General features: G+C 42.8%; 1 protein-coding gene across 1 annotated transcript; it reads right to left on the reverse strand.

Moving 5' to 3' along the window:
- Positions 1-19,469: 19,469 nt before the first annotated feature.
- Positions 19,470-52,784, reverse strand: epb41a (erythrocyte membrane protein band 4.1a; the record flags this gene model as incomplete). The annotated part of the gene is made up of 20 exons (XM_080013719.1): positions 19,470-19,545; positions 22,548-22,683; positions 22,881-22,961; positions 23,720-23,836; positions 23,955-24,083; positions 31,256-31,432; positions 34,099-34,161; positions 36,398-36,445; positions 37,017-37,091; positions 38,025-38,281; positions 46,447-46,622; positions 46,733-46,830; positions 47,024-47,176; positions 48,400-48,487; positions 49,116-49,334; positions 49,973-50,048; positions 50,149-50,191; positions 50,315-50,419; positions 50,542-50,844; positions 52,419-52,784. The coding sequence occupies 19 exons, from the start codon at positions 52,782-52,784 to the stop codon at positions 22,585-22,587; spliced, it is 2,673 nt and encodes an 890-aa protein (XP_079869845.1). The 3' UTR covers positions 19,470-19,545; positions 22,548-22,584.
- Between the last annotated feature and the right edge of the window lie 19,305 nt (positions 52,785-72,089).

A 72,089-nucleotide genomic window follows, 5' to 3' on the forward strand; every position in this document is an offset into this window, starting at 1 on the left:
CCGTGAACATGTGTGTGAATGTACTAATACACACACGCACGCACGCACGCACGCATGCACGCACGCACGCACGCACACACACACACACACACACACACAGACAGATCGCTTGCTCGTGTAAACACGAGCACAGCCATATTTCCCCAGTCCGTGGGACATAATACATTCCAGCAGCCATATGCAAGCCTTGGAATCATCACAAAAAATTAGCTCCGCTTAATCACTCCCGTGGGAACGGAGCGTTTGGCCGCACCAGCCAAGTTAACGCAGGAAGACACTACTCTACTGTAGCTTGACGCGAGTGTGACGCGGTAGAACACCATCGCACGTATGACTCGTGCGTTATGACGCCGTCGACTTTGCAGTTAAATTGTTTACCGGGTGATACCCCTAAGGCTTCTTCCAATTGAAGCGAGTGAAAATCTGGACGTTTGTTTGTTTACCATTCATGCTTGTTCGGATTTGGACTTCCTCCATTGTGCCCCCCGTCGTCCTGACACTGTCATATGATGTGCTGTGGGAAGGCCTGCTCTGGGGCTGATAAAAATATGTGTTAAATATAAATGCTGTGCTATCAAAGCGGGGACGTAATGCGAACAATCTGTTCCACTGCCAGTGGGTAGAGAGGAAGTCGAACAGCAGGCGGCTGAGACACGTTGCACACACACACACACAGACACACACACACACACACACACACAAAGTAGTCTCAGACACACAGTATTACCTAACGGACCATTCCCAGCACAGGGGCCAGTGAAAAGGCATATTTGATAATGAAATTAATTCAGAGAAATCAGTTCTTTGCTCCACAGCATATTAATAAACTGTGGTCCGTAACTGCTTCTCTTGGGAGAAGAGAGGAGTGAAGAGGGAGATAAAAGAGGGGAGAAGATGTAATGGAGGGAGGGATGGGAAGTCTGTATGGAGCGCAGCCTGCGGTTTGCCAGTCGCCAGTGAGGGCCAGTGTGGTGTGACGGTGCGTCATAATCTGGGTGTCGTCTGGGCCAGGTGGGAAGGGTTGCGGTTACCCACGCATCGGGGTTCGGGCACACAAATACAGATTGTGGAAGGTGTGAAGTGTGCTCAAATTCTATCTGTTTGCTTTCTCTTTACTCTCGGAAATCGTGACACTTACCCACTGTGCAACCAGGTGGAGCTGGGTTTCCGCTGCCAGGAAGGCAAAACATGCCTGCACAGCAAAAACAGCAACAAGAAATTATTTACCAATGCGGTGAGAAAATGATTTGATAGATGATATCTCAAAGGCCACTTAAATAATAGAAAATATTTTATAACTAGTCTTTTGAGAGTGGAGAGCAGCTAGTCTATGAAGTCTCTTCATAGAGTTACTTAATTCTCCTGAAATAAATCGCGAGAATTCATTTTTAAGTGAGATTATACCCTCAAAACTAGATTAATTATCTTAAATAATAATCGATTTCCTATTTGCCTTGCTCTTTTATTTGTTTTATGTTTTGGCAGTATGTCTTATTTGTTACAAAACCACAGTTTGCTACTGCGTGGAAATTTGACCTGCAGGTAAAGATTTTATCAGCGATGCTTAAAAAAGGAGGGGCATGACTTGTCGAGTCAGGGTGGGTGACTGCGGGGCCTCTTAAAAGTACCAGTCGAGCGAGTCACAGGGGCGAGACAAACCGCACACAACACACTCCGTCACATTCGCACACTTTCCCGGGGGGGTATGTCACTCCCAATCATGGTAGCGCAGACAGCGGTCAGCGGGTGAGTCGAAAGAGAAGCAAAGGTATTGAAAATGGCACGAGATAAGAGGAGCGCATGGGGGAAAGTCAGTGATAGAGATGTTGTTTGGAATTTAAAAAAAAAATAAAAAATGTCCTTATTTTCTACTTAACTGCAATGCTGTTGTCAGCAAGTTGCAGTGTATTGGTTGTCAAATGTATTTCTCTCTAAATCACTTTAAATGTCCCCCTGGATCAAACATGAGGCAGACAACAGTATCCTAGACACAGGGAGTTCTTAAGTGGTTTGTTAAAAGGCTGTGTGCTCCCACAAAGAATCACCGGCAAAAAAAACACTTTATTGAGCACATGGTTCATCTTCCTCAAAAGGGCTTTAATTCTTATTTGAGTTAGTGGGTGTTGGGTGAGGGTATCTTCTTCTTCTTTCGGCTGCTCCTGTTAGGGGTCGCCACAGCGGATCATCTGCCTCCAATACCTTCTGTTCTGCGCATCTTCCTCCCTTATGCCAACCGCCTGCATGTCCTCCCTCACCACATCCATAAAGCTTCTCTTTGGTCTTCCTCTTTTTGAAAATAACCACATTCACCTCCATGGTCCGTGGGTAGGGGGCGACCATGGACAGTAGAAAAAAATAGACAGTGTCTGATGGCACCTTAACTTCTCTGTTGACAATAAATAAAATGTTATTAATTCAAAGGCTGGGCAACCGGGGTGAAAATGCAGAAAACATGTAGGAATTAAGGCAAAAATGGAAAAAAAAAAAAAAAACCACACTGGGTAAGAAATGGGTTCAGAAGAAGCAGGGCCTGACAGAGCCAGATAAAAAAGACAAACAAAAAGAAAGCATTGACGTGGGGTATAAACACTAGGCTGCAGATGGCTTTTTAATTATGCATCAGTGTCTTGGGGGATTGTGGATCATTGCAGGAGGTCATGCTGCTCAGCATTCAGAAAAAGGGAGACCGTAGGTCCCCGGAGGTCGGCTCCCACTGTGTCCCCTCAACGGTCTCAATTAGACTCTCTGGCTCCATTTGGGACTGAGTTTGCCTCTGGCTTTTTCTGTGCACCCATTCCATATCCAGCTGCATTTGATGACACCCAGAGGGCCTTAGCTGTCAACTAACTAGGTGGCAGGAGAGTTTTGCTCAGCTGGCGATGACTCAAGAAAAGAAAAAAGCATGCATGCACTTTTTAGACCAATATTCGGGCGGTGAAATACAAGGAAACATGCCGTGACAGCGCTGGGAAACACAGAGTACTGTAGGAATGACAATTGAAAGTAGATCGGCTTCTCTTCAGACCAACTCAAGCAGCTGAAGCCGTTAAAGTTCACTTGGACTGAATAGTCCTTAAGACAACTAGAACACTAGACCTGAATTTATAATCTATTTAGATAGTTATTATATGAAGTTAACCAGTAAAAAGAGCTCGGATGTAGCAGTTAAGAGTTAGAGCTTTAACATAATTCAAACCCAATTCCCAGTTGGGGGAATGAAATATAAGTTAGGTTTCTTGCTTTGGGGCAAAACATTCTTCTCGCACATCAATATTTCATCATCAATTTCATTTTCCGTCTGACTTCCATAACATATTCTCATCCAGTGTCTCCTCAAGTAATGTAAAAAAAAAAAAAAGAAAGACAAAAAGCAAAGAGGAATAATACGAATGCAATTTGAGGAATTCCATGATGAGGAATTCCATTTAGCGTCGCCAATACGACAGCGTACATGCAGACAGGACAGAAGGAATCCCACGGGAGATTCATTTTATCTAACGCATGGATTTTAGATGAGATAAAGAGTCTGAAGCAGGCTTACAGCGGCTGTAGGCACCGATCACGTGATCAAGACAGATGTCAGACTTTTTCCCTAATGTTGAAGAAATCAGGCCCGCATTTCTCCATCGGCTCCCTAGTGTCGATGGGGATTGATGACGTGGCCGCTGCGGAGGAGGTAAAAGCAGTGGAAAAGGTTTATTCAAGGTCAATATCAAAATCCTCTTTTCCTTATGGAACAGAAATGGATTTGCCATAATTTGAATAATAATACAAATTGGCAATGGTTGAGGTAAAGGTTTGTATATTTTGTAATATATTCTGGAAGAAAAATGATACTATAGTGTACCTTTTAATACATTGTATTATATTGTTCGATAAATGTCAATATTGTGTATTGTGTCAAAGTTGTGTATCTGCCAATAACCATTGCTTCTATCAAAGTAGATAGGTAGATACACAATTTTTCACAGAAATTTGAAAGATTCTACTCACATAAACAGTGTGGGTTGGGAGTTAAATGCAAATATGCGTACCCGGTCTGAGAAATGACAGCACGCCTCAGAAAACAAGCGGAGCGTGACAAAAGACAATGTTTAAAGCAGCCCTTCACACACACACACACACGCACGCACACACACACATACACACACACACACACACACACATGATCATCTCTGCATCCCATCTTCATGGCTGGACAGAGCCTCATACGGCGCACCAGCTGCCTTTAATAAATAATAATCCCATGTATTCATGAATATGAATCCAAGGCCACGTGCAGACCTGTCTAGACCAACCTTCCTTCCCTGCGCCAGAGAAACACATCACAGGAAAACATCACAGGAGTACGAAGAATATGCGAGTGATAGGCAAAGCAGTTCTTTTGAGTGTACTGAAATGAGTGTACTCATTAGAATCAGTTCATTAAAAAGATTTGTTCACCAAATTGTTCAGTGCTTAACCGGAGCTCTGACTTTGTGGTCCCTCTCACTGAACTGAAACACGGCCGAACGTTCAGTTCTGCTCGCTAACTAGTGAACTGAGAACGATCGTTCGTGAAGGAAAAAGCCAGTGAACTGAGATTTTGGTTGGGTAAAGATACCCCTTGCCAACTGAACGCTACTATAACAAACACAGCACGTATATTTTTGCGACACCTAATTATTAAATAAACTATTTGGTACCCGTTTTTACTTCGAGACTTCAAGACATGAGAGGGATGGAGAGGGAGAGGGCTTGAACGACTCAGCGATTGTCTATAACTCAGGGCTCATGTTCACTGCGTACGTTCAGTGAACGATCTTGGAACATGCACTGCTCCCTTGCGTTGAAAGGATCTGAGACAGTCTCTGCCTCCCCTTTTTTCATATTGCAGGTTTCACCATGAGTTGTAAACTACGAAATGTGGTGAGGGTGCAGTAGTTGCAGTAAAAACTTAAAATCTTACATTAAAAATGGCTGAAAGAAAACCAGTCTTGCAGTGATTAGAATTCTCCGTAGGCCTTTATTTATTTGTTTACTTTTAATGTAATGCTATGCACTGCATTGTATTTTAGTTTATGTATTGCCTTGTAATTTAATTTTACTACGTCTATCTTACGACGACTCACGTTTGCTCGCAACTGACTGAGAGCTCAACTGAACTGACAGATGAACAGATCGTTTAAGGAAGTGATTCAGTTCAGTTCGATCACCCAAAAGATTTGTTCTTCTGAACAAATTGTTGACGGATGACACAACACTAGAATATGCCAAAAAACAATACAAACAAGAGCTGAAACTCTGTCAGCAGCAAAGCTGGGGAGAAATCAATTCATTTAACGGAAACAAATTGACTGCAAACTACAGCACCTCTCGCTCGGGCTCTAGGTGCAATAATCGCTCCACGATGGAAAATAAAATATCACCTGTCAAATTGACTGGAAAAGTCCCATTTGCTGAGAGTGCTTCTGCCACCACACACATTCAATCAATTGCTAAGTCAGACTGACAGCTTTGTTAATGAGCAGCTGAAGTATCTGGAGTATCTGCCTGTTTTGCATCGGGGGAAACAAACCCACACAAGTGACTGTGCGTTTAGTTCGGCAGTCAAAACACTAGCTTATTGTGTCACTTTAATGAATCAAGAATATGCAGTGGAAGGAGAAGGATAATTAACTGAATGTGCGTTGATTACCCAATTTCCCCGCACGATCATAAAGGGCAAATCTATTCCAATCTAATTTCATGTTCATATCCTAATGCGATGGGAGGTGGTGTACTCTGCTCTCATCTAATCAAACTCATTTACTGAAGAAGCCGGGGTGTGTTAAGGTTGCTTTAATGCGAATTTTGATATTTCCATGTGTCTGGGAATAGTTTAAAATATCGAAAACTTTGGACCGTCAAGTAAAGTTTATCCATGAGACCTAGTATGATTCACAGTTACAGTCTCATAGGAATTCCCAAGGCAACATTTACAGGCTAAATTGATGATGTAAAAAACAACACAAAAAAAAAACATTTTAATAAAGAAACATTGCAACGAGACTCAATAGAAGAGTACTCTTCCCGTGAAATAGTCCCCTCGTGGGTAACACACTATGTACGACCTGTTTACAGTAAATAACAGCAAAACAAACTATGCAGTTTATATGAAGTTTATACCCGTGCTTTGCCTATTCAAAACAAGGAACAAGCTGCATTGCAGAGGTGGGCATCAATAGGATTGATATAAAACGGAGATCAGATTCTCTCAATATATTTCCTCACTTGTGCTTGCTTGGTGCCCATCCAGTGTGTGGTGGACGGGAGATCCTCTCCACGCACGTTAACTTGATCGCTGACACATAACACCGGCAGAAAAGTGATCAGTGAAAGTGATCCATAAAAGCGATCCGTAAAAGCGATCCGTAAAAGCGATCCGTAAAAGCGATCCGCTGCACATCCCCATTCACCATTTCTCCAAGCAAAACCAATAATAGCAGTTTGTTTTGGGCCATTCTGGTCCTGGTATTACCTGGTTTTCGGTCTAAACTGAATTTTGCGGTATCGCCCACCTCAACTGCACTGTTCAGAACGCCCTAAAGCCCCGCTCAGCTGCTGCACAGAACAGAGCCCGGCCCCAGCCGCTGTGCAGAGTGGAGCGGCTCGTTGTTGGCTTGTTTATTCAAAGTTTATTGATATTACACGTGTTGTGTGTCCAAATTGCACCAAATTAGACACTGCACGTCCTGGGGTCCCCAGCAAGCCAAGTGCGAAGTATTTTAGATAAGTGTGAAGCCAGAAATAATGGTTGTCGAGATAATCGATGGACATACATAAAGACATTCCTTCCTTTATAGTTATAAAAAGACTTTGTAGTTGAGAAGAGTTATGGCAAGAAATGAGAGTCACTTCGGAGGGCAAAACAAATTTTCTGACCAGCATGTAAATGGCCTTGAATAAAAGATGAACTGTTCATTTTCAAACACAATATTTCCTTTGTGCACACAGAAGACTTGTGGATGACCACAGAGGGAAATTGTTTTTCGTAGTTGCCCAGACAGAATATTAAAATGTCTTTATATCCACAAATGGAACACTCAAATTGTATCATATTTTCATCAAGATAGAGGCAGCTAGAGGGAGTGTTTTTTGGAGTCAATTTTGCAAGGATCTGTATCATACTGTTTCAATTTGTGAAAATGTCTATTGCAAATTTTCTGAATTCATGTTGAATAAACACTCATTACCCTCCGTGACTGCCCCATCATAAAAAACTGCATGAGTCACCTTCATAGAACACGTACTTGTATTTGAACAATGATATAAAGTAACCTATAACAAATACATCAAAAGGGCCTGAACTCTAATAGAGTTTTATACAAAACAGAGATAAATTCCTTCCTACTCCTGCTGAGTCACCAGGCCCAACTTCCCCATTCCATTCCGATCCTGGCAGTGCACTGGAATCCTCGGCTGCACACTAATCTTAATCAGTTTGGTGGAATGTTGCAGTTTATGACTAATGGTACGATCACACCGCCGGCGACAGGGCGCTGCAAAGTAACAGGCCGCAATACATTTCAAATGGAGCGCGGCTTCATCCAGCTGCAGGGGGTAGAGCAACGACCGGCAACAAGCTCACGGCTTCACGGCAACAACCCCAATGTCTGTGTCTCTGTGCCGGCGTGCCCTGAAACTGCCACAGTTTCACTACCACATGCCACCTGGTGTTTTCAGGGACCTCTGGTACAGACACATAGACGATGGGTTTCAGACACACAGTTAATTGTAGAGAGTGGGCTCGGTGGAATAAGCCCAGGAGCAGATGGACATGTGTCATGACAAAGGCTACTATCTCCAGTGTGTGTGGGGATGGGGGTTTTACCTGTTGCTTGTTAGACAAACCAACAGGCAACAGGTATGCAGCCACACTGATCCTGGGCCCCAATTACCTAGACCCAGGTCAAGTGTGGCAACCCACACCACGGTTATTTAATTTACTAAGTTAATAAACCATACCATTTTAATAAAAAATAAGTAGACACGACACTATCTATCTATATAATGTACAGTATATTAAATATGGAAAAGGAGAGAGGTTTGAAATGTTTGGTGCACCCTCAACAGCCAGCCGATTTTGAGCTGACACACCCACAAACCCCAAGGGCACAGAAGCCCCGTCGCCGGTGTGACCATACGGCGACGAGACGAGAGCTAATGGGCTTCACGCTGCAGCCCCGTCGCCGGCAGTGTGACCCTAGCCTAATACTCCAGTACAGCTTTGTAGCCGCATAGTCTATGTGCCTCCTTTCATGGGTGCATTGGGCAGACTGCCTTATTGAAGCAACTCTTTTGTGTGCGCCTATGGCGCTATAAAAAATAACATCAGAAAGAATTCGAAATAAACATTTCCAAGAGAATGTAGGCATGCAAGTTGAAAGCTGTTCCTCAGACAAGATAAGACATATGAGCCAAATAGTTATTTGCTTATCACTGCGTTCATGTCTGACTATCAGGAGGAAGAGCGTTTGTGACAATTTTTTTTGTGTGAAAATTTTTACTTATCTTTTGACTGCTCCAGTTGTTTTTCCATTCAGTCTCAACGGATGAATATGTGTTATTAAAGGAAAATAACATACCCATTTTCAGAATTTATGGCCAAATATACTCCCCAGGCTGTTACTGTATGTGCATACTGTATGTCCATAGAAGAAATTTCTACACTTCTCTGTATCTGTAACACACCAATTAGACTGTGACGCACCACTGATGTTCTCTTTGGAGAGGCTCACTGAGGTGAAAGAAGAATCCATACCAAACAGAGAATTCCATACCAAACAGCGCGACTTGTAAGATGTAAATCTAGTAAATCTAGGTTGTTTACGGTGGAATATGATTATCAGGAGGTAGAGCTGGTCGTCTAGTAATCTAAAAGTTGCTGGTTCGATCCCAGGCTCCTCCTGCTAGCATGCTGTAGTGTCCTTGAGCAAGACACTTAACCCCTAATTGCTCCTGATGGCTGCGTCCGTCGGTGTTTGAATAATTGTAAGTCGCTTTGGATAAAAGCGTCTGCTAAATGCAATGTAATGATGTAGCTCATTTGCCAGGTTTTGAGTGAAACGGAGGCTCTCTAGGGGGTGTGGCCAAAGTACAGCGGTACATTAAATGTAGAAAGTAGTTCTATCAACCACATATCTCTAAAGGTATAACTTTGGCCCTGTTAGTACTGAAAATAGGTGGTATTCCCCTTTAAAACACATCCATTGAGTTTAAAGTAAAACTTCTCCCCCTCTATTACTGCTCTATCGCTTTGGCTGCCTTGTCCGTCAAATGTCCCAATTCCAGAAGACCGAGTATGGGAGTCAGCCAAAGAGCTAAAAATATTTCCAAGCCTTGGGGTGGACTTTCTGTCAACATGGCTTAGAAAACAGGGATAATTAACAAATCATAATGGTTCGATTTTGAATGCAGACATATTAAAATACTACAATATTTTGTATTTAGATATTGGACTCCCTCAATAGCAATGATTTTATTTACAGATGAGTTGGCCTTCCAGCTTGGATAATACCTAATACCTTAATACTACAATATTGTTTTAACAACAGCTTGGCATTTTGAACAAAATGTGTGTCACATTTGTCACATATGTATGGCAGATGACTGTAAAATGAATATATTGCAGCAGGTAGCGCCATAGAAAACCAATAAATTACTCAACAAAAGAAAAACAATACTGTCTGCCTTAGTAGAGGGGAAACGTTAAAGCAATAAGCTGATATGTATTATGTAAAGCTAAAATAAAGCTCATTTAAACTAAACAATCAAATTATCCTTTGCATAACGAAGTTGACTGTGATGTTTATATTTCTGCTCTACTGTATACGGTATATCAAATAAGCTGTATTACCTATTGGTTTTTAAATCTATAAGCACACTGGCGCTATAGTATATTGTTTGTGTATTAAACAATGTTTGTTGCTATGAATCCATCTAAGGAAGATAAAGGGTGAATGCAGAGGATGGATAACCAAAACAAATTTTTCTCAAGAGTCTAAATGGATATTTCACAGTAGAATACTGTGGCAATTCTGCCTGCCACACGCCACCTGAGTGGCGTTTTCAGGGCTCTCCGACACAGAGACACACGCAGAGTGGCAAGATGTAACAAGTCAGGAGGAGATGGACACTTGTCATGACAGAGGCTCTCCTCCTGTGTGTGTGGGGATAGGTGATTTACCTGTTGATTGTTGATTGCTCTGATGAGCAAAAGGCCTACAGCCATTCTGATCCCAGGCCTAATTACACAAGACAAGTGTGGCTGTTTAAACCAAACCAACCCCACACTACATACCCCCAACACCAAACTGAGGAGAATCCCTGGCCAAAACCTACTCCCCTCAATCAAGCAGGAAAAAAACTAACAAACAAAAAAACACAAACTCAAAGAGCGGACTCAGGGTTGCCATATCGAACGCAATAAAATGCTTGGACTCTGATACAGGGTTCCCATTACAAAACAAAATATAAGACTGGACTCTGAAACACGGTTCGCATACCTTAAATAAACAAGTGTCCAACAAAAATGGTCCTCTTTCCAGGAGACCTGGAACCCTAAACAGTATGGTGTGGGTGACCCTCCCCCGGGGCGACGAAGCAGACTACCCCCTCCTCCCTTCCAGACCACAGCGCCCCCGAGCTGCTGTGCTGGCTGGTGGCGTTGTAGCCAAACTTCACTGTTACAGGGGCTGCTTGGAGGGGTGGCCTGGCTGCTGGGCTAAGCGGCTAACTGCAGGTTACCTGTGGTGGCTGCTGGGGCTGCTGCTTCTTTCCCGGTCCTCTGCTGGACACCCTGGGTGCAGCAGCTGCTGCCAGTCGGCAGAGGGATGGTGCTATGGCCGCCGGTTGACCTGCTAGTGGCTCCAGTGAGTCTTCTGATGGCCCCTTCTGTGCCCTCTCCCTGTGCCGGAGAGTCCCTGTCCGGGCGCCAATGTGGCAGTTCTGCCTGCCACACGCAACCCAAGTGGTGTTTTCAGGGCCTTCCGACACAGAGACACAGGCAGAGATATTGCAAACACATAAGTTTATTGGAGAGCGCGGCAAGGTGTAACAAATTGGAAGCAGATCGACTTATGGCAGAGGCTCTACTACTGTGTGTGTGGGGATGGGTGATTTACCTATTGCTTGTTGATTGCTCTGATGAGCAACAGACGTACAGCCACCCTGATCCCGGGCCCAATTACCTAGGCCCACGACAAGTGTGGCTGCTTAAACCACACCACCCCCACACCACAAATACCATCTAGGATTGGGGTGTTTCAAGTATCTTTTAGACCATCTAGTCCAGACCATGTGTCCTTTATTTATCCCCTGAAGGGAAATTATCTTTTAATATACTCCAACAGATCATCCTTCTGGCGGGCTCTCCAAAAGCATATCGGCCGTTATATTTGGCTAAGAGTGTTATCAAATCTCTGCATTACAACCTCACAGGATTCCGTATCTTCAGAGGTCACTCTGTTGCAGTGTGCCTGACAGCGATGAGGATTGCAGCAGAGCCGCTGCAGCTCCTTCCCAACCCTGCTGCGCTGGGACAGAATATTAATCGTAGGGCATCACACTCGCTTCCTCTTGAAAACTAGGAGCTGTTAGACCAGTCACTCACAGCACAAGGTTGCCGGCCGTCCATACAGTATATTAAATGACAGTCTGTAAGAAATAATACAATTTGGATCATTAAAACTAAAAAATACAAGGTCGCAATCCGGCTCCAGCACTCTTGTGCGATTGGCATCAAAGTGTGATGTTTATTCAAAAAAAGTGTAGACATTCTGCCAATTTTATTGACATAATTCAATTTTTTACATCAATAGAATAAAGTTAAGAAGGGCTCGATGAGTTCTCATTAATGACGAAAGTTGTTGTTAAAGTCGTAGACATAATCTATGTTCTACTATGATAGAAGAATTTATACGTTAATTGACTTTTATCTGTACAGCCGTATTATGTGCGACATCAATCATGAGAGTATGCAGAAATATACTATCAAATAAAATGTTACATTGTTCATCATCTATCAGGGTGGAGGATGGAAATGGAGATTTATTTTTTCTTTTAATTTTTTTACATATTGCTGTGTCTTGCCAAAAGGAGCACATCTGGATTGTTGAATTGCTGGCAGACCATAGCTCCCGTCTATCTCTAACGGAGTGTGACTCTGCTCTCGCCAGTGTCTATTTCCCATGATGCTAGACTACGCCCTGTTAAACCTCGGCTTAAGCAAGCCCCCTCTTCCCCGTCACCCAAAGTCTAGATCAGAAGAAGGACTCTGGAATGATCCCCGCGGGAAACTTTGGTCATTGTAGTCCCAAATAATAGAGGAAGCAACAAGAGTGGCTATGATTCAAATAGAGAAGAACACCTTACTTACAGTATATAGCTTAACGTTAACGCAGTAGTTCTTATCTGTGTTCAGAGTTTCCGTAATCCGGTAATTACCGGTTTTTGACCGGGAAAATCTGTTATTAAAGTCAAACATATTTAAATCTCTCCGGTCATAATGTCCAGTGAAAACAATTCCATCTCTGTACAATTTGAATAAGTGCTGGGTAATAAAACAATTATGATAATTATCACCAATTTCTTTCCTCTGTGTCAAAATAAAACAGACTTGATCATTTAGATTAAAAAAAATTCCACAGATCTGTTCATTTCCGCGTTGGCAAGTTGCAACGGAAAGCCGATCAGATTGGACGATCCAAAGCTGACCTCTCACCTCAAACCAATCGCGTTTGTCGGTATAGAGATAAGCCCCGCCCTCGCCTCATGGACAGTTGGCGCTTGTAAACACAGTAGAAACACACACAAGGAGCAGCGACAGAGCGCAGCATCCAGAACTCTGAGGAGAAGCAGAAGATGATGTAATGTGACAACAAACAGGGCACATACCGCCATTGTTTGGTGTTTTTGGGATACGTTCCGACCCAAAGCAGACGTTAAATATCCATTGCGTTGTAAAATATTTAAACGAGACATAGAACACCACAAACTTTATTATTGAATTAGACCTACTTTCCATATTTATTTCATTTTTGATTTTATCAAAATTTTATTGGAATGAAATGTTAATTAAAGGATCTGCACTTATTACTTATTGTTCACAGAATTCGGAGGCTCTGTAGCGCAATGGGTAGCGCATTGGACTTCTAGGACTTGTGAGCAAGCAATTCAAAGGCTGTGGGCCAAAGTCCCACCAGAGTCAAATGTCTGTCTCATTAGATTTCACACCATTCCTAAAAGTTCTAATTCCTTGTCAACATCATCAGTGACATCAATTGCTTTGGGGATGGTAGCTCAGGTTTGATCCCAGGCTCCTCCTGCAGTGTCCTTGAGCAAGGCACTTAGCACCCTATGGCTGCATCCATCAGTGTTTGAATAATTGTAAGTCACTTTGGATAAAAGCATCTGCTAAATGTAATGTAAAGAATTTCAAGTAGTAATATTTATTTTAAAAATTGTGTTTACTACCAGGATATATTTTGTTTTAAATATTCAATTAAAAAAACATTATCAATCTACATGCCTTCATAATTTCTTTATATAGACTCTCTGGAATCTGGACTGGCAGCAATTTGTTTTAACAGAAACTCTGTGTGTGTTGTAATATTGTTGATACCATCACTGACTACTTTGAAGTTTAAATAGTCATATACAGCTGTTTATATATGAAAGACTGTGACTCTATGAGTTTCCCGTTTTCAAAAAGGAGATTTAACATGTTTAGGCCTAAACCTATGTTTTCTTTTTTCAAAGACATGCAAAATTAATAGCCTAAGCTTAATGTCCTATAGGCCTGAACAAATGTTACCCTGTGATTTATAGAATGCCATTGAAGTCCATAGTGAATAAAACAATAAATAAGTACATTAATAAATAAATGTCTTTGAAATAAATCTTGAAATTAAAAATAAGGCAATAAATGTACATATATAAATGAGTAAATATAGTTCAATAAATAAATAAATAGCTTATTTTAAAAAGGACAATTTTCAAAAGACAGTTTTTATTATTTCAGGGGACTTTTATATCACAATTCCATATTTATTTATTTATTGAAGGGGACGTTTATTTCATGGCATTTTTTTTTTTATAGCATTTCCAATCCTTATATGCAAATGAATAGGGCGGGGTTATCCCATAGATTCACCGGGATACAGACGGGGAGCACTGCACTGATGTTGGCACACTCCTACGCAATAGTGGTGGTTTCTCGAAGCTGGTTACCTAATCGGTTGGAGAGAGAGGCCCGTAGTGGGCGAGCCGGTCATGGTGTAGGGCAGGGGTGGCCAACCAGTCAGAGACTAAGAGCCACTTTTTTTACTGTGTTACTGCAAAGAGCCACATCATACACATGGGCACACATGAACATCACCCCATCCCTTCCTCACACACACACACACACACACACACACACACACACACACACACACACACACAGACCTCTGCTCAGCCAGATTTATTGTAAATGTCACACACCAACATGATAATGACAGAAATTGACTCCTAGCCCCCGCGACCCGACTAAGGATAATCGGTTGAAGATGGATGGATGGAAGGAGTACTAAGACCACAGGCCAGTTATTTTCAACAATTAACATTGTGTGCACTGTCTCACACACACAAACTCTCAGTTCAACCAAGTCCACAAACAAAAATATAACATTGTGTGCACTGTCTCACACACACAAACTCTCAGTTCAACCAAGTCCACAAACAAAAATATAACATTGTGTGCACTGTCTCACACACACAAACTCTCAGTTCAAAAAGTACTGTTGTTTATTCATTCATAGAGGGGGGAATTGGACTTCGAGTTTAATGATAAGGATGTTTTTTTTTCATGTTGGGTCAATTTATTCAAAGTGTCCCTTAAACCCTAACCTTTAAGAATCAGTTTTGGCTCTTGCCTACCATACACGATCCGATGCTTTGGCCATCCACATATACCTGGGACTAGGTGTTCCGGAGCCCTGGCCACATTTTTGAAAAAAAAAAAGTAAGTACTGTAAGTACTGAAAGTACTGCGTTTCCGCGGTATACCTCTCAGTTCAACCAAGTCCACAAACAAAAATATAATAATTAACAATAGCGTTTTTCTCTTACTATGCATGTTGCTTAGTGGGACTTCTGGCATTCCTTGTCTTGAACAATGCTCTTCAAATCTGGCTTGAATTCCGTTGTTGCCACTCGAAGCAATTCTTTCACATGGGTGTCATTGACAGTATCTTAAGCGCAGCCCGTTTGACATTGGGGCATTTTTCCATTGGCACACTTCTCCAGAATTCAATGGTCCCTTCCCTTAAAGCAGCTTTCAGTCGGTCCTCCTCCTGCAGCTCGCGAGTCGCGACACACACACACACACACACACACACACACACACACACACACACACACACACACACACACACACACACACACACACACACACAGACAGACAGACAGACAGACAGACACACCCCTCCAGCCTTCACAGTTCTCCATCGGAGATGTTCGATACGCAACGCAATTCACCGGCCGATCCATCTTATATGTTGACTACTAACCATGTCAATAGTGTTGAAAATAAACTTCCAAATTTTTTTGAATGTTATTTGGTGTTTTATTAGTCTTAATGCCGCGTTGACTTTGTATGGAGGCGCTTTTGGTGTAAACGCGGCATTTGGACTAATAAAACAGGCCTTAATGGGACATGACTCCTGCTGCTGTTCGCTTTGAGTAAATGAGGAAGTGATCCGCGGTGGAAAACGAGTGATACATCATAGCGATTTTATAATCATAATAGGGAATGAATGGCTGCGCTTTTTTTTTTCTGAGTTTTTGACGCTTGTTATGTGAAAGAGCCGCATGAAACCAGCCAAAGAGCCACATGAGGCTCGCGAGCCGCGGGTTGGCCAGGCCTGGTGTAGGGCCACCACTCAGGTCTGCTTGACTAGCCGCACCCTCTACACCACATATGACAGCTGTTCCAGCACAGTGCAAGGGTCAACCTACTGGCACAACAGCTTGGGGGAGAGGCCCTTCTTTCTCTCCCGATAGTATACTCACACCTGGGTCCCCGGTGCAAAGTCCGTTCCCCGCCAGCGGGAGTCGTAGGCCAGCTTCTGTCGGGACCCGGTGTTACCCCTCTACACTCCCACAGTGCTTATGGTTGGACACAAACTCCATACCCCAGCCCACTTGGTGTTCAGGCTGCCCCCAGAGCCGGATGTGCAGGGACTCCTCCAGCAGGGACTGCTGGCCATGGCACTGTGCTGGAACAGCTGTCGGACGTGGTGTACAGGGTGCTGCTGGTCTAGCGGAACCGGGTGGTGGCCCTCCACCGTGACCAGCTCACTCCCGACCACCCGCTGGCTCCAACCAGGAGGTGGCGGGAGCCGAGGACCAACTCTGAGCAACCACTCCTAGTCCCACCACTCTTGCGGCGACGCCCCCTCACTCCGCCGACTCTGAATCTGTGAGATAACCACGTCCCATTCATTTGCATTTAAGGATTGGAAATGTGGCAGTGGCAGATTCGGGTGAGTGGTCGAGCGGGCTCCGGGAGGCGAGGTGAAGTCAGCGTGGTAGACCGACGCTCCCCGCCTCGGTGCCAGCTGTGGCCAATCGGACTCACTGGCCTATCACAGCAGCTGGGAAGGTTCTTATATGTCTGTTTGTCTTACAGTGAGGGAAGCCACGGCAGGGAACGTGTGGGAGTGCTCTGGAGACTGGAGACTTTGTTGACTGTTCCGCACTTGAGCGTTTTTCTTTGACTGGAGCTGCTATTGATATAACCTGCCATGCCGGCGCCTCTTCACCATTACCTCTGTGTCACCGGGTCCTTGAAAGAATCTGGGTAGCAAACCCGCTACAGTGGCATTATGAAATAAGTCCTCTGAAATTAAGTCTTTTGAAAAATGTTCTTTCACAAATAAAAATGATGTATTTATGTATTTACCTACATTTAATCATTTATATATTTCATATTAACATATTGAATCCAAAGGCGTCCTTATCGGTACCTATTGTCTGTTGGAATCGCAATGAAACAAAATGGAAACATGTCATTTTATTTATCTTGACGTATGGAAAAGATTTGGTGTGTTTTTTTTTTGTTTTTTTTCCCAAATAGATTTTATTTCCCCACAAAACAGGTCAAAACAATAGATAGCGTAACACGACTACAAAGTAAACATAACAGTAGGCAATGGGTGCAATAAGGTGTGGACGTTAATGTTTATTCAGTGCCGGGGTGCTCTTTAAATGATTCCTTTCCTTACGGTGTCGGTGAAGAGGGTGCGCGTTGAAGAAAAGGAGAAACAGAAAGCTACAAAGTTGTGTCGGGAGCGCAACAGTTAAAGAGAGAACAGGACGCTGAGATAACTGCAGCACATCAAGGTGTCTGTACAGAATACATGTGTACTAAAAAAAAAAGAAAAAAAAAGTCACATTTTCCTTTGAAGATATTTTAAATATCAAATAATTTAAATAAATAAAAATAAATAATACAAAATGAGTGTAGATTATTTTTTTGATTGCGCTTAACTAGGGATGCAGTTTTTGAAGGACTCTACGGGCTGCTCGCTGATACAGAGTACTGATTGAAATACCAACGTTTCTATTTTGATTGATATACCCACTGCGCTGTTCAACCGGATAAGACGTAACATGAAACTGTCAGCGAATAACAAAAGTACATTGTGGAAACTGGTATCTGGTCACCCCTGAACCACTTGCCTGTTGGCTTTAAAAGCCGGCTAAGCTCAAAACACTGCAAAGATTTGAGCAGCGTACCTGCCTTGTCGGCTGTCTTGTTTTCAAAAATGGGGTTCCTTGCGCTGCAGCGCTACTGTTTGGCGTTCATAAACATCCACGGTGAGTTTCCTGCTTTTCCGAATCGCTTTGTTTTGCTAAATTCATTCGACCGCATCAAACCCAACTCCCTCACTGAGAAAAGTGTAAAAACATGCCCTGTAACCAGGGCCGCGTCCCAAATTGCATGCTAGTATACTATTTGGCTAGCTAAGTTAGCATGTGAGGTTTTTTTTTTTAGCGTGTTGTCCGAAACCATAGTGCATTGAGTAGAATGTGAATAGTTCCTTGTTGACTTACTGTGTTTGGTAAAATTGTATGACATTTCTGGAACACTATCCCACAATGCATTGTAGGATTTGTTGCATATGCATTTGTAGCGCGTCTTAGTCCCAACCGCCTCCTAGATGAGTGTACACTGCCCCCTTTTGGTAGAAGAGCAGAAACATGAGCAAAAATAAAAAGTACACAATGAGGCGCCGGAAAAAAAACACAACCCCGAGCTGTTGCTTCGCCGGGCCAGTTTGTGGAATGAATGCATGTGTAACCCGTGATACAGTGATAATGCGAGATCCTCCAAATACAAACTACAACATAAGAGCACCACCGAGAAGACGGACGATCTAAAAATGTCAAAACACATACAGTACAGACAAATTATGCCACAGAGGAATAAAACGGACAAACACAACCAAAAACAGAAAAATTCCGCGACCGTCTTCTTGATCCTGGTAAATCTCAACGAATCAAAAAGATGAAGCGATGGGTTCAGCCAAATAACTGAGTCGGGACTTTTAATCAGGACGAAATTAGGACTTCCACCAGTTGACCTTTTCTTTGATGAAGACTACCTTGTTTTTACATGTCATTTTTAAAAAATATTGATTTTTTTTTTTTTGTATGGTTTTTATTTTTCACATTGAGAGGGCAAAATTAAAATAAACTTTTACAGTACAAAGGGACGACGCCAAACTTCCCAGAGATGTTGCTGCCTCCTCTTGGTGGTTTTTTGCGGTTGTTGTTTTTGAGCGAGAGGAAAATAGACCCACAATCCACCTCGACCACTTTGAAACGCTGATTTAAAAAAGCCTGACCCCCTGAAGACGATCTTTACCTTTATGTTAAGAAAGACTGTAGAAAAATAAAACTACCAGTGATTTCAAATAGATTAAAAGACCAAATGCCCTTTTTCCGATTGTTTTCTTAAAATCTCCAGACAAATCGGAGGAGTAAATTCACAAATGTATTAAAACTTTCATTTTGTCATAAAAAAAAATAGCAAAAGATTATAATCTTTTAAATAATCAGTATAATGGTGTTCGCTCCAGTGGCAGTGAAGAGAAGAGACGGGGAGGATTGTGGGGAATCCCTGGAAAAAAAAAAAAAAGAGAGAAAAAATAAAAAATAAAATAAAAATAAACCTGGGTGGGAATTTCATCCACCCCCTGGGGTTGGTTGAACTCCAGAAAAGAAACAAAAAATAGGGCTTTTGAAGTTCATAGTTCAAAGTTCAACGCCGCATTCCCTCTGATGTGGTCTGGTGGAGACATCCAGGGCCATGGACATTGTGTGTGTGTGTGTGTGTGTGTGTGTGTGTGTGTGTGTGCGTGTGTGTGTGTGTGTGTGTGTGTGTGTGTGTGTGTGTGTGTGTGTGTGTGTGTGTTAGTGCGTGTGTGTGGGGAGATGTGTCTTCCGGTTCTTCCCCGGTGGCAGAGTTGTTGGACCAGCCTTCATTTAACAAAGACAGAAGAGATACAGAGAAAAGAGTCATGAGATCATCGGTTTGGTTACTTAACTAAAAAGAAAAAAAAAAAGAAAAAAAAGGAAAAATCGGGTCGAACAAACTACAGCAGAGCTTATTTCATCCGAAAGACGGAATTGATAATTGATGACATACAGTATTCTTCTGTGCTTTTTAATGCAGTAATGGTAATGCCAATTGTAATCGTAATTGGCGGCTTATAGAGATGGTAATGTTGGAGACTGAGGCCTGGATAAACAGGGTTCTACTGTATAAATCAATGGCACCATCGAAACCGTCCCGTCCTGTGAGGTGGAGCAAGACGACCGTGGTTTGAAGGCAGGGTGGGGCATGTGCTGCGTCCAAACAGCTTTTCTTCAAACACTTTGCAAATAATCTTAGTGATGTTTACTTGCGACTTGTGGAATTCCTCTCCGGAAACAGGTTAGGTTACAGATTATTTTTGCTCTAACGAAATTCTCCCCTTTGCTCTCGAGATTTCACGCAAAATAAAATAGATTCATGGTTGACAGACATTTAAAGCAGCTTCCAAAACATTTACTTGTAAAGCCTTGTCAATGGGGTGTGTGCCCAATGGCCAATCAATGGTTATCATTGTTCATAGTCCAGCGCAGCAATTTTCAACCAGCAGCCCCTTAGTGGGCCACAAGGGTACTGCAAGTGGGCCACCAAATCATTGAAAAAACACGATTTTAATGATTTAAATGTTTAAAAACTCATTCCATTGCATTTTTCTTGAAAAAAACCTTGAAAATGCATGACAGCAATAAACCAAATAACCGTACGTTGATCGCTGCAGTACGTGCTCCTTCCGGTGTGGCACTCCTTTGATAGTCAAAACAAACATGCTCTGAGAACACGCCTGTCTGGATGTGGGCCGCAAACATTTTTGAGATTTTCAAGCGGGCCGTGAGTCAGAAAAGGTTTGGAGCCGATGTTCTAGCATTTCTTTTGGGAAACCATTGGATTTGAATGAAAGCGGCAGGCTTAGCCAGATGTTGCATTCAATGACACCAGGCTGCACCAGAGGCCCAGAGGCATCATTTTTTGCATGTACAACATGCATTTTCAATTGGAAAAATGTGCAGAGAGAGAGAGTATGGAATGGCGGCAATGCAGCCTTTGTATCTTCTGAGGGTTTGTTTAGAGATACAGTATCTGTATCTGGCCGCCTTGTCAAGTCTGTTTGATGAACCGCCAGGATTGGATCCTGAGAGAAAGCAGATCTGTCCAATATGAGTCGGACTTCAAGGCGGATTCTATGCAGTGAATGGCACACTGCAAAACATGAAATGCACATATATTCTTCATTCTTTTTAGTGCGAGACTTTTGAGACTAAATTGACCGAACTAGATTGTGTATTTTCTGACTTTTTCCCAAGCTTTCCAAAAATATGCTTTCTACGAATAAGAATAAATAGCTCATTCCATGGATTTCCTCATAGTCAAGTCATATCAGTAACTTTTGACGAAGAGGAAATGTCAATAAACACATCTTCATTTCAAGAAAGCAAGAAGAATGTTTTATAAGATTACGCGTTCTATCACGAGAGCTGTTTCCTTGTTTCAAGAGATATTCTTCTTAGTCACCCGAGTAGCAGATCATTTTGCTGATATCTAGAAGTTTCCTTCACCAAATTCAGGATCCTTCCTTGTTTTCCGTTGGGACGGTGTCAGAAGGGGCAAATACAAGTTGTTCTTGGGCTCAACTCTGATGTAAACACAGTGAAGCTGATTGACTTGAAGGGGGCGAGACTCACATGCATGCAGCACCGGACCCTGAGCGACACCCTCCCACGGCCCCCTCCCCCCCATGCTGTGTTTACATACCACCCTGGAAGCGGGCTAAACAGCACCAGATCGCTCGCAAGCTTGGACACACTTTAACTCTACTCGAACACAAACAAGAGCAGAATTAAAGCCACATGGGCGTCGCTCTTTAGCCTACCTCACGCTGGGACGGCCACGTTGGCAATAGACTATTAGAAATCCGATTCGGGGATATTAAATGTCTTTGTCATCGCTGCTCAGTTCCTTAAGGTTCCTTCCTATTTCCTTCCTTCCTTCATTCCTTCCTTCCCATTCACTAGCGCTTGCAATGCGATCCTCCTTTCATCCCCTAACCACCCATAGGGAATGTTTACGTAACCCTGTTTAGTCTCTGCTGGAGCCCTCATTCGTAGCCAGTCATCGCGTTTGTGTAATTAAGGTGGCGACTTGTACCATTACTCCTGCCTCAAACGGGCCATTAAGGGGAAGCCTTGTAACAATATGAAGTATTTAACCACTTTGGTCAAAGTCTTAATGAAGCTATTGACGTAATGAGTGAGTTACTGGTTACAGTTACAGTGCGGGGGGTTGACTCTTTTGTTTGTGTTCCCAGATGAATCAGTTGGTCAGATGGGGCTCTAACAGAATACTGGGCCCTAGCAATTGTTCCCATGGTTCCTTGTATATCATATTGTAGTTTGAATTTTAGACAATATATATCACAGTATTTCAAAAGGAGATTTTAAAAGGAGTGCAAGACCGGGTAAGAGTATTTATTGCCTGGAGTTAACTATCAAGTTATTATTCATTACAAAAATATTAATTAAAAACTTTTGATTAATTTATTAATAATTAAGTAATTTTAGATTTTTCATTGTTTATTAAATTATTTTTAATAAACAATTTTTATTTTATTTATTTTATTTTTAGGTATATTGTTTTGTGTGTGTGTGTGTGTGTATTCTATGGAGACACATACACATATATATATATGTGTTTATTTATCATAGATTTGACATTTCTCTATTTTCTAGTTTACTCATTTTTAGGATTATTGTATATTGCACATTCTTCAGCTATTTCTAGCTGAAAGTTCAGCCGGCTCTCTCCATCTCTCCTCTCATCTTTAAATTGGCGAAACTCCCAGCTCCCAGTCTCTTCCCAACAGAAGAGTAAGTGGTGCGTGTGGATCTCTCACCTTTCCCAGGTAGCTGTTGGAACCGGGGGCCGCCGTCCTACTCCGGGGTGATCTCCGTTTCCTGATGTACCACTACTTTGGTGACGGACATATCTGGGTGCTGCTCCTTGGCTTCCTTTATGGCTTGGGCCAGAGCCTAAACAATGGCAGGGAGGGGGGGGTATATTTTTTCCTCTTTTTTGACATTGTCTTTTGTTTGCTTTTTGCGCTGTGAGGTGCGATTAAGTCTTTCAGGCATCCCTCAATTTTTAACGGGGGGTTACATTATTTTTTTTTTGATGCTGAAGAGCATTCATTCGGTCTAGCCAGTGAAGTACAACTAGAACTCCTCACCTTATCATGGTCGATCTCTGTGTCTCCAGTGATGACAATCCTCTTCTCAATGCGAGTTTCGGATACACCTCCTTTCACAGTCTGGAGACAGAAAAAAATTTGCAAAGATACCAAAACAGGCTACGCAAGTGAGATATATACACAAAAAGTGTAAATAAATAAGTCATTTATATCATCCAAAGCTTGCATGGGATTACACATGATCCTCACAAAAAAGGATTTAAAGGATTGGCTCTTTTTTAATTTTTTTTTTATTTTTTGCAATCAACACATCCATAGAACATTAACCTTAAACCTTATTTTTGCAGTATGGAGTAACTTTTTCAGTGACTTTCAATGCATTCCAATGGGGCAAATGATTAGACCTTCTAAAATGCAGGATAAAGGACATTTTTTAAAACATGAAGCAGACAGCAAGCAGTCAAAAGTGTCTCAAGTTAATTGACAATCCCGGAGATTGTGTTTGAAATGCAATATGCAAAGGAGATTGTCGGGGAGCTCCCCGACTCGCCATTTGCTAAGCAGAGTATTTCTATTAATCATGGTTTCTTGACGGCTAAATCATTCGCCCCATTGGACTGCGGCACAATTCTAACTCTATTAATTGTGCCGTGAGCCAGAAATATAAATGCCTCCTCAAGTAGGTGATGCGAAACAATGTTTTAACAGGGCATTAGTAGCAAAACAACCAGCACGTATCCATTAACCAGACAGCGGCAATTTGAGGAGCAGAGGTCGGTAACATAAAACATGGTGACATATGACATAGATGCATGGCAGTCATTTCCCCTGACATGATTAGTATTGATTCGCTGGTGTAGGCCGTGGGGTGGGCTAACCTTGGTGATCTGGGTGGTGGTGGTGGTGCTGACCGTCTCTGACGTGATGGTCTGGGCGCTCAGCAGAACGCCCGCGTCCCTCTCGGCCGGGCTATCCGCCGCCTGCGGGAGAGACACCTTTGGAATGTTAGACCAGACCATCTTGGGGAAGGAGCGGGGAGAAAGCGGAGAAAGCACAAACTCATCGTAATTTTTCCTGATTCTCCTTACCGACATGTCCCAGAATGCTCCTCACCTGTGCAGACTCGTACGTGATGGTCTTGGTCTCGGTGTGCACCAGCGGGATCTCCTTGTTGGCCACCGTCCCCCGCAGGGAGTTGGTAACGTCCGATATGGTGATTGTCTGGGTCTTTAGGACAGGAGACTGGGGGGGGGGGGGGGTCGGATACACACCATCAGACAGTTCTCTGCTAATTCTACAAATGAAAACAGTTAAAAGCCATATAGGCCTCAACAGAAATGCACTATGAAACATTATAATGTGAGTAAATTCCATCAATCATCTGGTCTCCGCAGTATTTTGTAGCCATTAGTATCCTCTTACCAGTATAGCAACAATGCTGGCAATCATCTTTCAGGGATATGAATGCTTTTTTGTAGAACATTTGACTGTTGACATCACTCATTTTTACCACGAGCATCTGTGTTCACCATTCATTTCTATGACATTCACAAACCATGTCTCAAAAACGTGTTCCTGAAACATCCAAAAGAATCAACATAGCCATCAATAGCCATGGTAAAAGTCTGTGATCTTGAGAGAGCAATTATTTTTCATTAACTGAATTATAAAAAGAACACGGTATTCCTTTACTTTTTTGTAACTTTGTAACTGGTGTGCTATCACGGAAAAACTCAATCTCAAAGGACCTCCTGGTTAAATAAGGGTTAAAAAATAAAATAAAATAGGTCCACACGATCCTTTTGGTAATAAGAAACCACCCTATTGGTCCAACTTGTGGAGCCAGTAAAAAATACTTCCTTTATTAATAGTTGATAGCATTAAACATTGGATTGTGTCATTTTTTTAAATATATATATTAGCATTGGAATTTTCAACCATATTTTAGTCGGAAAGTTGTTCTTCAGTTTCTATTGCAAACAAGTGTATGGACTTAAGTACAGTATATAACAAGATATTCGGAACGCATACAGTCAAATGTTCTACAAAATTTGCTCTACAAAACATCACGTTCTTTATATCTGGAGCAAAAGTGGAAAAGATACATACAACATAACCCTATTCAGATTGCATCTCTGTTATAAGGGAAGAGTAAATGCCAGCCGGTTGTTTCAAGATAAATTAATGCAAAACAACCACAAAAGCATTTGAGTCTACTCGGAATACTGACAGGAAAGGGGGGTTACTATTGGATGTAGTCTTCTGTACCTGTTAGTAATTACAGTAAATGAGGCTGAGAGGCTGAACATGTGCTTTTCATAATAAGAGTCCTCCTGTGGGATGCGGAGATGAGCACGGAGCCCGAAGCCTGCCAGTTAACCACATGCAGTGGCTCAGATATGCATATTATGAAAATCAAAAAGATTCATAAATTAATTTCAGTTATCTTAATTTTTATTTCTATCGCCAACCTTTGTGCTAAAAAGAACGATTTGTTTAGGTCGCCGTCAAGGCTATTAAATCGTTGAGCATTTTAAGAAAAAGGCTAAAAGAAGATATGTAAAACACATACTATACTGTAGCGTAGAAGGTTGAATTTACTTTTATGTACGAATCTGATAGTTATTGTGTTTTTCAGAATCTTGGTAAATAAAAGGAGACTTTTAATGTGGAGGAATGTCGATCTCACATCTCTAATCTTGTGATATGTGTTTTCCAGTTTATGCTGTCATCATTGTAGTAAGTATAAAGTGTGAGGAAGATATACCTCAGAAACCAAAGCAGAAGCCAACCCAAAACGTTAAAAAGTGTAGTGTGTAGTGAAATCCAATGCCTCAGTGTCTAAGGCACAGGATGAGGCTCTTCCATCAGAGTCTGTGATTACAGTGCAATGGAAGAATTGAAGCGCCAACACCTCTGAGCTTAACCTGGCCCTTTGATTACATTTTGAAGGACAGTAGACAACATAATGGCATCATCTACATCCACGCAAGGACTTGGCAAGGACTTGGCAAGGACTTGGCAAGGACTTGGCAAGGACTTTACTTTGCTCCCAAAAGTGTATGCAGAGATTGAATATTGAAATGAATTCAGTTGGTTGTCAAGTATTGCAATGACAAAGGCCGTGTGTGGCCGTGGCCTTAGAAAGTACGACATGCGATTCTTCTAAGTAGACTAGAGATGTGTTAAATACCTGGTAGACGGTTTCAGTGTGTACTCTACAACAGCCTTCCTCAGGAGACGGTTGTTGTATACCTGTGGGAAGTGACTAGACACTGGTGTCTAGTGTTGACTGGCAGAATATCTGGGACAGTATTCCAGGGGAGGGGCAGTTGTCGAGCCCCCTGACTGCGGATTACTGTCCCAAATAACCAGTGACGTCTTCTGAAGAAGGCTGCAGATCAACACACCAAACTACCAACAAGGTATTGATGCAATGAATCGTGTAGACCGGATCGACAACCAGATGTCACATACTGTATATCCAAACTACACATGCTAAATGCATTTATTTTCATAGTACTTACTTCACACCTAGTACCTTACTTTTAAATGAATACTTGAAATCTCCCATAAAGCATTACCATATCATGTAAAATGGCAAAAGCACTACGCTAAATGTGGTATAGTGATTTTTCAACAGGGTGCATTACAGTGGAAGTACAGGCTTACAGTTTCAAAGTACTGTAGTCAATCTGAACACTCAATCATCAGGAACTGCGCATGTGAGTAACACAGACAAAAAAATTCTAACATATTTAATACATGTACTCGCATGCACAGCTGATTGCAGTTAATAATAGTCCAGTTCCGCAAGGCAGCCTCAGTTAATGAATCTGCTTTGAGCAACATTTCAAAGGGTAAACATGTTACAGTACTTTTTTTCCCAGAGCTATTTCCATTGGCACATTCTCTGAAAACAAATGGTTCATCAATATTCCCTGTCAACAAGATAAAGGGTTCCGAGCCACTGCCTTAACTCCAACCCAGGACGACAGGATGAGAAACTGTTTGTCAATCAATGCTCAATAGTTAGTACAAGTTTTTATCATCTGAAAAGTACTTATGGATGAATCTGAACAATTAGAGAGACAGAGACAGACGTTCATTAAAGCCACTTGATTGGTATATTAAGAAAAATCAATTTGATATCTTCAAGACTAGTTAACACACAACAGGATCGTATCGTTGAATCCAAAGTATTCAGTAAGATAAAACCAACAACTCTGGCTTCAGGGCCTGAAGAATATGGCGAGCAGTAATAAAATGAAGGGCCTGGCAAACATACGCAAATGTGCACTTGGTCTGTTGAGATACAGCCAACATTTGGAAATGCACTTTAAGTGCATCGCCTGCCATAATATCACTCTACTTAACCCTGATACTGGTGTATATGGATGGGCTATAAATTATTTTCTTCACAAGGTTTTTCTCTCTCTTGGGGTTGGGGGTGGGTGGGGGAGGGGGCAGAGGCGGTTAACAAGAACACACGTCGGACATCAATCGGGAAACAAATAGAGCGTGTTTTCTATGATTTGACCACCACCGGAGGCGAGGTCGGGTAAACATATTACACCCGCGCCTTGAGAAGTGCAACAGAGTCAACTTTTAAGGCCATTGAAGATACACGGAACAGCTCACGGATTATTTCACATGTTCGGCCGGACCCAAACCAACCCCACCCCGTCCTCTTTGTCCCAACGCAATGCTCCAACGTGAAACCACGTTCTGTACTTCAGAGTTTTCAGCCGACTGATTGACGTCAGGCGCTTTGAATCCGCGACTTTAAAAGTGTCCCAGATAAAATACGCTGACTGGGAAAGCTGTGGCAGTCTCCTGAAAGAGAGGAAAGTATTGCGTGTAGCAGTGTGCAAGGGTAAATGTTGGCTTTCCCTGTGTGATAACGAACCAAACATTATGCCTTTGGTACGAGGCAGTGGTGTCACTAAGGGGGTGGGGGTGCGGACAGCACCGGGTGACCCCATCAGAGGGGGTGACACCACGGCTGGCGAAACGTGAATCTTGTTCACCCAATGAAAAGTTAAACGTGCGTTTTGCCCACCCAATCTGAAGTTGTGAAATCAGAGCTCTGCTGCGCGTCTCCGATCTCCATTTCTTAAGTGAATTGAGTAAAAAACAAATGAAAACAGTGTGTTTCTATTGTAGATGTATGAGCCATGAGGTACCGCACTGGGTGCCACCAACCCTGGTAACGCCACTGATACCAGGGGCGGTTTAATGGGCGGTCTTTTCAAAAAACAAACACTACAGTCTAGGGAGGGGCTATTTTTTTTCATTCCCCGTTCATCTAACGTTGATTGGATAGAGTTTGTTCTGTGTGTGTGTGTGTGTGTGTGTGTGTGTATGTGAATGCGTGACTCGAGCGGGGTAAACGTACTGTAGGGGGCAATAACAGGAAGCTGATCTGTACAGAACAGAAGGGGGGGAGACATGACACTTATCCCAAAGCGGTCTTGAGAGAGTGACGTTTTTCCCTGTGGTTTTAAGATGTTCGGAATTGGGAGCCATTTCAGATGAAGACCAGCCACAGCAGGGTCAGCGCCATCACCAGTAGGCCAGACAGGAGGAAGGAGGAGAGGCGCAACGGCGGGAGCCCGGTGGACTGCAAATGACGGGGGGCAGCTGCCGAGGCCCCGGCCTCCTCCGGCATGTCGATGGACACCTTCAGGGTGCGGCCGCTTGGCTTCGCTCGCTCCTCCTCCTCATCCGACAACCACCATAACTCCTCTCCCTCCTTCCCCTCCTCTTCCTCCCAACCGTCCTCCTCGCTCTCCTCCTCATCCTCTTCGTCCAGAAGATAGTCGCGGCTACGAAGGACCACGCCACAAGCTCTTACCTTACCGCGCCTCCCTCCTCGCTGTGCCCGGCAGTGGGGAACCAAGAGAGACAGATAACAAGAGAACGGATGATGAGCGGGGGGTGGGGTGGGGGCAGGGGTCGGGGGAGGAAATGGTCAACATATGGAGGGGTAGGAAGGAGGAGGTGTGGACGTAGAAGGTAGTGACAAGGCAGAGTGGGGCAGCACCCATTTGGAGGATGATGGTATGGGGGTGGGGGGGTTAGTGAATTCTTTGCAAAAAGTCTCCGGCAACGCATCTATTGAAAGAACGTCTCCTCGTCTACTATGCTGCTGAGCATCCATCACTCTGCACTTAGTAGTGGGTTTCAGAATAAGGGCAGTGAGGGCGTTGGACCCTGGGTGGTCGAAACCAGGCCGCACCCTGAGCAAGTGCAATTGCAGCAGAAGTAAGTAGGCAGTATGTATATACAACGATCCAAGCCTGAAAATGTCTGTGTACCCTGATGATACAGTGAAGGATTTAACTGGAAAAGGATGGACGCTGTCCCTCCCCTCGGCTGATAAACCGTGACACAACCATCCAAAAGTTCGCTCTAGGGTCTCTCAGGCACCTGCATTTTTCAAATGAGTACTGTATATTGGCGCCTTGAGTGAATGCAGGGCAGAAGCGGAAGAAGGACAGAAGAGGAAGGGATAGTAGATAATTTACTGTTTTTAAAATGGACCTTTAATCCTTAGATCTGATTAGAAAAAGGTAGTCTTTGGCAGCTAAATTTGCTAGCAATAGTGCAAACGTTTTGGCAGTGCGACGTCTTTCAAATGCCAACTGGGGAAAGGATGGACACAGGATGGAAAAACTGAGTTATGGACGAGTTGGCCAGACCTCAGTGTGGCAACCGCACTGCTTTCTGTGACTGAAGCATCAGCCTGTTATGACCTTATGCCTTGCCGAGCCTATCGTGTACAGTACCAGGTCTTTCCTGGAGTGTTCTACGCTGTAGGATGTATATAATAATTTAACTTCACATGCTATTGCATTATTTTACAGACACACTTTGAATTAGTGTGTCTTTAAAAAGTTAATTCATAATAACCCGAAGAGATAGAAGATATCAGGTTCGAGTTTGCAAACGTTAAAATTGTGCTCGATAGGCTTAGTACAAATGGGCCGTTCAGTGGCCTAGTCTTGGAGGGGGTCTTTGAAAAAAGATCAGGGAGGTTTGATTATTGTGCCGTGGCCATCTGGGTGGATAGAGGCCGAATTCCCAACCCACTCCCACTGGATCCCAGCTCATGTCAGGGAAAGAGTTAATATTATGAGGCGAGGGTCCGGCGAACAGAATAAGTCGCCGACCGTCTGCCGTCCCGGGCTCAGTCCCGAAAACCGGCGTCCACCTCGCCACGAAGAGGGAGCAATGGAGACAGTCCGGGCGGAGAGGGTGAGGCAGTGGGCGGAGAATTGAGAGGGGAGCCGGGGCAAGACTTGAGAGGGAGTTGGAGGGGAAGGGGGGGGGGTAGAGAAGACACAACAACATTGGACAAGGTTGGACGGATTTGGGGGTCAAAACATGGAGGGGGACAGGTGTGGAATGACATGAGAGGGAAGGGTCAGTTTGATTTTTTTTTTTTTTGCAATGATTCTTCATGTTTTGCCTGTTTTTTGTGCTTTGTTTTTGTTATTTATGCTCATCACTCTCTCACTGATAAAAACTTCCTTACATCCTTACTGCCACAAAGTCATGCTGAAACATCGTCGGGGAGGATCCCGCCCCGAAGCCATGCCTTTTATTTTGCAATTCAAGCAGGGGAGGACAGAAGCCAGCGGCAGCCATTGATGGAGCGGAAGGGGGATAACACAGTACTTTGGGGGATAAAAAAGGAGTGTTTTGTAAGGGGGGGAGGGCCTAAAGCTGGCAGGTCAGCACAATCCGGGAAGGAAGGGGCGAACAACTGATCATCTGACCGTCGCTTTTAACCGCCATTCAAAATAAAAGCCCGTTCTTTATATGGCTCATAAAGAATCGTCAGGTTGTGGTCTCTTGCTGCAGCCTCTGCCAGTAAGCGCCAAGTTAAGAGTTCCTTTACCTCGGACACGCCACCGACTACTCTGTATGTGGGTTCAACAGACGACATCGTCACCTGTGCACACACACAGACACACAGACGCGTACGCGCGCGCGCGCACACACACGCACACACACACACACACACACACACACACACACACACACACACACACACACATAGGCTGTCTTCACACAGTAGTAGGTACAATGAGAAAGACTCTCTTTCAGGCCCATTGTGGGTGAGTAAATTGATTTTGCTAGAACCCCTGAGGTCGAATTCCTCTTTCTTCCACAGCAAAACCAAGGGATTGGACTCATTACAATCTACTGCAGTTGGATTCACTCTTACCCACCAATTGAATGAGAAAATGAGAAAAACAACGGCACCACCAAGTGGAAGAATTATCCATGTACAAGCACAAATAATTAGAACCCCCTCCCCCCACTGACATCATTCATGTGCGATGACATTGTAAACCCAACGAAGTGGTCACCCGTTCAGCTGCTGAAGCTGAAGAGGGACTTACCCCGGCACCGGACTGCATCTGGCCGTTGATGCTGGTGGTGCGGAAGGGCGAGTTTGTGGAGAGGCGCTTGTCCCACTCGCTGGGTCGGGGTTCTGGCACTGACTCCATGAAGCTCCTCTTCAGCTCGCTGATGCTGGTGTGGTGGCGCATGATCTCCGTCTGGGTCTTATCCAGGTCCTGCGTCGGGCGGCATGCAGAGCAAGCGCAGAAATGAGGGACAAAGCTCCGTCAGGCAAAGCAGAATAGAGATCAAGGGTGTGGAGGTAAAATCACTTGTATGATGGTAGAGTACAACGGGATGAAACAGGAAGCCGCGGAGTGGAGGCGGAAAGGTAGGGACAGTGGGAAGTTTTAAAATGAATAAATAAAAATAGAGCAGGATGAGACAGCACAAATACAAGAGAAACAAAACAGTAGGTGTGGTGAGATTCACTGGAGATGAGACTTACTCATGTATACATCTAAAAATACAGTGAAACATTCCCTCTTTAAACAACGTGCAGCACTATTGTAGGCTTGGGTGATATCCAACATTTTATATTGCGATGCAGTCCCGCCCAAATATTGCGATACACGACATAACCGTCATTGTATAACAATTATTAAAACAACATTTTAAAGATATACAGTAATAATATTATATTATATATAGCAATTAATTTATTATCAATTAATTGCGAACAAGAATTTGACCAATAAGATTTCAAATTAAACAATTAACTGAACAATCTGCGAAGCATGCTGTGAACTCGCAAGAATACGGAAGTGAGTTATGTATGATGTTATAATCCAATATGGTGGTGCCCTGCTGCAGATTGTTTAACTGTCTCCTTTCCATTTTGCCTGGTTCCAGACCTTTGAATCCGCCCACTCCACCGAGTTGACTGATTCTTCTGAAGATGGAAATGGAGTCTGACGAGTTGAGAATTCTGTCTGATATCAGGCCACTTGAGGGGTTATGTTAATGCTACTAGCGCCAAGCGGAGCAACGGTTTCGCGTGCGACAGACGTGACGGAGCACAATTTTCGATATTCGATACTGTGAAAATGTCGCATAATGGCGGCAAATATCGCAATATTCTCTTATTATCGAATATCGGCCCAAGCCTATGCAGCATGGTGACATTCTGAGGTCAGACACACACTGGAGACGAACCGAGACACAACCCCCCACCACCACCACTACCACCACTGTTTAATTTGTCTGTGTTTAACCGTCGATGTTTCTCCCTGAGACGGGGCAGCTGCGATCGGGCGTGAGGAAAAAGCCTTCCGCAGGTGCATCGTGATCCGGGAGGGCAACTAAAACATCTTCTGAACAGCTAAGAGTTCAGTTCACAAGCACAGGGGGGAAGGGGTGGGTGCGTTGTCTGAAGAAAATCTGCTGGGTGAAATGGTCTCCTGGTGCCATAAATCACTTAAATATTGTTCTGTAAACCCTCCGGTTCTCCCTGACAGCCTATTATCTGGGCAGCGCGCAAAGAATTCAGAAAATACAAAATGTGGGTAATTCTAATGAATTCAGCAGTCGTCGCTTTGCAAAAGAGGAGGAAAACTGGAAAAAAAGTGAAAAAGGAGAGCGTAAAAATAGGTATGGAGTCAACAGATTTTGTGATACATTGGCACTTGAGGGGGAGCGATATTTCATACACAACTGTGGTAAAGGCCACGTCCATTCAATTTCATGTCCTTTCAGGTCCATTTTTTTTTAATGTACGACGGAGACAATGGAATCAATGTCCATGCCTAGCATGGACACCTAGCTCAAAAAATGCAAAGAAAAGCAGGCTGTCTTCAATCCAGGAGACCATTATTTACCATTGTGCCATTAAACAGGATATTTAACGGCACATTAGAAGAGAGACGATGAATTCCAGCGCTGTGCACGGTGACAAAAGACAGAGAGAATAGACGATGCATGAAATGTCAGGATCCTCACTTTGATATGGGGTGTCTGCACTGCAAAATAATGAAATCTAACAATGAAAATAAGCAATATATCTTATGTCTGTTGCTTTTGGGATGAATTGGCCGGGCGAGAATGGTCCGCTGATCATTTTCTTGATTCAAGTTTATTTTTCTATTATTTATTCTTCTTTTTTGACATAGATTTTATTTTTTTTTGCAGTGAGGATCAACTGTCACAATGGCAAGATGGACCTTAGCGGTGAGAATCAGCATGCAGGAACGAGTCACATGTCTGGGAATATACATGACTGGGGCAGAGGGACCCACTCCGGTCGGTTTCCATATTTGCTGTGTGTAACTGAGCAGAGGACGAAGCGGAGCACCAGGCCGGGGAGTGAAACACCTAGAAACCACCTGAAGCGAAGGTGGCACAAGGCTTAGAATTCAAATTATAGTTCCACTCACAAAAAAAGATAAAAAATAACATGAGGAAAAGTTTAAAAGCAGACTTTACCATTACACGTTGTTCACGTGAATGAGGCCCACTCAGTAAAATCATCAAAAGTCATCGGCCATTTTCAATTTCCTGCCGTGCTGCTCTGAACACTGTACGTATTCTAATCGACAAACAGAAACCAATCATGTATTTTCCCCAAAACGATGGAAAGGCCGAGAAAAAACATTGAAAGAGAAGTGGTCAAGCTACTTGCTTTAGAATTGGAAAGGAAAATGGTGCATGCCAGGCCTTTAGGGTTTAGCCGAAAACAAGGAAGCTGAAGAGATGGGAAATGAAAAAATAATAATCATAAAAAAAAAAGAGAATAATAAGAAATGTCCAAGCCAAAACGAACAAGCGACACCGTCATGCAAACGGAGAAACTCGCAGCGGCAGACAGTCAAAAAGGAAGAGTACATTCCAAGGATAGGATACAAACCTCCAACATTAAATTGCTATGCCTGATATAAATAGTTTCGCCCTCAAGTTTCTTAGCTCTTTTCTGTGGGGTGGGGGGGGAGAAAAACGGGACACTCCGTTGGTCTCAAAGTGTAGAAAGGGTACAAACGTTTAATTTCTACTGTTACTGTTTGACTTGCAGTGAAATGCAATTCTGTATGCGATCGGTGAGCATGGCAGAAGTTGCAATGGCGTCATTCAAAACAAATAAGGACACGTGGAGGGGTTCGGGTGCAGCAAGACGGAGCGCAGTCTGAGAAACCTTGAAGGAAAGGTCAGCCGATTGATTTCAGTTTGGAAACAGGTTGACAGGTACATGCAGAGGCTGTGTTTTTTTTTATTTAGGGCTGCAAAATTCATCACTGCGTTTGGTGAGGTGACCACGATCAGCAGCAGGATTGGCAGAAGCCTCTCGTAGACCCTACTGCAATGGTTTTCACTTTATTTTCCCAGTTACCTGAGAAGCTTTACCCTGAGAAAATTGGCTTCCTGATGGGTTTTGAGCCAGCAGTTGTCATTTCATTCACATTGATTCTCCTCTGGAGCTCTTTGAGAAGGTCGCTGTTATTAAGAACTGTATGAATAACACTCTGTATCTTATCAAAGTCATCAGTACTGTGACATGGACGATGATAACAGCTAATGAGCTGCGCTGAAATTGACATGTGATCTGCATGTATGTAACAATGGGTGTGTATCAATAATGCTCCCTTCCTGTGTGAGTTCCAGTCCGAGCAGAACTGATGCCCCACAATGTTTATTCCTCCACATTCTTCCTAAATAGCACTGGGTACATACGCCAGCATCGCTGTACAATTCAACTCTGCCAACAGTTTTGAAGAACATTTCACTGTCTACGATCCCTACGGCAGGGATAGATGAGAAGACTTTCAAAAGACAGCGTCACACACTTAAAGCCCCAGGTGATGGGTGAATAAAAGAATACACTTAGTATATTGTATATTATAATATAATATAATAAGTGTATTTTTTTCAATATATAATAATTATATATCATATTTTTATAATATTATTAAAGAAATATTACTGTAACTATCTACAAAAGATAGATTTTGGCATGAAAACCTGCATTTTAAATTTAACCAAGTATCTATACACATCTGGCATTTGTAAATAACTAAACCGTTTGAAAATCGGTCGAAAATTCAGCAAGTTATGATGATTTTAATTGTGGATGGACCTCCGGCCCCAATAAACATACAGTACATGCATTAGGAGACGCAGCTGCCCCGTACCAATGTGGTGGCCGTGTTGACGCACAAGATTCAAGCAATAAGTAAAGTAAAGAATAAGAATAAGTAAAGAAAACTGACACATCCTTTATTTTATGTTTCAAAACCTTTGCAAAGTAGCCGCCACTTCCAGAAATTGCTCCATAGACACTCGTACTGAGGGCGCGTATGGGGTTTTGGAGATGGCAGTGGACCAAACCACTGTGAGGCATATGAGGGGGGGACGCAACCTTTCGAAAGTTAAAAACGCATTGTTTTAATAAGCATAAGAGCTTTCAGTGCATATCACTGTATTATTTAAAACAACATAGTTATGTTGACAATGATATGTTGAGCCCCCTGTTGACACCCCCCCCCCCCTTCACCCCCCACCCCCCAAGATTTCCGCCCCTGACTGTGATCACACAACTTGGGATCCTAGCACACACTAGAGGATTTGAGAAGACTTCAATATCAGACCAACCTGATATTCCTGATCTTACAATACAATAGATCTCCTTATGATTCTCTTAAGATCTTGAAAATGAGTCTCAAGCCTTGACAAGCCTAGCAAAGATCCCACTGACATGATCTGGTTAAAATTTGTGGCAGTCTATGGATTGACTGTATATACAGTATAGAGGTTGACATTAAAAACCGTGGTATATTCTCTTGTGGACAGCACAAGGCAGTGAATAACATTTTGGTTCTCTTTAGAATAGCAACTACTTCAACGAAACACTTTTACTTTGATAAAGTGGCTTCGGTAACACGCTCTTGTATAGCTGGGGGCAAACATACAAGGTCGAGCAAAAGCCAAAAGAAAATAGATGAAAGAAATAAAATGAACAAAATAAAATCCCTATAAACACATCACATTCCAAACAAGCAAAGCATGACTCTTTTACAGCACCGTGAAAGGAAAAAAATCATAGTTTAAAAAAAAAACAAAAAACCTGCAAAATTAGAAATGTAAGTTGATGCAAGCGTGAGGATGGGGATCTTATAAGGACCCTGAAATGGTGACGGGGGAAGCAGCGTTCTAACCTTCCTCACTCGCACCATCTCTGCGTTGTTTCTGTCCCGGGGCGAGTGCTGCTCCCGCCCCCCAGAAAGGAGGACAGGACACAAACAATGAATTTCACGTTAGAATTCCTTTTCGGAAGCTGTATGTCTATGCATGAAACGCCAAGACACAGGGTTGAAATATCAAGGGTCGTGGAGCACTAAACTGGGCTTTTCCTTAAAAAAAAATATATTCGGCCACATTAAACTGCATTTAAAAACAAGCCAAATTACCTCTATACATGTTTTTCAATATCAAAATAAATCTTCACGATACCAATAGTTGATATATAATCCAATTGAAAAGTTAACCAACTGGAATAATGAAATAGCCCTTATGATGGGAGCCCAAAATTTACTTTGTCCCATGGTCAAAAATAAGGATTTTTTAAGGGATCTTTTTAGGGAACAATGTTAATTTTTGTACAATCTGTAGGCCGAGATGCAAACCTCTGGCCTGTGATGTCAATGCGATGCCAATTTTATACTCTCACTCTCCAGCCATTTTCCTGGATATAAACATTAAATAATCTGTGGCCAAATTTAGTCGCCATCCACCATCCACGCCTTCCCAAGTTCCGGTTATGCGTCAGCTACAAACCTGGCTCCTTCTCTCCCTCTCTCCATTGGAGGCGGTGACGGCGGGAGAGTGTCTTCGCTCTCTTCTCGTCACTGACTGTGAGCGGCGGCAAAGACACAGCTCAGAAAAACCCAAAACCTCAGGCAAAATCACCTTGCAGCGAGGATTAAACTCACACACACACACAGAGACACACACATACTGTCCATTTCACTCATCAATATATTAGGCAATGCATGGTCTTCCGCCCCTTTTTGCGTGGAAGAAGAAAACATTGCGGGAAATATTTTGCTAAAACTAGGGCTGTCAAATTGATCCATTACACCAGGTTGACTGGTGCAATTTCAAGGAAAATATACAATTAGAATGTAAAGGAATTCTATATTCCCAAAATCCATGTTTAAATCGAGATTTCAAACTGTAAAATCAATAATGGAAAACAATCCACCAAACAATGGCAATCGTACGATAGGTGGAAGATGATGAACTTCTCCGATAGTAGTTTAAACTGACTAGTTGCCAAGAAGGCTCAAAGGACCATACAGGTTCAAGTTCAAGTTCAAGTTCAAGAGATTATACATATACATACGTTCATACATATATGCAGTGAAATGTCATGACACCCGGTGATTACGCACAATAAGCTCTATAAATACTAAAAAATACCAAAATGTGCGTAATCGCCACAAGGTGCTCGCGCAGGCAGCCGCAAGGGGAGGCGCCACAATCGCGATTCTGGGTCCTATAATTATATAATAGAATTAATTGACTGTGTTAGTGAGGTCTGTGCAATTAAATAAAATACTTATTTACTAATAAAATACTAAGAAAAACTTTATTTAAAAAAAAGTATTTTCAGTTTTTGTTCATTTTGCATTCATTTTGGCAGCCCTAGATGAAACGTAGGCACTTCACATGCGTACATGTATCCGTATACCACAGAAGAGTTGACCATAAGAAAAGGCTGATTATTAACCCAGTTTGTACCTTAAACACACATGAGACCAAATGGCGTTTTTTGTCCCCTACCTTGATATCCGCAGCGGGCTCCTGTCGGGGACTCTGGGTCTTGGCGGACTCCCCCGCACGCCCCGCCGCAGCCGCCTTCGCTTCCGCCTTTCGCTCGGCCGAGCGGGAAGAGCGGCCCTTGGGGGTGGACGCTTCGCGGCGCTCGCTGCGGTGCAGGCCGGAGGGCAGGGGCGACGGGGTGGCCTCGCCCGGGGACACAGGGGACATGATGGGAGCGCTGACGGGGCGGGTGTTCTTGTCCGGCGTGGACGCCATGGCTACAAAGGGGGAGGAGGGGAAGAGTTGCATTGAAGTTATTATTATTATATTATTATCATTATTATTATTATTACTGTATCCATATTGTTTTTGACAATTAAAATTTGACGTCAGTAGTCTCTGGATGTCATGGATGTCAGTTCTGACAAGCTGTCCTCCGAGTTTAATCCAAATCTGTCCATTTTTGTAGAAGTTAGTAAAAAACGCTGCACACTTTCATCATCCAATTCGTTATACAACTGCAGGTTGTGGCTCCGGATGTCCATTCGCATCGTGCAAGCTGCGTGGCGGAGATTCCATCGCTCTAGTGGTTACAAACTGCCCGTGTGTAGGTGTCTGTGTATCATCTTACCTGCTTGACGTCGGCAGGGCTTTTCGTTTGATATTTTATCTCTTTTGCTCTTTTTGTATATGAAGGCATTCTGTTCGTTGTGTCTCTCCTTACTTTGCAGGATTCAAGTAAGTCATAACATAGAAACGGAGTCCATGATGTGTTTCATGGACTCGGAATGCATTGGAAAACTAGGACCCGGAAAACTATAAATAATCACAGAAAGTCACTCAGTCATTGTTGCTTCACACGGCATCAGACGGTCACGTTTCTGTCACTACGTCATCATTCCCCGACACGGCACCAGACGGTCACCTGTCCGTCACTGAGAGTGCAGCTGTACTTCCACAGAAAACACGGTGAGTTATAACAACGAGTAGTCGTGGTTTACGGGCAAACATAGACGGTTGTTTTAAAGACAGGAGGGTTGCGCTGTGGAGACCACATAGTGGTTGCTCCGTGACATTAGCAACCAGGAGACGACAGACTGGGGGAGCTGATGCGGCCTTCAATGTAAACTCTGAAAATTGTGCTGCGTTTCAGAGAACCCTGAAAACTGTAATACATACCAAACACGACTAAAGTAGACCCTGTGTATTGCTGCCAGCTGCTATATTTATAATAATAATAATAATAATAATAATAATAATAATAATAATAATAATAATAATAATAATAATAATAATTATTATTATTATTATTATTATTATTATTCACCAACAAATCATCCAAAATGACATTGTTTTTACAAAGTTTGTCTTGGTTTATTTAATCAGTTATTGTATTGACCTTATTTATGACCTTTTATATTTATATATATACTGATACTGTATATATATATATATATATATATACACATAGACTTATATACGTATATATAAAGTCTATTTACTTTTTATCTTTGGCTGAAAAAGGTATTTTTGGCCATCTGTACACACTTGAAAATACTTGAGAAATACATGTTTAGATGTCCCTAAAACTGCGTGGCAGACAACACTTTACCAGCATACGCTAGTTGAACATACTATTTCGGGATTGAATTCCTTTTCAAATGCGTTGATCTATTGTTCAGCATTTAAGCAGATTTCGTTTCAGTTCACATGATTTTTATGCATCATTAGAAATTGTATTAATGTAATAAATTGTATTCTGTGATTCCATTTTGGAATGGATTTGACAAAGGTGGTAACAGAGCATTCCAAATTGGATTAGACAACTTTTAATGTGAGACCTTAGCAGAAATACGTTAATCCAATTGATGTATAGTCTGTGGAAGGGTCTTGTTTAAGTCTGCTATGCGTTAATTCATCTTTCAGTTCTTTCTGTTTATTATTCTTTTACATAACCTCTATCTATAAAATTAAAGCCCCCTGTTAATCCTCTTTTCTAAAGACCAGATTATTATTGTCTAGATTTTTTTTTTCTAGAGCTTTTTGGATTCAAACCAACTAGAGCGTGAACCCAATACATGGATTTTTTTTATCTTTTTTTTTTTTTTTGCATCACAATTAACTAAACAAATAATAAAAGTCAATGTGTGAATCAAGCTCGTCTTCGCAGGACATGACACATTCCCCTCAAGGCCTCCCTCCCAACATATCATATCAAATGACTCCATTGGTCATTTGCCCTGAGCCTCTGCTCTCCACTTAGACATTTCTCTAACCCAGCGACATGGGTTATTTAATAGGTCACAGTGTTTCTGGCTCAAAGCGGACATCTCTTCCCCAAAATAATTAGATGAGCTCCAGCTGTGAAGCTACTTCCATCGAATTTTACATTATCGATAATATCGATCATACGATAAAATTAAAAATCCATTTTTTCTTTGATGTTTTAGGTAAAAAAAGAAAGGAATTATTTCTCGATTTTTTTTTCACGGCATTTAACGATACTGTCAGAATCTCTGTAAAAGTGGACTAGGCCTTTGGACAAATCATTTCAGTGCACTCCATTCTTAAGAATGTTCATGGATTGCAATGTGAAAAACTTTAACATTTTGGATTTAGAAATTTTTGGGTTTATTTATTTTCTAGGTTTATTGTACGTTGCGAATGTTTTCATATTAACTGTTTATGCTTAGGTTTATTTTTCTTGTGTATTGTTCAATTTTACGTTTATTGTATATGGTCAAATTGTTCTTGTTAAATTTGTTCTTGGTAAATTTTATTTTTACCTTTATGTTTATTACTTACTGTTCATTTTGAGGTTGAATTTGTATTGCCAATGTTTTCTGTTTTTATTTTATTACTTCAGTATTGTTACCTATTGTTTTTACGTGTTTGACTGATATTGAGAAAATACTCATACATCATGACTGGCTTACTGAAAGGGCTGCAGGATCATCCAAAGCACACAACAACCTTTGCCGCTTTTATACAGAGATCCCGCAATACTGCCATAAAGAAGACCCGTCAATATGGTGGCTTTGCTTTTTGACACTGAACCAAACAAAGGTAGCATAATGCCACCCGGCATGTGATTTTAGATAGGATGCTGGCTTTCCGGATCAGAGGCGCGATCATGGGACATGACATGTAACACAACAGCGCCGGCCACTAGTGTGACGTAAAACATACAGTACACGTGGGGCAACAGACATCAATGAACTGGAGTGATCAATAGCTGATCACCTGGTTTCCACTGGCAATAGAAGTGGCCCACTGGCCCTTCTTCTATGACCTTTTATTATAAATTATTCATATTTAATATTATTATACAGGTAATAACCTGGAGCCGCAACTTGATCACCGGACCATCTGTGCCACGTGCGCCACCTTGTCCAATCCTCTATCAGCTTCCTCACTACAAGCACCAAACAGACTCCAAGCAATTGATAAATAGAAAAAAACAACTTTTATATCAATCCAGTTTTTATTTAAGCCCTTTAAGAGCAATATTCCAGAGAAAACGGCATGTACCGGGTCCGTCACTGCAGTGCAAAACTCCAGACCGGCAGGCAGCCGCAGCATACATGCGCAGTAGAGTCGGCTCCTCACCTACGTAACATCCGGCTGCAATTCCGTAGCACAGGACAGCGAAAAGTTAAAATATTTAAACCCTGCACAGCAAATGCCCTGTACTGTTGCCAATGTTCTCTGCCGGGCGGCCGTCATGCTGATGTTCACTAACATGACGACCGGTTTGACGTCTCCCGGTGTTCCGTGTGAATGCAGCAGTCACGGTGGCGGGTCGCACACATAACACGTCATTAAAAAACGTCACACCCTTGTCCCAACATGCCGGCTGTCCCTTTCAGACAGATGTCGTTTCGGCCCCGTTTTAGCTCTGTGACTACTTCCGCTGTCGGCTCAGCGCCAGATTACCATTGCCCCCCAGTTCGGTGGTTGTACCTTTTACGCAGAATGGCGAGGCTGAATAAAGGCACAACATTCCCGCCTTGAACAGGCTGTGTAAAAGGGGCCCGTGATTCACCATTGCAGAGCACCCACAATATACATTAAGACAGCATACCACTAGTTTTATATAACTATATAAATATATAGTTAAAATAATATTTATATATATACAGTGTATATATTTATATAACCAATAGAGCTACTACCCACTCCTGAGGCCTATAGCAAAACCCCGTTCCCATTGTACGGAACACACAAACACAGACCATGGTCTTTATCGTGGTCTTATATGATGCGGGGAGAACACCATGTAGTGCAGAGAATGTGTTTCTACTGGGTGCGGACCAGACTCAAGGGGGCGGAAAACAAGTGCGTTCCATACACAACAAAGATGTCTGACTACTATACGGACAAAGTTAACTGGTGGAAATTGGAGTCGTTACAGTCTCAGGGTACACCCAGAAATGGAAATGCCCGACGATTAACCCTATTGGAAATCCGAGAGCGGCAGAAACACAAAGGCACACGACTGATTGTCTCCCACAGGAAGAAATATCGATTCATCTGCGGCGCAGCAGCAGTTGTGGGACGCTCCCCGGGCGACTAACAGCAAAATAAAATACAGCGGTTGACATTTGAAGTGCAGAAGAGCGCGTAAATAGCACGCGGTGAGTTCCGGCGTCAACTCTGGAAATGCCAAAGTCACTTCGGGGAACGGTAGAGATCAGTTTTGTTTTTTTTCGTCAATCCAACTTCGTCAGTAAGGTTGGGTCTCGCGGCCTCTTCCTCCTGGCCCCTAGACTTGAGCCCTTCTCTGGGTCTCAGGGCGATTCCCCCCTTCTCCTCCTGCAGACAGGACCCGAACGACTCTGTCTCTTCCTCCCTTTCCCCTCCCTGGAGGTGGGAGGTTCACCATTTTTTCACCTGTTCTTCCACCCTTACCACTCTGCTGCAGCTTCTCGCTGTGCATTTAAGCCTTAAAAAGTATGTTAAATCAGCTATTTTATAAACGGAAAACTCACAATATTGTCCGCCATGTATTTACAGTATATGTTATGTCAAGAAAATAAATGGTGGCAGACTGTGCATTTTATCAGGCCTTTCGGGGCTTTATTGACAACCGGCTGTGGCCACCGTAATAGGAATGGATGTACTTCTGCAATTGCAGAAAATAATTCGAAATAAAATGTGATATAACTGTTATTCAAAATGTTTAAAAGTACAAAAAGACACATGGGACATTAAAGTGATTTTGTTCTGTTTTCTAAAAGCAGATTTGAGGGGATTTTTTTGGCTTAAACCTTTGCCCCATTGGACTGCATGTAAGCACAGTGAGAAGCTGCAGCAGAGTGGTTTCTCAATAGTAGTGTTCAGCTAGGTTTCATTATGAACAGTTATAAATGATGGGAACCAACATTTTAATAAGGCCTTCTTTGAAAAATAGCGAACCTATCCTCTCAACCTAGTTTCTAACTGGGTAATAATTCAATATGTCAAAAATTTGTCATAATGCATTGCACAATTTCGCAATTTAATGAGACGATAAGACCTCAAATTTTCTCACAATATGCGACCTGATATACAGTATATTGTATAACCATATGGACCATTTAGTTCAATGTAATGAGGCATAAGTTGCCGTCTTCAACATGGGATTTTCAGAATAAAAGCATATGTAAAAATGACCTCTAAAAACCTCGGTGTTTGATTCTAGTCCTCCAAGGAACATGGAGGCATGGGTTCGAGCTCTCAGACACTTTCAACTATTCCGAGCACCAGGCTGTGCCACCTTCAAACAACCCGTCTTGGCATCTGCCGTGCTGGCTGTGCAGCACAGAGAGCGGTAAAGCCCCGTTTGGAGAGTAAAGCTGGTAGGAGGTAGATAGGGAATTCTCCGGAGAGGCGGATAGTAGCAGCAGGAGGCGGAGTGGTTGGTCCCCAGAGGAGGAGATTTGGGACTATCACAAGCTTGAGAGGTTTCACAGTATCAGAAAAAGCCCCGTAGCTTTATTCGTTGCTCAGCTTTAAACAAATCAGTAATTCCCTTGAGATAACCTTGTTGTTTTGTACGTTCCTTCGACTCAATCTAATGTATTAAGTTAAATGTGTTACTTTATGAGGTCTGATTGACACAACACATACAATAAAGTCACCACTGAGGCCAATTTCCTGTGTTGTTCTAGTTTGAGCACTAGAAATTCCACAGTTGGGAATTGTTGCACTAATACAGTACCACTTTTCCACCGCACACCCGCTAACCCGCTATCTAGCTTTTGACTTTAGTGGGAAAGGTAACACTCGCAATAGTGGAAACATGACACCCAGGTAGAAGCCCAAATTTACGGCCCATTTCCAGACATTGGCACGTAAATAGACGGGAATATCTCTGTATCATTCGATCATTTCATATCCGATTCATATCAAAATCAAAATCAGAAGTTATTGACTTTTTTTCCCGCATGCGGGACCGTGAAGTGTTTTGAGCGTGGAGCTCGCTTTGACCGCTTTGTGGCCACGGACAGTCAACAACAGAAAACCGTGGTGTCGTGCCATGGTTTATTGCCTTTTTTTATTGTCTGTTTTGTGTCATACGTCGTTGTGTCAACGTCTCATGCGATCTCATGCGTTTCATATTTTTCCATTAAAAGAACGGGCAGAGTGCCCTGTCTCCTCTATAAATATATTCTGTCTCTGGTCGAACCTTTCTGACATATCACAATGAATTCCTGTCTCTCCCTCGGTGAGTCGGTGCCATCCTTTAAATCTCTTAAAGTCTCTTTCTCGGCACTTGCATGAGATGTGTTGACACTCATCACAGGTGAGCTGACATCGCAGTGAGCTGAAGGGGACGTTACAGGGTGATGGAGGGCACGGAGCAGTGAAAAAGGCGGAATGATTCCAAATATGATTCCGTTTTTAGGGGCACTTCACCGGGATTAACGGGCATATTTAATCTCTTCCCCCCTCCTCCCAGTCTATTTTTCCACTCCGGTCTTTATAGTACGGTGCATTCCGCAGTCTCATAACAGTAGGACACCACAGTCTAAGTATTTGCTTCAGCAGAGATCTCTCATAATGGAGAGACGGAGCAGTTTTCCACACTGTTTTCCAACACCCAGAGACAACCGATAATACGTCGATACGATAATACGAGGATACGTCCCACGGGGTGGGACGGAACCTGAGGAGTCTGGTGTGTCCTCTCCCTCTCCCTCAAGAGCGTGATCAGTTGATGGACTGAATAGACATTGAAAAGATATTGAAAGTGAAGGTTTAGTAGGTGACTAAACAGGGATAATAGCTATAATTTCAAGGTATTTTCAAGGACTGAATCTCACTGTTATAAACAGTTTGGTAGTTTAGGCTGGTGGTAGATTCGGTGAATTTACTGTACTTTAATTACTTAGTGGTCTACCCTGGCGATCCCGTTGCGAAGAGATTCAATTTTCAAGTCGAAATAAACAACGCTCGGTCGTCCAGATCAGAGGTTCTCAAACTTTTTTGGCTGGCGACCCCCAAAGAAATGGTCAAAAAGTCTCGCGACCCCGTCATTCTGACTCGCCGATGTTCAATCTGAGACCATATTCAAGTACACGTACAAACCCGCGGCACCCCATGTGATTCCAATTTGAATAAAATTGCCGTTTGTGCCGCATTTGTGCAGATTTGTACCGTAAAAATTATAATTTGTGACGCTATGATTTTTGACACATTTGACATTCATGAGCTGTTGTGTCATTTTCCACCCCATCTTTGTCCTTATCACTCAAAAGTATTCTTGTTTGTTTGTGGTACAGGTGACCAAATGGACGGGGCATCGGGGTGCAATGCCCCCCATGGTGCATCTCATGCCCCCCTACCCGTACCCAAATGCGTATGAAGAGGAAACAATCTCGGCTCCGCTGCGCATCCCCGTTCTCCGTCTCTCCAAACCGGACCACCCCCTGTCCACAGTCCCCCTGTGAAGACCGACTAACCCTAACCCTAACCCTAACCGACCGCCCTCGTTCAATTTGTTCCGGCTACGGCCCTGGTCTCCTCTCCCTGGACAGGATTGGGAGAGTGAGTTGCTATGGCTACAGGGACACACACTGTCTCTGTTACGGAAAATGTAGTTTACTGAAAAGTTCTTCATTGTGCATCCACTGAAAATTATTTTCATTTTTTTCTTAAAACCCTTTTTAACTTTTTTTTTGCGTGTGTTCAGAAAATCATCTGGCGATTCCCCCCGGGGGTCAGGACCCATAGTTTGAGAACCCCTGGTCTAGATAACGTTAGAAAGTAGATTCAAATTTTTCTCCCTTTCTGTGTCAGAAAGTCTTATCATAACACCGTTTAATTTGTTTCAGACACCAGACATAGAGAGGTAAATAAAGCCGACAGATGGATGTAAAAGAGGCCGCAATTACGACAGTTTCCCCTGTACACGCTGTCCAGCGAAACCCAGGCCAAGAGCCATTTGACACCAACGTACCTCCGTCCAGACTCCGTGAATTCCTCTTGCTGGAGGAGCGCTGGAACAGGGGAGCGGGCCTGTCGATCAGAGAGCTGGCTTGCCGAGTCTGCGCCTGGGTTCGCCCGCTGTACCGGAATTTGGAGCCCAGAGCCAGGAACTTCCTGGGGGTGGTGGCGACCTCTGTGGAAGTCAGCCTGCACACAGGGATGAACCATGTTGGATTTTTGTTGTGGAACAGCACACATACTCACAACATCTCAGCAGCGGGGACAAGAAAGGGAGCACCTTTCACCTGAGGTCTCACCTGAAGAAGGTGTGATGCTCCACGCACACCTTCCACAGCTTCTTGGACGCCTTGTAATTGGGCAGTTTGAAGCCGATTGCACTTTCGTACTGCTCCAGCTGTAAATGGCGGAGAAACAGAGCCAGACATTTCAGAAATGCGCATCAAAGGGCACTGCCTGGATCGATGGATTCCCAAGGGCCGACCTAGGAACTGACACGCAGACACATACCGTACAGTACAAGGTGGGGACATCTACAGCTTTATATCTCTCAGATACCCTCACTTCTCAATGACGCTATGACGGCGTACCTCAGACGGCCTTATTTTGATGAAGAAGCTGCTGCGTTTGTAGGAGACCTTGAGGACCTTGGGCCAGGGGAACCGGTTGATCCTCAGCTTGTCTTTGTAGACCATCAGCCCACTGGAGCACACACCGAGCATTATGTCCACGCCGTCCAGATCCTGAGAGGCACGGACGGTGGATTGCACATACGTAAGGTGTTTGAAAGGCAAAGAGTGAACCCATAACATTAAACTAGCTTCAGGGAACTGATTATCTGTACTCACTTGACTATAACCAGCTAACAATAAGGCTAGAAGCATTCACACAAGGGATAAAAATTTGAGAGAACTCTAGGAGAATCCGTAATTATCTTACAAAGACATTTAAAAGCTTGAGTGGCTCTGTTGAGGGAGCTCTAACTTAAGCTTATGTTTTTTTTTTAAATTTCATTCATTTCCTGTATAATTTTTTTTTTTTCAAATATCAACATTTTAAGAGATTAATTAGTCCTACAGGATTTTCTCAAATTTGATTCTCTATTTGAATGTATATTGCCTATTTACATAAAAAAAACAAATTGAAATATTAATAATAATAAGGACAACATCTTAGTTGTTATTTCCATTATAACTCAAATGTCTTTTTGCACACACCAACAATATGATTCTTTGTTCAGACCACCCATTAACTAGTCCACAATTTTAAAAGTCTTGTACATCCCTAGTGGAGATTCCATGGACTTTCCTTTTGGCTTCAATGATGATTTCAAGATGATTTCAAGGTTTGATGTGTGTACTGTATTACAGTATATTATTCAGACTCAATTATTATGACATATAATGTAAATAATCTATGAACACAACAGTTGTTACAGTTGCACAACAAACACAGTACCTCCATGTACACTGCATCTTTATGAAAATAAAATTTGCTATGCTCCCTTTCATCCGCTAGAGGGCAGCAGACGCTTTAAAATTATTACTCCCGTAGTTTATTTAAATCCCCGGTTTGATGCAAACGGATTGACCTAATTTCTGCTGTGAAAGCCTACAAGGCGTGCCTTCCTTATTCTTTTTATTTTTGGGACAGTCATGCTTATATACTAACATATGCATACAATGTACGCGTAAATGGAACAGAGGCTGCTGTTGGGAGCGTTTGTTCAATCTATTGGGGGCTTTTTACTGGATCATCTCATACAATATAGAAGAGATCTTCATATCTTTTTTGACAAAGATGTTGATTAAACAAATAGCATTTATTGCATAAGTGTCACATTTTGAGGACAACCTCATGAAACTGGGCTGGGCCTTATGTACAAAACATCCTCTGGAAATTCAAACAACCTTGACTGATGAATCAACCAAGCGCAGTTAAGGCTGTGGACCAGCTTGGATCTCACCTTGGCCTGGTGAAGGTCTACTCCATACATGGAGAGTTTCTTGGCGTTCTCCAGGAACATCATGTCTGCCTGAGCCGGGCTCATCGCCCTGGGAGGAGAGGAAAATCAAGGAAAATCAGGCAAGGTCTCCAACCTCTGAAGAAGAATTACAGCCTAATACAGCATATTATGTGTGAATTATTAGAAATACACCTTCAAATTAATATAGATTAACAGTAAGATTTCCCATTGATCTAGCTAGTGCTAATCAATTTCTAAATATCATTGATAAGTATAGTAAGTTGGCAGATTGCCTTCATCCATATGATCTTGGTTCCATCACCCAAGTGGTATTGAACAGGAAATTTAACCCTTTGACCGGCTTGAGGGGATTCCGCACCATTACCGATCCTGACCTCTGACCTCCTGTGAGAGGCTTTAGAACCTTCTGAAATGGGAACCTCAGTAGAACCTAAAATAGTTTTGTACTTGATTCGTGCGTAGCTTCTGTTTGACCAATATGCATTGTTCAGTGCTACAATCTCCGCCCCCCCGATGTTTCCCATTGCATCAAAAGTTCCACCTCGCTTGTGGGGATTATTTTGGGGGGGACCAGGAACTAACCAAGTGGAACCAATTTCAGAACTAAGGTCCTCCTGTAGAAAAAAAACTTCCTCAGCCCTGAGAACTAAACCTGTGGTTCCTGAAACGTTCCGGCGGTTGTCTGTGTTCCTCACCTGTAGGTGCGGTGCAGCTCCATCATCTTCTCCTCTAGCTCCTTGGTCTGGCCCTGGGCCAGCTTCATGTCCTTGGCGTAATCTAGTCCGTGCACCTCGGGGTCGTGCTCGCCCAGCTCTGACTGCAGGGCGTACGAGCCCAGGAGCGCCAGGGTGACGAAGGAGCAGGGCAGGCGGCCCGACAGGATGTCCTTGCGCAGCTGGAGGCACAGGTAGTACCTGGTGCGCGAGGGAACACAGAGGTCGGCGAAACAACCTACGCAGCTACGGAGGAAGCCCGTTCATCCCAACCCCCTCAGCAGCAACCACGATCGTGCGAAAGGTGGATGAATAGACATGAAAAGATGCTCCTGAATCTGTCAAGGTGGTTTGTTTCGACTCCGCAGGTAAACAAACACATGAATATGCTACGTTATGAACCCACAGTACAATCCATTTACATAAAATCAATACAGTAGATTTGTGGAAACTGCACATAAAGGGGTTATTGACCAAAGCCACTGATGATTGAAACGTCTTCACGAGGAAGCATTAGCAGGTATGTAACGCAGGGAGAGAAATAATTCATTCATTAATTTAAATATCTTGATTGTATTTTGGCTCTGCTGACTCCATTGCATTAATCACAATGGCACTCTAATATTGTCATGGTATCTAATTGGGAAGCACTCGATTAATCCCGTCTCTGGTAACAAGGGTGGAATTGGGAGTTCTATATACCCTCTGTCCTGGGTCATCATCAATTTAAAAAAAGAAGAGAAGTACAATTATAATGTCCCTGGAACAATCTAGCAATCAAACCGGCCCGATCAGCCACCTCTCTACCATTGCAGACAGACAGTACTTTAGCCTGGTACCTCGTGATGTCTTCCGAAAGTTGAGCTGGATCGGGCGGGTAGAATTTAACATTAAAGGTGAAGTTGTAGTTGGCGCCTGTAGAAGGAAAAAGATAGAAGAAATGCAGATGTGTGAAAAAAGCAGAAATAAACAAATTGAACATGGAATCGGTGTTGAGGGACTGCGTGAAACTCACCTAGCACCTGCCTGCGGATGTCCTTGGTGACGTCCATCCAAGTCTGACAAGTGAAGTAGTTATGGGAAGATATTGAGATGAATATTATACTGTATTTCTCGCCTAACTTGGGACTTTTTCCGACATTCCCGTTAAAGTGTTTAGGGTTTTGGGGTTGAGTTCTCACCTTCATGACGGGTGTTTCCCAAATGGCGATGCCATAGTAGTCTCTCTCCAGCAGGTTAAGGTGGTCACACACTTTGACAAACAACTCCTGGCCTTTGGCATGTTTCTATGACACACACACACACACACAAACACACACACACACACACACACACACATATATATAATTACAAAATGGTGAGAACAAAAATGGCGGGAGAATAGAATGTTTTTGTCCTCGACTCTTACGTCCAGCTCGCACTCAAACAGAGTGTCGTCCAGCAGCGTGACCTTGATCTGCATGATCTTGGGCCGCCGGGGAGCCTTCACCGCTTGGGCATCTCCCTCCGCCGTCTTCTCCCCCTCTCCCTCCGACGTCTTCTCCCCCTCTCCCTCCTTCTCTCCCTCCCCCTTGGGGAAGGGCTCCGCCTCTTCCTTGTCCTTCTCCAGGGCTCCTCCGTCCTCTCCCTTGTCCTTGTCGGTGTCTTTGTCCTTGCCCTCCCCGCCCTCGTCCTCGGTGTCCGCCTCCTCTTTCTGCTCTACCTGGGCGGGCTGGGGAGGACACAGGGACGCAACACAGTCCGTCTCACTTTAAAGTTATCGTAGACGCAAAAACGGGGCTGACCTTGTGGAAGTCTTCCGTTCGGGGCTTGGGCACGGCTGTTGGTTTCTCTTTCCCTGAAAATCCTCGAGCAACTTGGATAGATAGAAACTTTATTCACCGTGTTAGAGATTACAGTGTCAAAGCAGTGTGCACCAAAATAGGCAATGACAATAAGAAGGCAGTAAAATAGAAAAATAGACCCCCCCACGCTTCCATGACAATAAACCATGAGGTAGACAATAAAATAAACCTAACAGCAAACCTCCCAACAAAATGAACTAAAGATAAATAATAAAATGTCTAAACTTTGTAATGCACACTACTAGACTTAACAGTAAACGTTAAATATGAACCTATAAATTGACAAAATAACTATAAAATAGATCTAATATGTCACCAGTGAACAAGAAAAAACGGTGGTAGGGATATTCACCAACATATAATTAACCTTAAAAATGAACAATAGCAATGGAAACAGAAATAAAAGAGCGGACGTACACGCATTTGGAAGCACACTGGGCTTATTTGGCTCGGCACAATGACAAACCACAGACTATAATAATACTTTTGGTCATTCAGTCAGTCAACAGCTAGAACGGTCAACCTTCTACCAATAACTGATGCACCCCGCATCTTTAGCCACTTATCGATGGATGTGTCTAAGTTTGGTTTTATTTTCTGTTTCAGGACCAGGCTAGCGGCTCTTATCCAGCAAATCTCATTTCATTCAGCGTTTGGACCTCTAGGTTGTGTGCTGGCAGCGGCATATCCATTATATTCCTTTCGGGACAGCGGTGGTCCATATAAAGGGATTGATACATTATAACAGCAGGTTGTGGATCGCTGATCGCTGATGAACCGATCAACAGAACCTGATGCACTTCCTTCCAAGTTCCTTTAAGACTCGGAGGCCTTTTTTTGCATTTGTATACTCGTGATGAGTTGTTAGCCACGTTTTACACTGTCGAAACAAATTCCGAACTTTAAGCACCTAAAGTACAAGCAGAACGTGATGAGCGATGGAAAATCTATTTTAGCTCAACATGCTTCTAAAAGACGAAAATCTAGCGACTTTTCCTGCATATGTTCCATATTTGGTATGGCTGTAGGCATTCAAATTGCATTGTTGGGTTATTTTTTGACACTGATGCCCACTATCAGCCAAGTATTGAACCAAAACCAGTGCTTATACATCAAGATGGAGTTAGTAGAGGAATCAAATGTCGACCTAACCCTTCCCATTTTACATAAAAATATACATATGGAATACTTGTCAGGAATTGCAAATCATGCAATTTGCATGATTTGCACAATAAATAGTTACGTAGCTTTGTGTAGTTTATTTTTCTTTTTTTGCAGCGAGGTTGCATTGTTTACTACAATTTTTTTGTTTACCTTTACATGTGTTATTTTTAAACTATTATTTTATGTGAGCAATATATTTTTTATTTATATGCTTTGAGCTGATACAAAACCAACATAATTATATAGAATAAAATAAAATACGATTTCTCCTGCTTACCAGAGCCTCGGCGCTGCTGACCGAATGCTGGTCGGGCGCCGCCTCTCCCTCAATCCTCAGCTCGGGCTCAGGATCGGCGATGGGCGCCTTGGGCTCGTCCCCTTCCGCCCCCTTGTCAGCGCCGTCGCCGCTGTCGGCCTCGCACTGCGAGCGGCGCTTCAGGAAGGAGGAAAAGAGGCGCGAGAGGCCGCGGCCGGCCGAGGTGCGCGTGCGCGGCCTCAGCTGCCGGTCGTCCTCGGGCGAGGGCGAGCCAGGGCTCTGCGGTGTGGCCTCCTGGTGTTCCGAGGGCCCCGGGTCCCGGCCACGCTCTTCCTCCCGCTGGCCCGGCTTCTTCTGCTGGCTCTCCGCTGCCTCGTCTGTCGTCATGGCGATAGCTGGGGGAAAGGACGGAAAGAGAAATCGAGAGACAGAATGTTTAAAAGAGAGAATGGCGGGGGGTTAAGCGAGGTCGCACACTCATCTGGAACTAGTGGGGCAAAACCATACTGTAAATAAATACACACACAGACACACACACACACACACACGTGTTCTGATAGGATGCGTGCGTGAAAAAGCGATGCTGTTCTTAAGAGTAGGCAGAACCCCGATCTCTCCCACGTTGAGGAAGGGAACGTCAGCAGGTTATCAGAGCCGCTGATGTTGCGTTCAATCAGCACAGATGGCGCATTTGTGTGTGTGTGTGTGTGTGTGTGTGTGTGTCTGTGGTGGGGGTGGGGGGCATAAGGAGGTGTAGCTGCTTAAGCACACCAGGGATGCACAGCACGGCAGCATTTTGTAGCAAAAAACTTTGGCTTTGTTTGGCCTCAGTGGGAATGATGAATGTCCATCCAACACCACCATGAAAAAGCAATGTTTGAAAAAGAAAATTTTAAAAATGATCTTCTGCCAATGAGCCGAGATTGTTCGGCTTGACAGGATGAAAAATGTTTTGATAGAAATGAGATGATGCTCTTATTAGTTTAGTCTTAACAGTTCACATAGATTGCCTAGTGTATTCTTAAAATAAAGAAATATGTCTTTCAACATCTTCTATGAGACATTGAAAAAATCAAAATCAAAATAAAATATAAAATAAATCAAAATAAAATAAAATCAAAATAAATTAAAATTTCCCTTCATTAGAATTAGAATTAGAATTTAAAAAAACCCTGAAATAGATATTATTGATGAGTGGGAGAGTTTAATGCATATTTTCTCGGAGTGGACCGAATTATCGCATACACACGATTCTAGACCAGTCAATTTATCTCAAAAGAAAACATCCATTTTTAAACACACACCAAAGTTATAAGACACGTACGCAACCACAAATAACCCAAACGTACACACACACACACACACACACAGACACAGAGGCACAATCTCACACACACTGTCTTTCAAGAGAACTCAGTACACGTATGACGAAACCTCATTACAACCCAACAAATCAACGTGCCGGGGGAGGGAGCAGTGTGTTATTACCAACCCACCCCTCTCATGACCCCTAGCTAGGGGTTACCGTGGCAACAAGGACGTTATAGGAGTGGCACTGGTCCCGCGCCAGTGCCACTCAGCACCACTCGGCAGCCAACAGCTGGTAAGCCTGGTGACTCAGCACCAGCGTTACCAGCTGTTGGCTGCGGGCCAGGCTGGGTCTGGGGGGGTGGGGGTTAAGATGACAATAATTATTCCCTGAGAATCCCATAACCCAGCATAACAATCCAATTTAAAAACCAACTATGTGCCGAATAAATGTGATGATGAAGATGATGATGATGACGATGATGATGATGATGATGATGATGATGATGATGATGATGATGAAAAATGATGGTTCTCAACTGGTTCTTTAAAATGCATCACTGACTAAAGAACCACATTCATCAGTGGACGGTTCTTTATGTTCCTCATAGGGTTCTTCAGGATACCAAAAGAGTCTATTATTTTGAAGTACTTTGAAGTATATTAAAAATCACCTCATACAGGGACAATGTATACCAAAGCACAATGCGGGGGTCCAAGCAAAGGAACGAAAATAAATAGTCCCTCAAAGAACCTTGATCTGAAAGGTTCCTCTGTGGCATCGCTCTGAGAAAGCACCTCTCTGAATAGATTCATATTTCTCTGATGAAGGTGAACTAATGTGTGGATGTCCTCTCCTCGCGTCACGACCAGCACCTTCCTGATCCTTAAGCCGGGTGAGCAGCGGTCTTGTCTTACAATTGACTTCATTTGAAAGAAGCCCTGTTCGGCAACCACTACTGGGCATCGTCAAGTCGTTTAGTGGGTCATGTGTAACTAGATGCTGCAAGCCTCCCTCGCAACAGGGTCCCCAGCGGTTGTCTGGGTGTGAGCACGCCCTCCTGGCGTGAAGTGTCACTACAGCAGCATCAGGTACAACTGTCCAGAGCACGGTGTGTGGCAACACACTGTTTTTTGCAGTCATTGCAACTATCTGGGCCTTAGGGATTCTTGAGGAACACACTTACTGAAGTTGGTTTGTCAATCTGTGTAAATATCTGTCTTCGTCCCCGCCTCACTAGTGATGCAAGACCCGTGAACGAATGACTCAGGAGCGGTGAGTCACTCCGACAAAAGAGTCATTTGTTCACAACTCGGTGACTGCAGCCAGACACACAGGCTTAACTGAAACTCAACCTTGGAGCAAAAAGAGCGGAGAGCCCCCAGACACGAGTCACGCATGCACCCCAAGCCCTGCAGCAAATCTTCTACTCGAACATAAAACATTTACTGAGGATTAAATAAAAAGGAACGTAAAAACGGAGTTGCTCGCAAAGAGCCGAATCTCAAATAAGAGGCAAACTTTTCATCACAACGCAACTCTCCTCCATCTCCACAAAGACTTGCTCAAAGATTTGGTGGCCTCAACATACAAATTAACCGGACGCTGGATAGAGCCAGCAGGGAATCAGCTTCCCGCCTTTTGTTGGAGCTTCAGTGCTTTCCCCAGCAATGCCTCTCTGCGTAAACGGTGACTCACTGAGGTACGGGAGCTCATGATCATGCCAGCTTGCCCAGAGCTTGGCCACGCAAAAACCTTCCCGCCAACACTTGCACGGGAGCTCATCCAGTCTAATTTGTGTCTAATTTGCGCCTGTACGCGCCTTGCTATTAATTACAGAGGCTTAGAAAGCCGATCCCAGAGGGCACGGGGTCTTAACTGTATATCGACACGTTTACTGACATGTTTACTGACAGCTGAGTCACTGCACTAGTCAGTACCACCATCATGACACAGAGGAAAATATGAACCAGATGAGGAAATCAGCAAGACTATGGAAATATATTATATATAGAGTATAAAAAATAAAAATATATGTAAATATGTGTTATCATAATATATTTATATATATATATATATATATATATATATATATATATATAGTTATTTATTTTGTTAATTATTTATTCATTTTAAGGGAGAGGAAAAAGCAACAAAGTGCATACAAACAGGGAGGGGATAATGATAGTTCACAGAAGAAAGTGGAGAACAAAACAACCACACTACGCAAATGTTGATTTGCGTTTTTTTATATTCTTCTTCTATTTGCGTCTCTGTGTGCCACTGCAGCAACCGTGTGTACATGTAAGCCCCAAAACGACACCAACAACAACATCCCACAGAGACATGAACGCATGTGTCCTGGATCAGAGTTGGATTGCCGCGGGCGAACTAAATCCTCTTCCTCTCGCACGCACACACGCACGCACGCACGCACGCACACACACACACACGTACATCCAGCTTTTGTTTGTTTACCATGTCCGGTGATACCACTCCACTTAATCCGACCGACAACTGCACCGTCCCCTCTTCCTCCATCTCTCCCTCACCTGCAGCACTGATTTTGCATCCTGATATAATATGATATGCAAACCTGACTTTCACACCATTAAAAGTGTCTCCAGTCTTTATATACATGTGACTGCAGTATATACGCAATTTATTGTAGAGTCACACAATATTTACTATAATAAAATAAATGATGTTGGCCCAATACATACTCAATAAAGCCACCAATGGGATGCAGCACCATGACCCTAACTGGATACATTTTTAACGCCATTCCCTTTTTTTGACACCATTAACGTATTTTCCTAGTTTGACCCTTTGAACCATCTAAACCCTAAACACTGTGCGCCCCTTTTACTGTACTTTCACTTTCTTTCTCTCTTTCTTTAGGGTCAAATTTGACTGGAATTTACATTTGCGATGAGAAAAATAATTGATACTATTGTTTCTGAACTGGACGTTACTGTACTATCTGAGTTTTTAAAAACAATGAGAACAGGAAAAAAAAAAGGAAGGAACAGCTCATGGTGAGGTTTAGATAAAATGACCACAGACGTACGCGCCCACACACACACACACACACACACACACACACACACACACACACACACACACACACACCTATCTTGCAGGCGCTACACTGCGCTGACATAGCAGATGGTGCGGCCCCTGGGGTCCTTCCATTTAGGGGTCATGTCAGAGCGTGACCTCTACTTCACTGAGAGCAGACAGAGCCAAAGTGTCACTCACCAGCCACAACACAAACAATTCGAGCCAGCTCATACAAAACTGAAACTTCTAGGTGTCACATGTGCATGTACAACCATTTGAGACTTGACTCAAAATCAGAAACACATCTCTTAACCATAATTATCATGCGTTACTCTTTTCATAACGTTGGGTATTTAGGCTAGTTGGTAACATAATGAGCAGGTAACTTGATTGATTTGTGATTTAGTTAATTCCTTTGGCTCTCCCTGCTGTGATACCTCAATTCCCTAGTCACTGGCATTCATTTTAGGGAAAAAAAACATCAAGCTCTTGATAAAACAGCCCAGTAGTTTGAATATGATGATGATCTACACAATCGATCTTCCACTCTCTGACTTGGCATTCTCCATTATCGATGCTTCCAGAAAAATTGAGGGGGATCTGGAATATATTATTCACTCTATTGTTATGGCTTCATTTAACGCTCCATTGTTAGTGGTTGCTCCTCACTTACCCAATTTAATGACTAAGAAGGATCATCTAATCTGCGTAGGGCTCTTCCATGGACCCGGCTATTGCAATAAAATGAAACTGCGAGATGCAATTCTAAAGAATTTGGAACAATAAATTGAAAATAATAATAATAATAATAATAATAATAATGATAATAATAATGATAGTAATAGTTAATAATGATAATGATAATGATGGTGTTTCTCTTTAACCAAAAACTGCTCTCTTGTCATCCTACAGGTCATCCACAGGACAGAGTTATTGCAGAAGTTCTTGATGAGTGAAGAATTAATAAGGAGTTCCATTACAGGTTGAGAATTTGAACTCCACTTGCAGACTAACTCTGTCCTAGATGCAATGGCATACAAAAACTCTATGTTGTATGCCCAGCATGCTGACAGCACAGGTAAAAAAAATAAAAAAAATAATAATAATAAATAAATTAATTATTATTATTATTATTATAAAAATTATTATTATTATTATTATTATTAATAATAATAATAATAATAATAATAATAATAATAATAATAATAATAATAATAATAAACAGACTTTGAATTAGGTACCTGCCCAACTATATTAATGTGTACTGACAGCTTGATGTAATGCATTGGTAAAACAATAATAATAATTGAGAATTCCATGTAGAACCTGAAATATAAGAGGATAAGACTAAAAAGAAAAAAAAGTAAAATTGTATTTTTCAAAATTTAAATGTAAAAATGTAAACTGATTTAATTGCTTTTCACAAAGTAAAAAAAAAAAACAGTTATAAAAGTAGTTTAGACTCAGTTAGATGATTTTCTTCATTAAGTTTCATTGAATTAAAAAAAAAAAATTTCACTTTCAAATGGAATTATTTATTAAAACAAGACAAGATTAGCCTTAGTTTAAAAGCTCGGCTCCAAATAAAACATAACTGTACACAAGAGAACGCAACTCAACGACTCATGGTAACATTTTGAGGTATTATCTCACATAAAAAGGTCAAATACGACAAAGAAGCAACGTTTTCCTTTTAGTGAGAGGCTGGAGTAATGTGCGCAGACAGTTGTGGCCCAATAATAGTTCTGCTCTACTGTCAACCCCCCAACCCAAAAACAAACAAAATATGTGGAACAAACCAGGCCCCTCGGCACGGGCGATTCAAAAAGCCAGCTTTAGTTCGGAGATGAAGGCAACGGAAGCCAAAAACGGAAACTTGTCGTAAAGGGACAGAGGAGAGCGACGAGGCGACGAGGGCAGACTTCACATTTCCACTCTCCCTGTCCGGATTTGTTGTCTTTTGCAGTGAGCCTCTCTCTCTCTCTCTCTCTCTCTCTCTCTCTCTCTCTCTCTCTCTCTCTCTCTCTCTCTCTCTCTTGCTCTCTCTCGCTCTCAGCAGTGTGTGGATAGCGATGAATTGTGATCTCACTACAGTTTGTACGACTTTGTAACAAGCGCAGCAGCCACATGGGGTCGAGTCTGTACCCAGGGAAGTGTAAGTGTAAGCATTTCTAAGGAGGTAATTGATTTCATATACTTATCACACATCACATACATCATCTCTTTCATATGCCCTGCTGTTGCTGATGTTGGTAAAGTTCCTCCCTTAATCAAATGGAGTGTATAGTAGACACAAATGTAGTTACATGTTTAAACCAGCGGCTTGGGCTCTGAAATTAAAATTAACTTTTTGTTTTTGGGATGTTAAAAGAGACTCAATGTAAATGTAGTATTTGAATAATCATTTCACTTAGATTCTTTTTTACCTTTCAAATTGTTATTTGGAGCCCTACTTTACTTCTGCTGGAGTTTCAGACAGTAACAGAAACAGTACTTATATTTGGGTGTAACTTTTTAGCACGCCACCCCCTTTTGGGAGAAAATACAGTGTTCCTGAAAAAATCTCCCTATTCCAATTTTCCCGAGAAAAGCTACTGTACTGTACAATGTGTACGGAGGCTTTGTCGCTGACGGTGCAGGGAGTCGGCTGGCACAGGAGGAGGAGGAGGAGGAGGAGACGCGATGACGGTGGGGAGAGAAATCATAGCTCGCCACCCCGGGTTGTTATGGAAAAAAAAAAAAAGAAAAGATCTCGAGACACAGCCGGAGAAGTGCTGATCGGGCTGGAAGAGAAGGAAGCTGGGTGTGGGGTACGGAGCCCCAGGTTCAACGGGGAAGGCGAGAAAGTGGCGATGTGGATAAAACAAGCCATTCGGTTACCAATAATAGAACTCTACGGAGATGATTTCCGATGGGGATCAGGGCTTTATTTCTGCAGGTATGGTGCTTTTCGGGACAATTGGGACAAAACGGATTTAAGCCCCAACCATAGTAGAGGACACCCTCTACCTTCATCACAAGCTTAAATTTCTCCTTGTGGGACAACTTTGGAATGTTAGTAAATAAATCAATAAATGATTGCCTTTTGGTGGCATCATATCGTCATGAAACTGTACATACAGTACGTTGCCACATTGTGATGCATATTTTGGTAGGCTTAATTCGACATGGTGACATGTTAGTCTCTAGTCTGATATTGTACTTATATTTCCATCTAGTATAGAAGTCCCTAAAAAGAATCGCATCTGACAGTCGGATCCTCCCCATAGTGGCCGTCGCGTGGACTGCATCTGAGTTTCGCGTCAGGGAAAATGGAAGAGCTTGTTTTTTTCCAGTTCAAAACTGACTCATTTGCTCAGCTGGACATTTACCATTTTCACTGAATGAGAGTTTAAAACACCCTTTATATAGTAAAGGTTTTTTTTTTGTTCTTTAAAAAAAAACGACTCGCAATATACTTACATAAAAAGAGATTGATCATGAATATGATGACATCAAATGTTAACGTTAATAATGTGAATTATTTGCTTTTATTCATTTTAAGCCCAGTTACAATCAAAACTTGACTGGCGATACTTCCGGTAGTAGTGTCCGACAGAAACTTGTCGCATGAGTTGAAAGATTTGAACAGATCCGCACGTGTCGTCGATTTTCGTGTGCAGGTATCCGACTCTCCATAGGAATGAACGGTTCTTATCGTTTGTCAAATTCAGTGTGAAGTAGGCCTAAATGTTAGGAGACGTTAGGAGAAGCTTAATGCATCAATTTTTGTTTCCACGTTTTGTAGAACATTTAACTGTATATGTTCCTCACCTTTTATTTACCAGTAGCTTCTGTGGGAAGCTCTATGAAAGAAGTAATCCAGAGAGTTAGAAGCAAAAAATATACCTTTATCGATAACTGATAACCTACATCTTCCTTTTCTGACCATTGTCATGTTTTAGTATTCAGAAGTGTGTTTTTGAGTGTGTGGAGGGGAATGAAGAGTGGAATTAAATCAACCACAGGTAAAAGTGAGCGACGGCTCATGGATTCACAGTCTACATCAATTGTTCTACAAATCTTCCATGACATCTCCATCTCCATCTTCCAAGATGGGACCGCATATGGTGACCACAAATATTGCGGGAAATCTAAAAAAAACCCTAAAAAAACACTTTGTAACAGAGTGCTGAAAGTGAGCTTAAGGATTGAAAGCGGCTTTAGAATTAATCGCTGCCTGCATGGGATTAGAGCTGGCTCTGTGGGCTGCTGCTGCTGGATACACATCCACACAGCAGCCCTGAGAACACGCCCCCCGCCTCCTCCTCCCTCGCCCTCTCTGTCACACCGTGACCCACCCACCCACACCACACCACGCCCACCCTCCTCTCCGGCCGGCAGAGCACGGAAGGCAAAGCAAAGTCCTCGTTGACCTAAATGAATTCGCAGGGAAGGTACTGTCAGTCGTAATTTTCTTTTATAAAGGGGGGGGGGGGGGGTCAGCAGCAGCAGCAATCCAAGCGATCAATAATCACATGGACTTGGGAGGCCACTCATCCAGTATGATGCAAACCAGCATTTGTTGATGTACCAGCGTCTGACTAAAAGAGAAACACTTGAAAATAAATACTTTCAAAAACTGGCACGTGACTGAGATCAATCAAAGTTCATTGAAGTGAGAAAAACAAATAAGCTTGGCGGATGAGATATAAATACGAGATGGAGAGTGAGAGGTATGAAGATTTTAAAAAAGACACAGGAAAAGGGTCGAGAAGAAGACAATATCCGATTCTGAAGCTGAGTTTAAGTAAATACATCAAGGTTACATTTTTAGCGCAGTTCAAAGTGTCTCGATTTTTATTGTTTCTTTTCTTCAAATCTGACACAAATCGGACAAAAAGAGGTGCATAGAGTTCGATTTTTCTTTTTTGCAAATCTGATCTAGACCGTGTTGATATGTGGTGCTGTTTGGAATGCAACTTTGGGGGTGATGCTGCAATCCAGCCCAAACTGGGAGGCACAGACCGATATTGAGCTGTGTTCAACTATTTTGAGAGAAACAGCCGCAGGAGAACCTGGCTCCAATGCCAGGTTAATGTTGTTGTTGTTATTGTTAAATCGGCCCACTCGTGTCTTTTCGAAACGTCATACAGTTCAGATTGGTGGTGCATATCGGTCACATTTTCAAATAGACATTTAGCAGCAAAGTTAGGAATGACCGGTCATCTAAAAATAAAAGAGTCTGACCCACAGTTCGGAATTGAGTGTGAATGTCGCCAACAACTCAAGCTTCAGCAGATAGATTTAGTCACCAGTAATTCAGATCATTTTCAACATCATTTTTATCTGTTCTATTACAGTTTTTATCTGCCAGGTAAGTCAAATATTTCACTGTATGCTGGGACATGGGGGCCCATGGCATCAGTGGGGTGGCTGCCCTGGGCTACCCCTTGGGGGCGCTACTGTTCTTAATGTATTAATTCTGCTTCATTGAAGACTGCTGAAAAGGCAACATCACAAATACTCTCTGGATGTTACAGTTATCAGTGAAAATGCAGTCCACGCCTCTCTAATTCATGCAAGACAACATTTGGGTTGAGAGGGAAAAAAACAACAAACATATGCTGTATTTTAATGTCACCCAAGCAGGAGTGTGTGTTAAGTGGTGATGGTGTTGTTATGGCAACGGCTTTACATCGATGAAGGGGAAATGTCACAGCTATGTCGAGCAAACCCTGCCGTTGCAGCAGAGACAACAAAAACAATGGAGGCACTTCTCAGCTCAGTCCCATCAGGCTCACAGCAAATTTTAATCTCCATTTTATAGAATGCATATTTTTATTATAACAGGAGGTAATGTCCGACCAAGTGACACATGCTGAAGACTGCCAGTGGTGGTAACCAACCACCACTCCACCAAGACAAAACCAGAACACACTCTCTCACACACGCACACACGCACGCACACACGCACACACACACACACACACACACACACACACACACACACACACACACACACACACACACACACACAGACATAGTGTTATGTCAGTATCACTTCACCTCAGGTGACAAACGCTCTTGACAAATGTTCTTACACAACGCCCAAGGCCAGGGGCAGCCTCATACAGGAATTACTTTATTATAATTTAATGTATTATTAAAATCTCTAAATGGAAAAAACCTGTGTGCTAAACTCTCGTAATAATAATATAACAAAAATAATAATTATAATTTTAATCATAATACTATTTGATTGCAATTTATTCAAGTAAAGCACTTTCGAGTTGCATGTCGTGTACGAAAGGTGTTAGACTATTATTATTATTATTATTATTATTATTATAAAGTAAAGATTGACGTTACGGAGTTAGATGCCTCTGTATATACATTATGTGAACTATAGGGCAACAGGCTCGGTCACTTTTATTCAATAACGAATTTTCTTTGGTGGAATAGTGTCAATATTTCCATATCTTTGAGGTTAAATGCGTTCACTACACACGGGTCCAATAAAGCGTCTCAAATTTGAAACGAGGCAAACACGGGGAGATGAGGACTAACGCCTTGAAATAAAATGAAATATTAATAACCCAGACGCTCACACTTGCGTCTTGGACGAAATGAATTGGTTTCTCAAATAAACCAAATACAGATCACCTGCCGCTACACCAAGAGCTGCGGGGATCATTCTATTATCTCTCCATCACAAGGCGACTATGTCCATTCTGAGAGCATTGAGGTAAACTTTTACATCAAATCTACTCAGAATATTCACACAATACCCTGCGGTGGCGGTGGGTTTTGGTTTTACTATTATTCTTATTTTTATTTTTTATTTTTTAAATTTTTTTTTTAATAAACACCGCGATCGCGTGGTGGAACAATAAAGGGGGGATGGCAGGCGCACCTGTCGTTTAAAGGGCTGTCTGCAAATGGCGCCGAATGCAAAAAATGTCAACAAATTTCTCTCCTCCCGAGCATCGCTCCACAATGCACACACGCCGTCGGCGGCGGAAAACCAACGCTTACCTTCACTTTCCAGTAGAGAAAAAAACGCTCTCCTATGAATTTGAGTCACAATCCGTCAGATTTAAAAAAAAAAAAGTGGCATTTCCATGTGTCTAACGCAGCAATCTTTAAAAAAAATGTGTTTATGCTGGTCGTAAAAAAAAAAAAGGGAGGGGCGGGGATACCGTATGCAAATGAGCTGAGTGTATATATGGAGGCTACCAATACGCGACGAGCACGGCCGCTCTCAGCCAATCACAGCGCGCCGAGCCGCTGCTCGACGGCGAGCGCCGAGGCTGCTCTGGCGTAACCTAGGTTACAGAGCAACGCGCGCTCCTGCCCCGTTATCGTCAGGTAGGGCTCGTACACAGAGCCTCCACCCAGAGGAGCAGTTCACAGCACAGAGATGGAGTGAGGTTGTTACGTAACACATTTGTGCCAGCTCCAAAGATACATTCTGTGGCAATTTAAGGATTTTTGCTGATGAGGGAAAGCATCCCTTAGGGGGCAGGGTTATTCAACCACATTCTGTTGGGGGCCATAGTTTCAATTCACCAGCAACATCTTTTCGTTTGTTGTTGAGCCGCTGTGGCCACACTTGTGTAGAAAATGAAAATAGGCAAACACCAAAAATATTAATAGTATTACCTCCTTATTGGGGGACCTTTAGTCATGCTTAATTTTATTCCGATGTGTGTGCTTGTTTTTTCTTTCAGCTTGTTGCTAACCTTCCATCTTATTCCAAGGGAAAATCTACATTGATGTAGATAACGACAGGCCGCGTTTGGCCCCCGGGCCGGGAGTTGAGTGGGCCTGCGTTCGATGCTTTTAAGGACGCACAACATTGCCCCTCTATACAAAAACTACGAGGAGTATCGGCTGCATTGGAATAGTTACAGTTGGAAGAGATTTGGTCTGGGATTGTGTTTCCCAGGACACAGCTTGGTTGTAATTGGCATATCTAAGCCACTTTTAGCTCTACTCCTCCAGGGAACAGGCTGTTTGAACACAATGGCCCCTGGATCGCTTTTTATGTGTGCTCGGCAATCCTTCCAGTCAGGTCTGTGCCACTTACCACATTATACTGTGACGATCTGTCTACAGCTGCCTCATATGCAATGCACATGTAAGCACACACACACACACACACACACACACACACACACACACACACACACACACACACACACACACACACACACTCCTCCCCCTTTCCTAACACAAAGACCGGTCGTTTTTTTCAGACACCCAGAGACCTGTTTGGCAGCCACCCTTCTCCCGCCCCTTCCTACTACTACTACTACTACTACTACTACTACAACTACTACCACCCTTCCGGGTGACCCCCTGCCCCCACCCTGGTCCAAGAAGGAGCAGGTGCTCTGCCAGACTGTCTGGTGATGTGAGGTGACACCATCCAGCACACTGGGTCCCCAGAGAGAGAGAAAAAGAGAGAGAAGAGAAAAACAGAGAGGAGGGGTGCCGGGGGAGCAGAAGGAAGACCTTTCAGACCCATGGTGTATACACTTTGTGAATCCAGAAAATCCAAAAAATTGTCATACAGCTATGTTTAGATCACAGGCTTAAATGTTTTTCCCCCCACAGTTTTTTAATAAGAAAAAATTCAGCATGTTCAAATGGCCCCTGTTAATCATGTGTTATATCCGACCTGAACTGAGAATTATTTTAATTTAGGGTCTATATACAAAGACTGTGGTCATAAGTGACATGAAGATTAAAAAGGGTGAGTTTGGCAACCTCTAGAGACTGTGCTGGGCATAGTACAAATATTAAAACTACATAAAAAATCTAAAATAAAAAAAAATAAAAAAAAAAATATATATAGGAATTTTTTTTAAATGAAAATAAAAAATGAAAATAAAATTCTATACAGCATCTAATAAAATATAATAAATAAATAAATAAATACAAACAACAGAAACTATGTGTGTATGTGTGTATGTGTCTGTGTGTGTGTGTGTGTGTGTGTGTGTGTGAGTGTGTGTGTGTGTGTGTGTGTGTGTGTGTGTGTGTGTGTGTGTGAGTGTGTGTGTGTGTGTGTGTGTGTACACAGTGCAATGTTTGAGAACTGAAACGTGTTATGGCAATGAAGTGAAACCAATGACAAAGTTTAGTGTCCTTATGGCCTGGGGGGAAGAAGCTGTTTCTGAGTCTCTCTGTGCTGTTATTGTGGCTGTGGAGATGTCTGCCTGACCAAAGCCACTGGAACAGTCCATGGTTGCGATGGTGGGGATCCTTAATAATCCTCTTAGGTTCTGCATAGCCTGGTGTTTAAATCCTGTACAGTAGGGAGGTGAGTGTCGTCCCGGTTGTACGCTCAGCCGAACGTACCACTCTCTGCAGGGCTTTGCAGTCCTGAGACCGCAAAGCCCTGTGACATTACTTGAATTCATTTGAACAATAATGGACTTGTAAATCGATTACAACCTTTTTGAAAATCAGAATTCAACGTTAAAGCCCGCGTGCTAAATGCAGGCTAAACGTAGACAACAAAGATCTGTTCCAAAATACACACACACGCACTTGTTTTTCTTTGCTTCTTTGCTGAAGCCCAGATGCCAATACAACACACCTCCTTGCCCCTAAGACACGGAAGAACTAACAAGCCTGCTTGTGGCCTTGAATATAAATCAAATTGACATACAAGCATCTGGCTAGGGGACCCCCTTTAGGACCCCTCCCTTTATATCCAATATCCAACAAGAGGGGATCCCTCGGCTGCTGAGGAGGGAGGGCTGCCAAGGGGTCCCCCAGGTGGAGCTGGAAGAAATGACCAGGGGAACTCGTCACCAGTTTAAAAGATGGATGGATTGATGGAGGGATGGATGGCTGGACAGAAATTTTAAATCCAGTTTGAGTAATGGCATATGCTTACCGATTTCATTAAATCGGGCATTTGAAATGTTAGGTCCAGGTTACATTTGTGAAAAAATAAAGCAATTTTAACAGGTCAATTAGAGTTAAGTCACAACCTGAGATAATTATGTCTTTATATCCCAGCAGTGCACACAATATCACGTTTAGCAAGGCCGGTGATGGCAGGGGATCACACATTTGGGATTCTAGCATAAACTATAGGAGCCAAGACTTCAGACTTTATCAAACCAAATCTAATTTCAAATCAACCTGATATTCTCTGACCATCTCAAATCAAAGGACTGCCAGCGATGCTAGCGCACTCTCACCAGTCCTTAAGACGAGACATTTCATTATAATTCTCTTAAGAGCTTGAAATTTTGTCCGGGATTCGGAAAGCCTCGCAAAAGTCCTTTGGTGTATACCAGGCATTACTGATGTTTTGTAGCTAAGCTGATGTTCTAATTAGGTCTTCGCCTGCTCCAGTCTGCTATTTAAAAATCAAAAGTTACTTTGTCATCGTGGGAACACGGTACCGCCGATATCAAAAGAAGAAAAACAAAGATGAGCCAAGTTCTGATGAAGGCGAGGACTTGGTCTGCGACTGCAAGCTCAGGAAATCTGCTCATTAATCGTGAACCAGGCAAAACAAACTGGATGGGATCTCTTTTCACATGTGACGACATTTAGAGTCAACCAACGCAACACGAGGGGTCGGATAATTCAAATGAAATGTGGCTTTGTCATGACCACTTTAATAATCCCGGGGGAAATTCAGGAATAATATTACATTTTCCAATATGGCATCTTTCCAATGGGCATATTGAGCGTTGATGGGAAAATGTAAAAATACTGGACCTACAGGTAATCCCCCTATCCCTTTAAATGCATTCATGTCTTTGTTCTCCTCATTACACAACCTAAATATTATCTAATCTTCAACATCATATTCACAGTGCAAATGTCTTGATGAGAATATTAGACTTAAAATACAGGAACCGTAATGTTAATATTTGATTCTAAATGGATATCCATAAAACCTTCAGCTCTCCTTGTCACGGAATGGTCTATTTTAGCCATCTCACTGTTGTGTCACCGTGTAAACAGTGGATGTTGATAATCCCATCCTACTGTTGGAGACCACCTGCCCTGCTGTTTTCCCATCTTTGACTCTCTGCTGTGCTCTGCTGCACGTACCCGGTTACTACACTGCACTCCCCCTGCAATTTCAACTCAAAAACCAACTGGAAAGCAGCACAAAATCAAAGATCAAAGTCAAAATCAAAATGTACAATGAGCATGTGATGCAGTCAATAGAAGGAAGTGAAATACGCATTGAACAAACTATGGCTTGAGGCTGTTGCATCAAATTAAAAGCCCCCTCAAGCTGGTTGTGGATCATCACACATGACAACAGAATAACACAAAAGCAAAAGTGTGTATTCAAGACTCGAAACCCGAACAACAGAAATCTTAGCCAGCAAGTAAGTTGAGTAAATCCTAACCGCCCAAAAAACACTACATCCTGAGTTTCCTGACCTCCTTGGCCCCCCCCCCCTTTCTAGCTTATGGCTTCAGCCCTCTCACTCGATGCCTCTGGGCATCCCTCAGGCTCGGTTTAAGCTAAAGGGGGGTCGTGGAACGGTTTCCCCCTCCATATTACTGTACATACCCTACCACTCCCTCTAGTGAATTTTTAAATCACAACTGAAAAACCTGTCTTTCCTCTATGGCTTTTGAAGTGGATTTAGATGTGCTGAGTCACGTTGCTGCATCTATGTGTATTGCACTGTGCTGGATCCCCATGTCTCTTGTGTCTTTATAGTCTGTCTGCTACAATGGTGTTTTGTTTTGCAGTTAACCCCTTACTACTGCAAATTAGGAGAAAGACCATTATGAATATTGCTCCAGAACTTGCATAGAATAGTGCTTTTCAAAAAAATGCTGTTTAAAAGTATACTAGCTCGTAAAACAGCTATTTTTCTTCCACTATGCAATGGGAAAACACATACATACAGACAAACCTTCACAATGTCCAATACTCACCACATTTAGAGGCAGGGTGCAGAGAGGATGTCACACAGGACAGGAGGAAAAAAAAGAAGAAAGAGAGAAAAAGGGTTAGCAGTTTCTCTGTCACGCAGGGAAAACATAATTTGGAAAAGTGTGACCCTCTGCCTAAAAATCTGCGAGAGATGAGAGATTTGAACATTCTTGGCTTTATCAGAAACTATGATCTCAAGTGGGATGACCTACTGGAGGGAAGGTGTGTCTGAGGTATTATCTTTCAATCATCTAAGTGGATTCAAGAAGTTGAAAAAAAAAGTAACATCCTGCTTGTTAGTGAAACGGCACTGACCAAAAGACAAAAGAACAGAAACTCCTTAAAATATCCTTAATAACTATTCTCTCCTTATCACATAGGGAGGGAAGCAGTGTTCAATATTTCATGTCTACACGGCTTTTGCAGCAATAGCCATGTTGGGTCTACAACAGTCCCACCACACAGGAGACTATGGGAGGATTGGGGGGGTTTAAGGGTAACGACTGGAGCTGTTATTCCCGTGATGAAAAAAGGATCTCAATCCCCCAAAAAGGAGATTGGGGCACTAAATGATGTTGACTCTCTGAAGATCAGTAAGAGTAAGGATCGATTGAATATGTGCTCATGGAGGATACTATCTACAGTTGGAAGCGGGGGTTATCCACAATAAACCACACAATAACATGCAATGATGCATTAAAGGTGCAAACCATCATTTTTTTTCTCCAGGCACCAAAGCACATGGTAGTGCACCACACCACAGGAAATAATAAATTACATTATCTTTGTGAGGAATCCCTCCCTTTCAGCCACAACTCTTCCTACCCCACCTGGAAAGGGGCGTTTCGAGCGTGTATCATAGGACATGACACAGACATTCCCCACACACACGCACGCACACACACACACACACACACACACACACACACACACACACACACACACACACACACACACACACATACACTGACTGACTGTCTCAAGCTGCAGTGACAGCAGAGCAGCACTACTGGTCACAGGCAAAGTAATAATATGAGGAACCACATCAACAACATCTTGTATGGGAGGCTATAAGTCACTAGTCCGACTAACACCGTACAATAAGAGTTGAGTACCTGCTATGCCAAAAATACTTCAACAGACCATATAATAATAATAATAATAATAATTATTATTATTATTATTATTGTATAATCTTATCATTGATATAAAAACATTGATTACAAAACTAAGAAGCATTTTAAATGATATCCGGAAGCATAGAGACTGAAGTGGAGTGCCATCCGAAGACTACACTGGTGATGGAGGGAACCGACACCGAACATGTGTCTCCGGACTCCTACCTGGGAGGCTGCCAGCAATGTCGCCCGATCCTCCCGTTTATTCCGAGCGATTATTCTCTCCCCTTTCTTTGGCCGCCGTCCTCTTCGTATGCGGCCGCTCTCGCCCGACACACATCTGGCTTCCAACCCCTTCGTCAGCGATGGAGCTGGGAGCGCCGATCACCCGCCTCCGTTGGCCACGTCATTGGAGCGCTCAGGTGGATCAAGCCGGAGCCCCGGCAGCATCACCATGTGTTCAGCTGCTTAAATATCACGCCGAAGGTTTTTCTTTTTTTTTATATGAGTTATTGTGAGACTCACGCACGGGTGGGCGTCAGACTTAATGCCACCCCCCCCCCCCCCCCCACACACACACACACACACGCACACGCACACACACACACACACACACACACACACACACACACACACACACACCACCACACCCCCGTTTTTTACGATTGTTTAAACGAGAATTTTGAAAACAGGGCCAATTTTGTCAAAACACCACACACAATTCACACAACCGCACACGTAAGTAACAGAACACCTCAGACGTTTTGCGAAATGAAACACTTCCTTCAAACTGGTTTACTGAAAACGGTGTGGTCATTGAGGATTGTGTTGGTTGTGAAGTTTGTTTGAATTTCTCTGAGCCGTATCGCATTTTTGGCTAAAATCGTGTTTACGATAGCTCTGTCTTGTTCCTCTGGGAACATGGGGCCCCTTCCTCCATGACGTTCTCGGCCCTCAATCCTATGTAGACCAATCAAAACAGCTGTAAAATGTCACAGGACAGCATACAACGCATTGTTTAAAACATGGGATGCAGTGAATGGGCACCAAAAAGTACTGATGTAGTACATAGAGCAGGCTACTTTGTACCAAGTTTACTGTAGAGAGTAGAAAAGTTGTTTTTCAACAGTGCTCTTGTGGAAATGTCCGAATTACTGTTGCAACAGTAATCTGCTGAGGTTGGGCTGAACTCTCTGTCCAGCCTCTCTCAATGTCAACCCATGGTTTACAACATGGTCAACCATCTGATAAATTTGGCCTCGTCCACGTCCTCCTCCAGGTCTACCTCTTCCTCTTCCTCTTCCTCTCCCTCTCTCTACCCCCTTTCCTCCGCGGGCTCCCTCTCTCATCCTCACGCTCCCTCTTCCTCTTACTGCAGTATTTCCTTCCATTTTTTGTTAAAGACAGGTGCACTCCCCTGTTGCCTTTAATAGTGCTTACACCTGATTGGTGAGTTTACAATTAAGCACCTCAGTGTCTGGACACCTGACGGCCGTGTTTGCTCAATTGGTTCATAGGTGTGATATTTTGAAAGGCAGTGCTTTGAAATGGATAAGAAGTGACATCATGTTAGATTTCTGTATCTAATGCAGAGAAGTGTGTTTATTGTTTTGCAAAACACTGTGTGTAGCATTTCATAAGAGTGTAAGGCTGAGAATGTGCTTGTAGTTGTGTAGGTCTGACTTGAGGTTCTGCTCCTGAGCACCTTGTGTCGATTACGCACATTTTGGTATTTTTTAGTATTTATAGAGCTTATTGTGCGTAATCACCGGGTGTCATGACATTTCACTGCATATATGTATAACCGTATGTATATGTATGTGACAAATAATCTCTTGAACTTGAACTTGAACTTGAACTTGAGTGTCAGGTTTCACTAACTGTGTGTTATTTTTAATTTTAGTGTGTAAGTAATTGTTAAAAAAACAAACATATTATAGGCTGCTTCTAGTGGACCCAGGATGTGGCAGTCCCCTCTTGTACAGGCAACCCTAAAAAGTCTCTCAAAAGTATGAATAAATATAGAATTTTTATAATCACATAAGAGGGATATATTCTTCTATATTCTTCTCTTCGAATATGTTTTGAGCAACAAGTTAATTTCCCAGTGTCCATTGCCATTTCAGTGTCATTTTTGAACTGAAATGAAACACAGCCCTAGATTTAGGGGGGCCCTGAGCAAAGATGCATTAGGGGAGATCTTCCTTGTAAACAACCAGCAAGGTATTCTGAAATCGAAATAAAACTAAATATCACACTTTCTTTAGATTTGCAGAATGATACGA

This window comes from Zeus faber (assembly GCF_960531495.2).
Source record: "Zeus faber genome assembly, chromosome: 1".
In the NCBI taxonomy this organism is placed as follows: Eukaryota; Metazoa; Chordata; class Actinopteri; order Zeiformes; family Zeidae; genus Zeus; species Zeus faber.